We start from the raw sequence: 72,089 nt of genomic DNA on the forward strand, positions 1-72,089 counted from the left end.
ATGTCAGAAGGAAAAACACCCATAGAGTATATTAATGCATATATATGGCAACTAGAAAGATGGCAATGATGACCACAGATGCAAGGCAGCAAAAGAGACACAGATATAAAGAAGAAACTTTTGGACTCCATGGGACAAGGCCACTGTGAGATGATTTGAGAGACTAGCATCGAAACATGTATATTACAAATGTGAAATAGATCCCCCGTCCAACTTTGATGCATGACATAGGGCAATCAAAGCCAGTGCACTGGGAAAACCCTGAGGGATGGGATGGGGAGAGAAGTGGTAGGGGTTTCAGGATGGGGAAGACATGTACACCCATGGCTGATTCAACTCAATATATGGCAAAAATCACCACAATACTGCAAAGTAAGTAGACTCCAATTAAAATAAATACATTAACTTCAAAGAAAAAGACCCATGTAGATGCTGTCTACAAAAAACCCACTTCAGACCTAAAGACACATATAGGCTGAACGTGATAGGATGGAAAATATTTGCAATGCAAATGGGAATCAAAAGAAAGATAGAGGACTTCCCTGGTGGCCCAGTGGTTAAGAATCTGCCTTGCAATGCAGAGGATGTGGGTTCAACCCCTGGTTGGGGAAGTAAGATCCTACATGCCCCAGGGCAAGGAAGTCCATGTACTATGAGGAGCAACAAAAAAGAGCCCATGTGTTGCAAGCAAGACCCTACACAGCCAAATAAATAAATTAAAAAAAAAAAAAAAGTAGAGCTGCTCAAATTTAAAAAAAAAAAAAAAAAGAAAGATAGAATAGCAATCCTCATATCATACCTTAAACTAAAGAAGATTACAATAGATAAGGAAGGACACTACATAGTAATGAAGGGATCAATACAAGATGAAGACATAGCAATTGTAAACATGTTTGCCCCCAACATAGGAGCACCTCAATACATAAGACAAACACTAACAGACATCAAAAGAGAAATTGACAGTAAAACAACCATAGTCGACTTTAACAATAATCTGGCATGCTGTAATCTATAGGGTTGCACAGAGGCCGACCCGATTTAGCACGCAAGCAGGTCCCTCAGTTATAGTTATCTCGTTTTTGCAGCTTGCTTGTAAATTGGCTTGTAAGCTTACCTGCTACTGCTGCTACTGCTAAGTCACTTCAGTCGTGTCCGACTCTGTGCGACCCCATCCCTGGGATTCTCCAGGCAAGAACACTGGAGTGGGTTGCCGTTTCCTTCTCCAATGCGTGAAAGTGAAGTCGCTCAGTCATGTCTGATGCTTCGCGACCCCATGAACTGCAACCTACCAGGCTCCTCTGTCCATGGGATTTTCCAGGCATGAGTACTGGAGTGGGGTGCCATTGCCTTCTCCAGTAAGCTTACCTACTCATTTATAAATAAGACCTTAATATACTTGTTAAGTTGACAACATGAACAGTTCACAATGATGCCTTTAAGTTTCTGAACCAACTGGCACTCTAAATTTGCTGTTTTTGACTGTTCACCTTGATCCTGTGCCTTTTCTACCCTCCATTTCCCATCTCCTTTTAGTTCTTGTCTGACTATTTAACCGCATGCCTCAATGGTTAAGGGTACCGATTTTGTAAACCGGGTTTTTTGGGTTTGAATCTCCACTCTACCATTTATCCAACCATGGAATCTTGGTTAAAGGATTTAATCACGCTATTCATTGACTTCCTCATCTGTAAAATGGGTATAATAGTAAGATCTGCCTCTAGAGTTGTAGTGAGAATTTTAAAAGTCATATGCAAGCAGCACCTAGAACATTGCCTAGCAAAGAGTTAAGTGGTATATTGGAATAAAAATTACAATGATTGATGTTGATGGATATGTCTCCTCAGCTAAGACCTTCTAGCTGATAAATAGCAAATGTTAATCTTGATTAACATTTGATTATCTGTGGACCAGGTACTGTGTTAAGTGCTTTACATCCATTTCTGTTGTTTAATCCTCATGATCATTGGTAGTAGCTGTATTATCCTTCTCTCCCCTCCTCGTTGTTTTTCTAAGCAACTAAGAAAATTCAGAACTATGAGATTGCAGATAACTCAGAGCTACTAACAAATAGAGCCAAGACTTAAAACTCTGATTTGTCTTGTGTGCGTTAGTTGCTCAGTTGTGTCCGACTCTTTCTGATTCTGTGGACCATAGCCCACAAGGCTCCTCTGTCCATGGAATTCTCCAGGCAAGAATACTGGAGGGGGTCTCCATCCCCTACTCCAGGGGATCTTCCTGACCCAGGGATTGAACCCAGGTCTCCTGCATTGGAGGCAAATTCTTTACCATCTGAGCTACCAGGGAAGGCCTTTTAGATATGACTTGACCCTTCTCAAATATCACTGAGAAAACTGCCATAAATTCTTTGTGAGTGCTCTTCTTTTCCATAAGAGTTCCCTCAATATCCATGCAGGTCAGGAAGGCTAAGTTCTCTTCAGAGGCAGAAGGACAGCAGACAATAAAGCAAGGGTCTCTTCCCTGAAGGCTGGCTGCAAAGATGACTAAAATAGCAGGTCATAATGAACTCAATTATTGTGCCCCACCCTGCCACAGAGGCCCTATTACTGCCCATACTGCCTAAGACCACCGGAGATAAAAGGTCCAGGATCCCCTCCTCACCTCATCATTCTCTAAAGCTTGGATATTATAAAAGATTTTTCTTGTTTTAGGATGGCACCAAGAGACTCTTTAATATACTATTCTGACTCCAGCCAAAGTGGTAGTAATTTCCACATTAGCAGCAGGTAGAATCAGGTATTTCTACCTCAGCCCAAGAGCACAGGGAAATCTCCTCTTTCCTAGATAAAAACAAAAAAGGAATCACCTCTTTTCCCTCAGATCCTACAGTACCAGGGTCTTGTTATTCTTGCTCCACACGTTACCTACTCCCACTTCCCAACTGATGCTCAGGCAGTTCACAATGTTGTTTTTTTTTTTTTTCAGGAGAAAGGCTGCTGATGGTAAAGGGACTGGTAAGGAAGAAGAATGTAAGTCCCCAAGTTTGCTGAAGGTAAACCAAGTACTGCTTTGTCCCTACGCCTGTACCCATTTTGTAGCTCCCTAACTTTCTTTACTCCCTTTTGGCACTTCAGAACTCATTATCCTGCACACCCAGGAAAGCCTTTGGGCTTGAATTGCAGAAGAATCAAATTGTCTTTTTTTTCTTCACAACCCCCAACAATAGCACGAATAGTCTTTTGTGTGTGTGTGTGTTTAATGTGGACCATTTTTTAAAAGTTTTTATTGAATCTGTTACAGCATTGCTTCAGGTTTTTTCAAATATGTATTTATTTGGCTGTATTGGGTCTTAGTTTTGGCACATAGAATAATCTTGGGCATGCATGATTTTTTTAGCTATGGCATGTGGGATCTAGTTCCCTGACCAGGGCTTGAACCCAGGCCCCCTGCATTGGGAGCATGGAGTCTTAGCCACTGGACCACCAGGGAAGTCCCTGCTTCAGTTTTATGTTTTGGCTTTTTTGGTCATGAGGCATGTGGGATCTCAGCTCCCCACTGGGAATTGAACTCGCACCCTCTGCATTGGAAGATGACGTCTTAACCACTGGACCGCCAGGTAAGTCCCTGGCTTGGTCTTCTACTCAAAATGGCTAAGTTTAGATTCTTCTCCCATATAGGCCATCACACTGACACAACACCGTGGGTCAACTATGCCAGTATTCTTGCCTGGGAAATCCCATGGACAGAGGAGCCTGGTGGGCTAGAGTCCTTGTGGTTGAAAAGAGTTGGACACAACTAAGCAACTGAGCACACCTATAATTTTTTTTTTTAAAGTGTGTGTGTGTGTTAGTCACTCAGTCATGCGACCCCATGGACTGTAGCCCTCCAGGTTCCTCTGTCCACGGAATTTTCCAGTGGCTAAGTTTAAAAAGATAAAGGAGAGGGATAGAATTAGAAATTAATTTCCCCCATTACTTCTAGTGTCAGACTATTAGAAAGTGTCAGCATAGGGGTAAAGCTGAGAGAGGTCCAGTTCCAGAGGTCAGGAAATCTTTCCTGGCGCAAAGCATAAGTGTCAACAGAAGGAAAACAAGCCGGCAAGGGTGTCTCTAGGGCCAGTAGAAATAAAGCAGAGGTTGGGTGCAGATCTCAGACATAAACAAGAGACCCTATACTTATAGCTCCTTTCATCCTAAACCCATATTCCCATTCCAGAGACTTCATCTGCCTCAAATTCTTACCAATCTGGTTCTTTGACTGCTGGGCAACTTGCCCTGATCACAGAAGTCACCACCAGCTGCTATTGCTTTGCAAAGAGAGTAGGTAAGGGGAGAGGATATTCCTTATTCCTAAACCCAATTTTAGAAAGGGAGATGTGTTCCCGGTATCTCATCCCAGATGTTCTTATAATGTAATTTTAGAAACTGTCATATGTAGTTTGTGTTCAAGTTCTGCCGTGCTTTCTGTGGTATTTTTCAGTTATATGTTTTTAAGGGCTCATCTGGGGTCCTAATACACATTTGACAGTGTTTCTATACTGTAGGGTACACACACTGCTGGTGACCAGTTCAGGCTCCCTTTACAAGGCAGATGGACTGATTCCCCCAGCAGCTGTGGGTGTTAGCAGCTGACTACAGCTGCTTCCTTTTCCAGATAATTGCACTCTGCAGAATAAAAGATTCAGTACTGTTATAAGACTCATGCTCCCCACACACCCCTGCAACCTAACAAATGAAAATGAGGCCCAGCCTATTCCTAACTTCTCTTGTCTTGCTGACATCAACAGACCACATTCTCTCAAATTAGGAAGTAAATTCATTCATGCTTCATTGTAGTTCTTTTTCACTACAGACTATGGGGGAAAAACTTATAATTGTTAGAAAAAGCTATTCAAGACTTGTTAAAATTTTGGTTAGATTATAATTATTTTGTGATAGATATTCCTGCTCTAATAGCATGAATCTTAAATTGATCAGTTATTGGCTATTTCATTTCTGTTGACTGTAAGCTGTTACTGAAGATGGCCAAGAACAAGCCCAAGGTTGTGTATCTAATAAGGATACTCCGATTAAGCTAGAAATGTTAAAAAAAAAAAAAAGACAAGACTACCAATTTCCAAATAATAAAAATATATCCTAAAATAATTCTGGTATAATTCAGAAGACATATTGGGGTCATTATTATAAACCTTGATCATAATATTGTAGAAGTCTGTAGGTATTGGTTGAATAGGGTTCAGGTTGAAAAAGTGTTCAGATTAAAAATGATCAGATTTTTAAATTTACATTTGCAGACATACAAAATCCTTTACTTCTGGCATCACATTCAATTTCTTCCTCGAACACATAAATCCTATTATAAAGCCTTTGTAAAACCACCATACCAAAACAGCTGGCTAAATCCATTCTTCTGGCTTAAAAGAGCCAAGGTGATTTTTTTCACTGGGAATATCCCCTCAATTAACTTCCATCTAAATTAAGACCCAAACATATCTGAAAACTTATTTCTCTGTGTATTTTAATATATTCCTTTTAGTGTGACCTCTGATCATTAATTCCCTTTCATTTATTATTTGCATGTATTTATTTGTATATTCTATGTTATTATTTATTATTTCAGGCTTCCTTATGACTCAACTGGTAAAGAATCCACCTGCAATGTGGGAGACCTGGGTTCGAACCCTTTCAACTCCTTTTTACTTGTTATTTTGCTAAATATATTGATTTTATCCTCCCTTGAAAAAAATCAGATTATGGAAAGTCTTTTAAGTGTTGGTTTTTGATTTGGTAACTGAAATAAACACTTCCTATTTCATAAGAGGAAAATATCATTATTTAAAAATTTATACTGATCTGAAAACTATTGTTTCTGAAAAGTCCTTTCCACAGTAGTCAAATAAATCTCAGTATTTATAGAGCTTGTTCAGTAATTTAGTTCTGTACAAGATTTTCAGTATAGTATAGGAAAGAATATTGTGTTAACTTGCTTAACACAGGTATACTGAAGAGAAGAAATGACTTTCCTAACTTATCTGTAATCATTGTTAAATGAAGTCTTGGTAAGAGCAAAGAATGGTGAATTACTCATTAAAATTTTTGAAGTACTAAAGCATTGGAATGGGTAAAATTATACAGGAGGATAATATAACTTATTTTCAGAAATAATAAGAAAATTCTATGAGGGTAGATATGTAAATTTTATTATAACAGTACCCTCTGTTGGTATTCCTCAAAAATTTTCTGCCTATCAACCCTTAAAGGTTTCTAAGATTGTAAATGATTAATTATCACATTATCCATTTCTAATAAAAACATTTTCAAAGTCTTCATCTATCTTTCAACATTCACCAGTTTCACCATGGAAATATGAAATTTCAGTGTCACTGTTGATACACAATGCCAATCTTTTCCGGCCTAGTTGACAGATATGCATATTCTAAAATCCCAAGCCAAATGTCACTCCCTCTGTGACAAAAGACCTTCCCAGTCTCCTTTTTCCTACACAGAATTCATCCTTTCCTTAAATGTGCACTCATAGGTCTTTATACATACCTCTTTTAGACCTTGCATCTCACTGTGTTATAATAATATGTTGCATAAGTTAACAATTGTTTTTTCATGTCATTAAGAAACCCATTATTTTTCTATTATATAAAAAAATCCAAAAGTAGGCAGTTCAGTATTGTTACAGCTTCTCCTTTCATCTTTATGCTTTATTTCCCAAGCTCAAGCTCTGCCTTCCTAGCTCAATTTCCTCAATGTAACAATATAGTTGCTGTAGCTCCAGCCATCACACCCATGTCCTAGGCAAGAATGAGTAAAAAGGTAATGCAAAATGGCCTCCCGGCTTAACAACTTCATAAGCACTCTCACTCCTCCTCCCCCACCCCAGTGCATGTATGTGCACATGCACATACACATACACAAGACAAAATTTTGAAACTTTCTAGGAGGCCCCACCCAACAACTTCCACCTACGTACCTTTGACCTATGTTTAGTCACATGGGCATCCCTATTTGAAAGAAAGGCTGAGAAGTTACATTTTTTCCTATTTGGGTTCATAGCCGCACCCCCCATCCAAGAAAATCAGGTTTTATCACTTAGAAATAATGGGGAGAAAGGGATAAACAACTAGCAATCTCTGCCACATTCTTTCACTTAAGAAAAAAAATCACACCTGTTTCCTTACCTAGGCTGTAAAATATTGGACGGTTTAGAGTGTGTCACATTTATTTTGTATTTAAAGGGCCTAGAATAGTACATGACACTATTTATTGTTTATTTTCTTCACCTACAATGTGAAGGGTTATTTTATGTAATCTTCCAAATAAAAAAGATTTCATGTTTTACCAGAATAAATTCTGTGCTTTGTGTTGACTTTAATCATGTCCTTGATTATTTAAGAAAACAAAGCTTCCTCACTTATGAAGGAGCTAAGGTTCTTGAGAGTCATATTACCTTCTGTGTTTATTTTTAAATGCTTTATTGTTCCCTTCATATGAATAGCCAAATACTGTTTCTTTTCACCAACTAGCCTATTTTAAGTATTCAAATTTCTTGACTTTTGATTTTGTTTTCTTCCTAAGGTTGAATCCTAAATGTAAAATTAAATGAAATAACTTTCAGGATATATTTTGCACCTAAAGCTATCTTTGATATTTTCCAAAGGACCCTCGGTCAGTCAAAGATTTGTTCTTTCTTTTACCTTAGAAAAAGGTGCTAGAAACTATTATGTTTATTTAGTGTTACTATTGATGAGATGCATAGGAAGAGTTGTCTAATTAGAAGAGATGCTCACTTTCCCCTAAGTTACATTTGTATGGGCAAAATATCACTAACATAAAAATGTCAGAAATTGTATCCTAAATGGAAAATAATCTAGAGATTTCTCAAGGCTCTTGGTCTCCACGATATTTCTATTCATCAGAGTTCTGGTGGTACTTTGCCTGAGAATATTAGGCAAAAGCAGTTTAGCATCGTCCGTTATAATTTTAGTTATTATTATAAACCTTTTCTTGGCCACAGCCTTACTTCTTATTAATTTGAATCTAGCATCTTCAAAGCCTGTGGCTTTTAAGTGAGGATGTGTATCAGACTTAACCTATGGAGTTCCATTGAAATATAGGTTTTGTTGTATCTGCTCCAGATTTACTGAATTTCTTTAGTTGCTATTCTATTTTTTATTGGAGGATAATTTCTGTACAATGTTATGTTGGTCTCTGCCATACAACAATGTGAATCAGTTATATATATATATATATATGTGTGTGTGTGTGTGTGTGTATATATATGATATATATCCCTTCTCACTTGGGCGCCACCCCCCCACCAATTCTACCCTTCTAGGTTGTCACAGAGCACCAGGCTGGACTCCTTGTGTTATACAGCAGCTTCCCACTAATGAATTTTACATGTGATAGCGTGTATATGTCAACACTACTTTCTCAATTTGTCCTAACCTCCCTTTCCCCTTCGTGCCCACAAGTCTGTTATCTACGTCTGTGTCTCCATTTCTTCTCTGTAAATAGTTTCAACAGTACTATTTTTCTGGATTCCATATGCATGTATTAATATATGGTATTTGTTTTTCTCTTTCTGACTTCTTCACTCTGTATAACAGAATCTAGGTTCATCAACCTTACACCAACTGACTCAAGTAATATTCTCAACAGTGAAAACCTAAAAGCATTTCCTCTAAGATCAGGAACTAGTTGGTATTCTTGATATTCTATAAATATATATTCTTCCTGTATGTTTAGTATATTCATGGTATAGAATGTACATCATATCTCTATTATTATCTTTCAGTTTTTTCCTCTATAAAAATTGTTTCTATTTTTTTGTAAATCAGATGTAATATTTACTGTTTTTGATGAAAGTATACTCAGTTGTTATAGATATTTTGTCTAAAACTTTGGTAATTGGCATTATCAGAATTGGCTCTGATATACATTTTGCTCCATTAGTTTGTCTTCTAGGAAAAAGGATAAACAGACAATTCAAAAAAGAAAAAAAGGAGGGGTCTCCAATTAGAGGACTGAAACCCTAACTGCTTTTTTGGAATTCTGGATTTCTTTTTCCTTTTCTCAGGCCCCTTAATTTCATGCTTTATAAAAGGCACAGAAAGTAGAGCAAACCCTACATGCTGTGGTTCAGAGAATATCAAGCGATCTAGACAATGCTACTGCAGTGGGCTGAATGGTAGACCCTGAAAGATATTTCCACCTTTAATCCCTGAAATCTGTGAATATTGCAATATATATTAAGCCAAAAATATTCATAAAGATTTTGAGAGGAGAGCTTATCCTGGATTATCTGGGTAGGCCCTAAGTCCAAAGAAAAGTGTTCTTAAAAAAGTGAGACAGGGACTTCCCTGGTGGTCCAGCAGCTAAGATTCCGAGCTCCCAATGCAGGGAGCCTGGGTTAGATCTCTAGTCAGGGAACTAGATCCCACATGCCACAACTAAATATCCTGCATACTGAAACTAAGACCCAGCACAGCCAAATAAATAAATAAATAAATATTTTTTTAAAAAGTGATGCAGAGGAAGATTTGAGAGACACAGAAAGAAGGCAGTGTGATGAAGGCAGATGTTGAAGAAATGAGTCTACAAGTCCATGAATGCAAGGGCAGCTACAAGAAGCTGAAAGAAACAAAGGACCATTTCTCCTCTAGGGCCTCTGGAGTGAGTGTGGCCCTGCCACATTTCAGATTTCTAGGCTTCAGAACTGTGCAAGAATAAAGCCACCAAGTTTGTGGCAATTTGTCATAGCAGCCTTATGAAACTAATAACAACCATGTAAAATGATAGAACTTCATGCCCCAGAAGTTCATGCAATTGAATGGGCCATGGTTCAGAATTGAACTACCTTAGATATAGAATTGGCTTCTTGAGGGAGAACGTGAGCTAATTTAACAGTAGGATGTTGTGCCTACATCCCTACAGTCCTCTCCGATATTTATTTATTTTTGGCTGCATTGGGTCTTGATTGCTGCATGTAGGTTTTCTCTAGTTGTGGCTTGCAGGCTCTAGAGTGCAGGGCATATGGGCTTAGTTGCACTGTGGCATGAGTAATCTTCCTGGACCAGGGATTGAACCCATGTCCCCTGCATTGGCAGGTGGATTCTTAACCATGAAAGAAGTCCTCTGAGATCTTTGATACTACTAAAAATCAGGAAGTAAACCAAGAAATCTGAATTTGGGTAATTTGGAGAACAACCCCATAGCTGGTTTGGCAGGCTCTTCAGATCAGGGATGGGATATACCCCCTTGGTTTAATATAGGCACTCATAGCTCCTGACTGAAAAGTGGACCACGAATTCTGATCATAATCAAACATATAAACTCTGATCATAATACTTCTTTCAGTATTTAGTATTGTTTTTCAGTTTCAGATCTGTGATCTCTATCACAGCTGTTATTATGACAAACAATCTAGCAAATGGCTATATAGCAGGAAGAGCAGAAAAGCCTGATACAGAGATATAAACAACCACTGTGGGAAACTTGGGGACCAGAACAACTATAGACAAACTTGACATGTGATTGTGATACCCCAAACAACAGTGAAAATCCAGAATGGTCACACCTTAGATATTAATAGTGTATTTAAGGGAAAACTGAAAGCCCAAACTGCCTATCCCCACACTCAGCCTGGACTCTGAGAACCAAAACTATGCTTACTGTCTATATTAGTATAACTTTGCTGTTCCTCTGTCTTCACGAGCATCTCTTTATTTTCAGGACTGTCCTGCCCAGGCACAGTTTGATTGCTCATCCCAAGAACTTCCCCAGGAAACAAAGTTAGTATTCAAAAGCGTCACTTTCCTATATACCTGCAATGATCAAGTGGCGTTTGAAATGAAAAACACAATACTATTTACATTAGCACTCCCAATGATCTATAGCTTCAATGCAATCCCGATCACAATCCCAACAAATTATTTTGTGGATATCGATGGACTGATCCTAAAGTTTATATGGAAAGTCAAAAGACCTGGAATAGCCAACACATGTTGAAGAACAAAGTCAGAGGACTGACACTACCCAACTTGAAAACCTACTATAAAAGCTACAGCAGTCAAAACAGTGTGGTATTGGCAAAAGAAGAGACAAATAGATCAGTGGAACAACACAGAGTCCTAGTATAGACCAACAAAAATGATCTTTGACAAAGGAGAAAAGATACTCTTTTCAACAAATGGTGCTGGAACAACTGGTCATCCACATGCAAAAAAATTAATATAGACACAGACCCAGTAGGGCTTCTCTGATGCCTCAGTGGTAAAGAATCAATCTGCAATGCAGGAGACATGGGTTTGATCCCTGAGTTGGGAAGATCCCCTTGAGGAAGAAATGACAACCCACTCCAGTATTCTTGCCTGAAAAATTGCATGGGCAGTGGAACCTGGTGGGCTATAGTCCAAAGCATTGCAAGAGTTGGACACAACTGAGTGACTGACCACATACTGAATACCCTTCATAAGAATTTCCCAAAAGACCCACCAGCTCTTCAGTAGAAAGCATTGACAAAGTTTGCACCCTAAGATTCTCTGAATTTCTTACCTCAATTCTTGGCTTGCTGCTTCCACCACTCTTGGACTGTTGTGTCATGAATCTTACTCAATCCTAGTCAAGTCTCTGCACTGAAATCTCTACTTTAAAACAAACACCCTATTTTAATCAATTCTATCCTTACCTTTTTCCCTCTGAGACACTGCCATATCTTTATGGAATAGATGTTCTCCCTTGCTGTGATAAGTAATATACTCAAACTTTGTTTTTCAAGTTGTGTTGGTGATACTTGGGGAGCTGATTTTATATATATATATATATATATATATATATATATATATATATATATATATATAATCAAATATATCTGGGGCTTCCCTGGTAGCTCAGCCAATAAAGAATCTGCCTTCAATGCAGGAGACCCTGGTTGGATTCCTGGTTCGGGAAGGGATAGGCTACCCACTTCAGTATTCTTGGGTTTCCCTGGTGGCACAGGTGGTAAAAAATCTCCCTGCAATGTGGGAGACCTGGGTTCAGTCCTTGGGTTGGGAAGATCCCCTGGTGGAGGGCATGGTGACCCACTCTGGTATTCTTGCCTGGAGAATCCCCATGGACAGAGGAGCCTGGCAGGTTACAGTCACAAAGAGTTGGACATGACTGAGCAACTAAGCACAGCACAGCACATCTAATATATCTAGGTATAGACATAGATATATACACACTTACAATTTGCATCCATCAATCACATGGAAAAATTATAAAGATTAGATCACAGATCATTGTGTCAAGTTCAATATATTTCTATCCAATAGTAACCAAAATGATAAAGATTGTTTGGCAATTCTTGATCCTGTTCAGTCTCTTCACAACCCTCTTGCAGTCCATCATCTCTTTGGGTACTAAGTTATGCATCTGAGGAAGGTAGATCACTCCAGGGTTGCCTTCCAGGCCCAGCCCCTCAAAGAAGGTAGGGAACTAATATATACATATTAGAATTATTCCATTTCATTATAATGGTAGGGAAGGATGAATTGGGTAAATGCATTCAGACTAGGTATCCCCAAGGAACTAACCAAGCAAATTGAAGTGAAGTAAGAAGGAAGGATGCACAACAGTCATCAACTCCTAGATCATATATTTAAGTAAACATTATACACATAGTGCACATACTCTATGTGCTGCATCATTATTTCTATCACTGTTTCTCAACTGAAAAATATATTTAAGGGAACTCTTAAAAACTTTCTCAGACCCAATCATTTATGTTAATTTTTATACTACTATTTCTTAAATATAAACAAAACTAAATATGAACTCTGCTGTTCATAAAGCTCTTAAACAAATTCAATTTACCAATTATGCACAAATTTTAAAAATGTTCATTTAATGTGGTACATGATGTTTGCTGAGACAAAACTGCCCTTAGAAACCTGAGCATACTACGACTGGCCTGTGTGCACTCTTGATTTTCAGCATGCTTGTATGTGTGTCTTGTGAGGACTCTCCTTTCCCATCACTTTCCATTTTCAAATGACGAAAATTTTCAGTTGTACAGTAAGCCTTGAAGGAGGAGGGTCACTTTATTTCTTTTCTCACTAGCTCATGACAAAATAGTATTACTTTGTGCCAACTTGGTTTTAAAAACAGACTCAAATACATGTCCTAATTATGTGGCAGCTGTTACCATTCAGTCATCCAGATACTCCAGAATATGCCTAAAACTGAATGTAAAACATACTTATAGAAAAACTCAGACTCTGTCATCGGATTCTGATTTGAAAAACACTGTTCTATTATAGTATGTGTAAATAAATATATGTTTAAATGAGACTATTTTGTTAGCTTCTTACTAATAGTTTATGGTGCTATTATCTGAGTACCTGCTTTATAATGCAGCACTTGACTCCTGCTTCATTTGGAGAATCAAGTCTCCTGTTTGTATGGGCCATTCTGTCTCACTAGTCCAGGCCCCTGAAAATGGGTGCATTGGAGACCATCGGTTAAACAATCATCACTGTTCTTTGATCTCTAAATTGAGTGAAAGAAGATATACTCAACAGTGGGGTAGCCAAATAACTGAAGCAAGACATTAAATTTTGAGGAGCCGTTGAGGAGTTGGTAGGACAAGACACTGTTTGGGGCTCATGTGACAACTCCCCACTTCTCCCAACCCCCTTTCTCCTTCCCATCCTCCTGCATTCTTTCACTGTTCCTCTCCTTTCCATCTACTTCTACACTTCCCTCAAGGATCATTGCGATGTTTTTCCATAAAGTTAAATATATTTAATTTTTTAAATTGAGAGATTATGGCCTTATCATTTTATATTAAAATGTACTTCCTTTTGTAAAATAGTAGTAGGTAGTTTTAAAAATTGTCTTTGGAAAAATAAGTAATTGGTAACCTTGTGTTTTCCTCTGATTATTTTTAAAAATTTTACACGCCCAAGATCTGGAACTACTGTCTAGAAATGAGAGAGACGAGAAAGAGGTAGGAAGAAAGAAAAGCATGCGACACCTAATAAGTTGATTTATCAAGTTCAAGACGTTTAGTGCCATAATGTATTATATCTTCTACAGCAGCAGGAATGCCTAAGTCTCATTTGGGAGTCAGGGAAGGCTTCACAGAGGAGATAACGTTTGAGTTGGGGCTTTAAGGATTAGCAGTGGAAAAAAGGCAGGGATTTCCAAGCAGAATGCATAATGCGAGCAAGAGCACAGAGCACAAAAGAGCATTACGTGCCCAGCAACTCTAAGAAGCCCGCCGGCTGTTGCCAAGAGTTCTCGGGGTTAGGCGATCATGAGAGAAGCAGGGACTATTTTTTTCCTACTTGGCCCTCTTCCCCTGCAGCCCATCGCACAGTGCTGGGCACACACACTGCGGGAGCTCAATAAATACTTGTTAAATTGGGACAGGGTGATCGAGTGTGCTGGGAACCAAAGCCTCCGGATTCTTTCTCACGCACCCGCAGTGTGACCTTGGCCAAGTCCTTTTTCTTGGGACTGTGGCTTGCCGCTTAGTAATCAGCGGAGGGTGAGAAAGTGGAGGAGGAGATTGGCGTGAAGCGTCAGGCTCCTACAGCTCCCGGAATCCCTGATTGGACGCGCGGAGGACGGGGCGGGGCGGGGTGGAACCGGAGGCGCGGGCTGCGGCGGGCGGAGATTCAGTTCCTCCTCCGCGCCAGCAGGGGGCACAGGGAGCGTCTTCCCGCCGCCTTTCCCCTCCCTGTGGGCGCCTGGCGGACTGCTGCTGTCGCGAGTGGCAAGCGCGGTGGGCGGGCCGGGTGGCGGCGGCGGCGGCAGCGCTACGCTGGGCTGGGGCGGGCAGCCGCGACGACAGCTGAGGTGGCTGCAGAGGCCACTGAGGTGCTGATTGGGTGGCCTCGAGCAGCCCCTGCGAGCCGTCAGGCGCTCCCCGGGCAGCAGTGGGCCGCAGACAGGTTAGAGTGGGGGCAGGGGCAGGCGCGGGAGCAGCCCCGGGCCGGAGTGGGAGTCCGAGCCAGGCCATCTCCAGCCATGTCCGACGAGGCGTCAGCCACCACTTCGTACGAGAAGTTTCTAACTCCCGAGGAGCCCTTCCCGCTTCTGGGACCCCCTCGCGGGGTGGGCACATGCCCGAGCGAGGAGCCGGGCTGCCTGGATATCAGCGACTTCGGCTGCCAGCTCTCGTCTTGCCATCGCACGGACCCGCTCCACCGCTTCCACACCAACAGGTACAAACCTCTGCTGAGGGCAGAAGCAAATTTACCACACCCCTGCCTCCAGTCGGACAACGCCGGCTCCCCCCCACCCATCCTGGCCCTCCGCCTAGGGGCTGTGCGTCCAGTTGCCCCCTCCCCCACCTTTCTCCACCCAGCTCTCATTCTCGGGCTCCTTCCCTCTCCCCCTCCCTATTGCATCCCTTCCCTCCTATTTTCTTTTTGGCCGGCATTTTACTCTCTCCCCCCACCCCATTCATCTTCTGACCCTTCCCTTCCCTTCCCTTCCCCCTCCTGCCCCATCTGTACCCTGCGAATCCCAAACCCCCACCCTTGATTTTTAGATGCTTCCCTGTTTCCATCCACCCGCAAAAGTTTAACCCCTTCCAATTCCAGTATACTATAGAGAGGATTTCGGATGGCTCAAAATCAAAATCAGTCGACGTTTTGAAAGGTGGCACTTTAAAAGCTAGAATCTTCCTTTCCCTATTTTTTTAATGTCTTATAGCGCTGTTTCCAACCTCCAACCCCCCTCCCATTTTTTAGTGAAGCTCTAGAAAACCAGACGATTCTCTTTTTTTTCCCTTCCTCTATGAACTCTTTGCTTTAGGCAGCGCTTTAGGCCCTGCCAAAATGTATAAGCTTAAATCTGGAAGATTCTTTCCTGAAGCACATCCTTTGGTTTGCTCCGCCAGTGGAGGGATGGAGCGAAGCTTAGGATGAGCTTGCTTATACAAATTTTTTCAGAGGGTGCATCCCCTAACTAGTTTTATTAGAAGGTAGAGTGTTCTGGAGAATTCTCTCATGCAGACATTTGTGTTATATCAAATGTGGGGAATTTAAAGATGTTTTACACACAGCCCCAACCTATAACATAGGCGCATATTATATGTATTCGTGTATGTGCATGCTCAATCGCTCATGTCTGACTCTTCTCTACTCCATGGACCATAGCCCACCAGGCTCCTCTATCCATGGGATTCTCCAGGCAAGAATACTGGAGTGGGTCGCCATGTCCTCCTCCAGGGGATCTTCTTTACTGCTGAGCCACCAGGGAAGCCTGTATAGGGGCACACAAACAGGCAGGGCAAGGTGTGTGGAGAACAAGGGAGGAGGAGGAGAGGCAAGGGAGGAGGGAAGGAGAGAGGGATTCAGCTATGGAAAATACTGGAGCTGAATTAAGGCGTCTAGTTCTGATTTCTGATCCATTTTGCGATATGAGCACAAACAAATCCTTCCACAGTCTAATACCTTTTGCGTGCTCCCCCCACCAATCCCTTAAATCAATCTACAGAGTTGCTGAGCTTCTACTGAGTACAAGGAATGTATAAAATATATTTGTTACCTAAAAGAAAGTTATAGTCTGGAAACAAGGTGTTACAGTTAAATAATGATATAGTTCATCACTGTAACACAGTTGAAAAGGAAGTCATGGCAAGTTGGTTTTAACTGTTCCAAATCCTGCTTACAAAAAATGAAGAAATGGGCCCAGAAAGAAAAGACTGAGTTCAAGGTCATAAAACCGAGTTTGGCAAAGCCGGGATTACTCCTTTGGAGCCAGTGATGAAACTTGGAACAGAGCTAATGGCTGCAGTGTTATAAATGGTTGTTACAGTTTCTTAGACTAACACAGAAGCCCAGGATGTGACTATAGCATGAATGTAACATTTATGAAATCAAGTGTGCTTAGAATTGTTAGCATTGGAAAATAAAAATACTTGTGCACATATTTGATATTTAAGTTTTGCAGCATTGGAGTAAATCATATACATAGGAAAGTTAAATGATCTCGGGATTAGCCTGCTCTAATGATGAGGGCAGGGGAGTGGGGACAGGGGTTAAGTGCTGCCAAAATGTGTGGGGGTGTTAGGGAGTGAAGAACAGTGAATATACATTTCTTACAGATTGTTCTGTTCTGTTCTCTCTCCTCCCCATTTTCTCCTTGTGTTTTTCTCCCCCTTGTCTATCAGACCTTGGTGAGGTCAAGGTTGTTTTCCAGAATGAGGTGATGAAGATAGAGGGGGAGGTTCTTGTTCAACCCCAGTTTTTCCAAGTCAAGTATTTTTTTCTAGTTACTGCCTGTTTTTCAAAACCCCCTCTCCTACCCTGGGCTTCCCTGGTGGCTCAGCAGTAAAGAACCAGCCTGCCAATGCCAGGAGACATGGGTTCAATCTCTGGGTTGGTAAGATCCCCTGGAGAAGGAAATGGCAACCAGCTCCAGTATTCCTGCCTGGGAAGTCCAATGGACAGAGGAGTCTGGCGGGCTACAGTCCAGGGGGTCACGAAGAGTCTGACAGGACTTAGTGACTAAACAACAACAACAACAACTCCTTTTCACAGGGCTTGGAATGGTAGCAGCAGGTCTAGTGTATCTTGTTCTGTACTCTTCTCAGCAGAGTTTAGGGGAAGTAGAGTTAGCAATTCTTAGAGCAGGTGATGTTTCTGCCCCAGGCTACCTTGCTTTTTAAATCTTTTTTCCTTCTGGAATGTCCTGCCTTCTTATCCCCTCCTCAGGATGATGTTTGAGAGGACCATATGCTTCCAGTCATTTCTTTTTAGGGAGAAGCAAACAGCTAAATCATATATGCGGGCAAAGTTTAGTTTAAGGAGTTCTTTTATTTCAGAATCATATGGGTCACTTTTTTTCTTCACAGCACATTATTCACCAATTCAAGGAACAATCCAACAATCAGATCTGAATAGTTGAGTACTGATATTGTGTCTTGGGTTTGCTGTGTGCTTAGTTGCTCAGTCATGTCCAACTGTCTGAGACTCCATGGACCATAACCCACCAGGCTCCTCTGTCCATGGGCATTCTCCAGCCAAGAATATTGGAGTGAGTTGCCATGCCTTCCTCCAGGGGATCTTCCCAACCCAGGGATCAAACCCAGGTCTCCCATATTGCAGGTGGAGTCTTTACTGTCTGAGCCACCAGGGAAGCCTTGTCTTGGGTTTAATCATTATAAAATAAGTCCCATTGAAAACAGAAAGCTTGTCAGTGGGTAGATAATTGATTTACCTTTATTTTGCTTCTTCATTGTTACCTGATAACAAAACTGTTATCAGGAGATTATTTAGATAATGCTATTGATAAGGGCCTTGTGATGATGACAATTTTGTGCCCTCTCATTTACTGGACCCTGGGGTATCTATGCAGTCTTCATTAACCAAGAGGGTCAAGGCACTATTACTTAATAATCCCTAAGTTTGAATGTTTGTTGTGTTTAGAATCACCTGTGACTTATATTGGTGTGTCACTGGTCTAGGTTCACTGGAAAATAAATTGCATGAACATAGCCAACTTCCTGAGAATTCACTTTCCTAGGAGTATCTTTTAGGATTTTATGACCAGTTGGATTTGTCTGGAATTTGGGGAGAATAAAATAAATTTCAGTAAGCCAAAAAACATTTTTTTAATTGAAATGTCAATATGAAATATATATGTATATAGTTTTTAAGGCTTTTTCTGTTTGGAGGATAGGATTTTTCTGATGTAATTGTGGATTTTCTTTCAGCCTTTGTCCACTGTAACTTCCATTGTCATCAAATGAAGGACATCCTTTAGCAAATTGGAAAAATTACAGCAATATTGGTAGATCCTATAATTGTGAGATGAAGGAGGTTAATACGAACTACTCAGTGTGTTTTTCTCTTCCTCTTTCAGGAGTACATCAGTACTTTGACATTGAACAATTGTGAAAAGCATGTGGGAGGACAGTGTCTCACTTTTCTACACCCTATTGGCAGGATACAAAGTGAACTACATATTGTATAAAGCAGTTAGTTACTCAGTTCTGTGATTTCAGAGCCCAATTTTCAATCACTATTAACTAGAAAAAGCCCAAGACTACTGGGTGCCTTTTGTTCCACCCACAGTTTTCCTGTCTTGTTAGAAAATTGAAGGTGCAGAAGAGATGTGAGTTATAGGTGGGAGAACCACATTTCATGAAGTGAGGTATGTTACAGAGGCAGGAGGAATTTTATTTAGGGACTTGTTGCGACAAATTGAGGATGGGGATAAGGCTTTGGAGAACTACCCAGGTTAGAAATGTAGATTGGGGAGTAATCAGAACAGCAATTTCATTAGTGCAATAGGAGTGGAATTGTGGGTTACAAAAGTTGAGAGAATAGAAGAAACTTTTCAATAAATTTAACAGGGAAAGGAAAGGGAGATGTGATGATAATTTGAAAAAAAAGTGAAGGTTTCTTTGTTTTTTGTCTTGTTTAGTGTTTATTTTCGAAGAATAGATATGTTAGCTCCTTAGAAGATGCCCACAGGAAAAGGAGAAATCAAAAATACTGGAGCAGGTGGGATGACAAGGAGATGGATGGGATTAACTCAGAAGGCTAAATGGAAGAATTAGCCTTAGAAATGACATGTAATGTTGTTTACTTTTCAAACTATAGAGGGGGTAATAGCGATGGGTAAGGATCCCAAGACAGTTGAAGTCGCTGGGATGAAAGTTGGAAATTTGAATGAGCCGAGTAGGGGATTGTGTCATCTGTTCTAACTTGGGAACTTGATGGCCTTTTGGGCTCCACAAGAGTAGCAGAGGTCAAAGTGGTCAAAGTGGTTGTATGGGAGTTCTAGCAGGGCATCAGTGATGAATACAAGTGATGATAGGGGATTGTTAACTGAGAAAGGATGACTTTGGAATGACTTTTCATCATCGACAGTTGGACTTGATTCCACAGTGCTCATTGGATTCTCATTCTCAGAGGTAATGGTTAGGTTTTCCTGAGAAATGCTTCAGAAGAATGTATATGATGCCCATGCTTTTTTAATTTTACAAAAATGCCATTGAAAGCCCTTCATCTGTATATTATTGCTGAAATGCCTTGCGGATAAGTGTTCTTGGCTTTTTTTTTTTTTTTAATTAAAATTTTGGCAGTAAGCCTAGTTACTGAGTTAAACCCCATTTCATGGATTCTTTTCAACATTTTTCTTTTGAGATATGGAGAGAGTCTCCTTTGTGAATAATTGCATGGTTATTGCTAGGATCTTAGTGTTAGGTAGTTTTCTCTTAGTGAAATAATATTTAAGGGCTTTGTAAGTTTGAAGAGTTCAGTGCTGAGCACACGTACATGGTGGTCTTGCGTTACATATTTGAAGCCGAAAGAACTGTCTAAAAGCATCACTTAAATTTCTATTATAAAAGCTCATTAGAAAAAATTATGGGCATATATACAAAACCATAAACACTGCTTATAATCCTTTTCACTACAGATAACAGCTGTCAACATTTTGATGTTGTTACCTTTTTTAGCTGTACCATGAGGCTTGCAGGGTCTTAGTTCCCTGACCAGAGATTGAACCTGGGCCCCCTGGAGTGGGAGCACCAAGTCCTAACCACTGGACTACCAGAGAATTCCCTGTTGTTACTTTTAATGTTATTATTTTTTTGTACACATATAATTTTAAAAACCAGGATTGAGCTGTAATTTGTGACCAGATTATTTGCACTTGTATTTTCTTTTTCAATAAATGATCTGAAAATATGATTTTAATGATTATAAAGTATACTCATTTAATTATTCCCAATGTTTTGGGAGCGTTTGTCCCCCCCCCCCCCCTTTTTTTTGCTATTATAATATTTGGACAAGTTTATATATACATCTTCTTTTCCAAATATCTATTAGGGAAAAGGGGATTGATTCTTAGCAAAGCAATTACTGAGTCAAAGGAATGAACCTTTTTAAACTTCTTTATATATACACTACCAAATTGCTTTATACACATATCTACCAAATCTATATATACAGATTATGTCAGTGCCAATATAACACTCCCACTGGCAGGGGATGAAAGTACTTCCTACTTGGTTTTTATCTACATTGTTTTAAAACAACAACAATAATATTTGCATATTAGAAGATAAGAGAATATTTTGAAAACTCTAAGTGCTGTTTTTCTGTTTCATAAATGACTTTCAAGTATGAGATCAGTTTCCTTGTTGTTAATTAAAAAAACAAAAGAACAAGGAGCTAAGGCTTCTAAGAATACCCAGAACTTTGTAATATCTATTAAAACTTACAGATCTGAAAAACTGAAGAACATCCTGATTTTGCTGTAAGGTAAGAGCACAAAATCAAGCAAATTCCAGACTCCCTTGTCAGTGACCTAATGTTTCGTTTATTAAATATGGCATAGTTTTTTTTTAAAAAAAGAGAGTTATTATTACTCATGAAAGAAAACACATTTCTACTAAATTTTTTAAGCTGAGGAGAAATTCTCATTAAAAACAATTACCTAACAGCTTTTCCTAGTACATGACACAGTGCTTGGCACTTTGAAGGTACTGACTAAATGTCTGTTGAGTGTGTGAAAGGACAGAACTTGTAATTGCCATTCACAGCTTTTTATTGCCCTATTGCATGACTGAAGCAATTAAGTTAATTCTACCAGGTTTGTTGATCTTTTAAAAAAATGCATATACTGCTTACCTAGCAAGCATGTGATAAAACTAGGTAATATTAAAAGGCATTCTAGGATTCTTAGATGAATTTTGAGTTTTTGCCTATTTATAAAAGTTTTTTGACATCTGCTTTTATACTATGGAACCATACTAGGTTAGCGTGTGTGTTTCAGTGTTTTATGTTCTGTGTGTTTCAGTGCTTTAAAATTCTCTACCTTTATCACAAAGGAAAAGGTGCCATAAAATTGTCAGATTGCCCAAATTTTGTAAATCAGGAACTTTGGAATTAAGATTAGCTATATAAGATAAGAGGGGAAGTTAAAAAATGAATACATAATTCAAGAAAAAACTGGATTTATTGAAGCATGAGAAACAACCTAATAATAGGTAAGTAATAGGCTCTTCTTCAGGAAGTCATTATTTCAGTACCTTATTAGTATTGGATATACTAACTCATGTCTTAAGGATTAATTTCCTAGGCTACTGCCAAAGCAATGAAGATTATTTCACTAATAATATAAAGCTAGTGGAAATTTATAAAAGAAAACAGATTTGTAGGTTTCAAGACCAAAAAAAAAAAAAAATGAAAAATGCACAACCCTGCAACAGATAATACACTTGTTGTTCAGTTGCTCCATAGTCCGACTCTTTGAGACCCCATGGACTGCAGCATGCCAGGCATACCTGTCCTTCACCATCTCCTGGAGCTTGCTCAAGTTCATGTCCATTCAGTTGGTGATGTCATCCAACTATCTAGTCCTCTGTAATCCCCTTCTCCTGATTTCAATCTTTCTCAGCATTAGGGCCTTTTCTAATGAATCTACATATCAGGTGACCAGAGTATTGGAGTTTCAGCTTCAGCATCAGTCCTTCCAATGAATATTCAGGATTGATTTCCTTTAGGATTGACTGGCTTGATCTCTTGGCAGTCCAAGGGGCTCTCAAAGAGTCTTCTCCAGTACCGCAATTCAAAAGCGTCAGTTCTTTGGTGGTTAGCTTTCTTTATGGTCCAACTCTCACATTCATACAGGACTACTGGAAAAAGCATAGTTTTGACTGTATGGACCTTGGTCGGTAAAGTAACGTCCCTGCTTTTTACTACACTGTCTAGGTTTGTCATAGCTTTTCTTCCAAGGAGCAAGCATCTTTTAATTTCATGGCAGTAGTGACCAATTGCAGTGATTTTGGAGCCCCAAAAAATAAAGTCTGTCACTGTTTCCATTGTTTCCCCATCTATTGGCCATGAAGTGATGGGACCAGATGCCATGATCTTAGTTTTTTGAATGTTGAGTTTTAAGCCAGCTTTTTCACTCTCTTCTTTCACTTTCATCAAGAGGCTCTTTAGTTCTTCTTCGCTTTCCACCATAAGGGTGGTGTCATTTGCATATCTGAGGTTATTGATGTTTCCCCCAGCAATCTTGGTTCCAGCTTGTGCTTCATCCAGCCCAGCATTTCGCATGATGTACTCTGCATGTAAGTTAAATAAGCAGGGTGACAGGATACAGCCTTGATGTACTCCTTTCCCAGTTTGGAACCAGTCCATTTCTCCATATCTGGTTCTAACTGTTGCTTCTTGATCTGCATACAAATAATACAGACAAAATATTAATATCCTTACTACATAAAGAACTCTTAACAAAATCAACAAGAAAAATATTGACACATTGTAAAATGCTGTAGCAAAATAGCTAATAAATATTTTTAATTTTGCTCTCAATGGTAGTCAAAGAAATAAAAATTGATATTAAAAAAGTTTTTCTCCTATCAGCTAGGTAAAATTTAAAAATTAAAATTTCAGTGCTATTAAGGTTGTGAAATGAACACTTTTATAGACTGCTTTAGGGAGTGTAAATTTATGCAACGTTTCAGAAAGGTGCTTGGCTAAGTATACTACCGTGTTCATATTGTTTGATTTAGTAATTTCCTTTCAAGTTACTTATCCTGAGAGATTATATATTTGGATAAATAATCATAAACAAGGTTTCATTTCAGTATTATTTGTAATACGAAAAAATAGAATTTTGAACAGCTAAATACCTGTTATTGAAGGATAATATTTAATAAATTATGTTTAATCAATGGACTATTTATATAGGCATTAAAATGTTTTCAAGTAATATAGCTGGGTAAATGTTCAGTATATAATGTTAAGTGAAAATAAATAGGGTACTAATATCTATACACACACACACAACACTGATTCTATAAAAATATACATATGCATGTAGAAAAAAGTACCAAGATATTATGGATCAGTTATTGCTAATTAGGGGAATTATTGGTCATTTTAGCCTTATTCATGACTCCTTTATTATTCTAACATATTTGCAATGATCCTGTATATCATTGATTTGTAAAAGTTACTTAAATATAAGAAACACTTTGAGCTTCTACCTGTTTACTCTGTTGGTATTTTTCTCTGCCCTGCACTGACTGCCCTCTTCCTTTAATGATAATAGCTGTAGATTTCTCTGGTCGTCCACAGTGGTTAAGAATCCACCTGCCAATGCAGGAGACACAGGTTTGATCCCTGGTCTGGGAAGATTCCACCTGCCACAGAGCAGCTAAGCCCATGCACCACAGCTATTCAGCCTGTACCCTAGAGCCTATATTCCATAAGAAGAGAAGCCACCACAATGAAAAACCCATGTACCACAACTAGAGAAGTAGCCCCCACTTGCAGCAACTAGAGAATACATGGGCACAGCAACAAAGATCCAGTGCAGCCTAAAACCAAAAATTAAAAAATAATAATAATAGCTGCCATGTATTGAGCACATTTTATATCCACTGAGTGCTCTGTATGCATTCTCATATAATGTTCATAGTAACTGCATTTTAAAGATGATGACCCAGGCTTGGTGAAGATTTGTTTTGTTTAAGATCAAACAGCAGGCAAATGACAGAGCAAGAATTTTAATTCATTCTGGCTCCAGTCAGATATAACAGTAGAGAATAATGTAATGAACCCCATATGCCCATCATGCAGCTTCAGTAATTACATATGGCAGTGTACTTTATCAATGCCCCTATCTGTGGCCCTAGTGGTAAAGAACCCACCTACCAATGCAGAAGACCTAAGAGATGTAAGTTCTATCCCTGGGTCAGGAAGATCTCCTGGAGGAGGGCATGGCAATCCATTCCAATATTCTTGCCCGGAGAATCTCATGGACAGAGGAACCTGGCAGACTACAGTTCATAGGATTGCACAGACGACTGAAGCGACTGAACATGCACTCATTCCTCAATCCCTTCCATATAATTTTGAGATAGGTTCCAGACATAAATATTTTACTATATATCCTTAAAAGATAGAGCTCTTTTGAAAATAATTATTGTATCATTGTATCTAGAAATATGGTCATATTCCTCATAAATGTAATAAATATATCTTGTTTGTAGCTCTGGGAGTTGGTGATGGACAGGGAAGCCTGGCATGCTACAGTCTATGGGGTCGCAAAGAGTTGGACACAACTGAGCAGCTGAACTGAACTGTTGGTATCTTAAAAAATTGTATGGATTCTATAGTTTCTGTTGTGATTGATTTTGTGTCGTTTTTAAGGTGGAACTTAACTTCCTGTGGAACGAGTGTGGCCAGCTCAGAATGCAGTGAAGAACTGTTTTCATCCGTTTCTGTTGGAGATCAAGATGATTGCTATTCCCTATTAGATGATCAAGAGTTCACATCTTTTGATTTATTTCCTGAAGGGAGTGTCTGCAGTGATGTCTCTTCTTCTATTAGCACATACTGGGATTGGTCAGATAGTGAATTTGAATGGCAGGTAGGTTTTTTTTTCTTATATTGCCATTATTACTCCATAAGTAGAAGTATGAATTTCTGTTTCAGTATTTTCATTTCTACCTCAAAGTAAATTTCTCCCAATTTTTATTCAGTCCTAGAGATTCTCTGACAGCATTAAGAATTAGAAGAAATATGTATCCTTTATTTTTACTAATGTACCTTTTATGCTTCTCATGCTGCAGGTGACCTTTGTACATTTTCATGTAATTTAGTACTTGTATAATGTTCCTCTTAATATATATATCATCAGTACCTTTCTATGTATTAATCCAAGCAAATTTTCTCTTTAGTAATAAATGGCCTTCTTGTCCTTATAGGTATAATAACTTTACACCAGGGTCATATTATATAAGATCACAAACCACTCCATAATACATAATTTTTCATTGTTGTCAGGAATATAATTTCTCGTTTTGTATTCTCTTCATATGTAGAGATGTTTTCCACCTAACAGTGTTTTTCTTCTGTGGCACATTATAACATTATAAAATGGCTTTGTGGCAAATTGCTGTCATTATGAGGCAGCATTTCCAAACAGTCCTTCAGAAAATGTAGATCATGTTATTGCAACATCCATTTTCTGATTGTAAAAGAGAATAACAACAACAACAAAAAAGACAATAACATTTGAAGAAGCTTTCTTTGCATACAGAAACTGTTATATTCAGTGTATGCTTGAATATCGCCTTCTAGGTACTTGAAATTGTTGTACAAAAGAGGAGTCAAACATTTTATTTTGAGAAATTTTTATTAATATATAAAATAATATCGAATGGCATACAATTAAAAATAAGTCTCCAAGTCCAACTCTGCTGTGGTTACCACCATTAAGAGCTTATACAGATACAGTATGTTTGCACAATGTTACAAAGGCACACAAAGGGACTTCCCTAGCAGTCCAGCTGTTAAGACTCTGTGCTTCCACTGAAGGGGGCACAGGTTTGATCCCTGGTCACCTCAGTGATAGCAGTTTCAACTACTTTATCTCATTCTTTTCAATAACTGAAGCATAATTGAATCATTTCCCTAATAATGAATATTTAGGTTGATTTCAGTTTTTTCTAGTTATAAACAATACTATGCTGAAAAATAAGAGGTTTTTAAAGAGGAAGAAATAATCTACAACCACTTTATTTTTGTATTTTATTTTATTTCAAATGCTTCTGTTTCATATGTAGTTATAAATATGATTTGGATAAAAACATGTTAAAATTTAAATAAAAGGTACCATTTTAATAATTTTAACATGTATAATTCAGAGATTTTGATATATTTACAATGTTGTGCAACCACCACCATATCTAAGTCCAGGCTATTTACATCACTCCAAAAGAAACCCATACCTATTAGTGGATAGTCCTAATTTCCCCCGTCACCTGGCAACCACTCTTCTGCTTTCTCTATGGATTTACCTATCTGGACATTTAATATAAATGTACTCGTGTAATATGTGGCCTTTTGTGTCTGTGGTCTTTCACTTAGCATTACTGTTTTCAAAGTTCATCCAGGTTATAGCACATAAGAGTATATCATTCCTGTCTTAAGTCAGCTCAGGCTACTGTAACAAATATCATTGACTGGGTGCGTTAAAAAACAAACACTCATGGTTCTGGAATCTGAAAGTCCAAGATCAGAATGCCATCATGGACAGGTTCTGGTGAGCATACTCTTGGCTTGCAGATGCTGTCTTCTGCAATATCCTCTTTTGGTTCCCTTATAAGGTCACCAGTCCCATCACAAGGGCTCCACCTTCTTGACTTCTTATAAACTTAATTACCTCCCAAAGCCCCACCTTCAAATACCATATTGGGGATTAGGGCTTCAAGATGCGGATTTAGGGGGTGACAAACATCTAGTCCATAGCAGTTTCTTTCTATGACTGACTATTCCATTTTATAGATACATCACATTTTGTTTAATTCATTCATCAACTGATGGATTGTTTCCACTTTGGAGCTATTATGAATAATACTACTATGAACATTCAGGTGTATGTTTTCATATGGATTTTTATTTTTAATTCTCTTGATGATACATTGAGATTTGCTGGGTCATGTGATAACTTTATGTTCACTTTTTTGGGAAACTGCCAAAATGTTTCCCAAAGTGGCTGTACCATTTTACATTTCTACTAGCAATACATGAAAGTTCCAGTTTCTCCACTTCCTTTCCAACACTTTATATTGTCTGTCTTTTTTATTACAACCATCCTACTGTGTGTAAGGTTGGTATGTTATTGTGATTTTGATGTGCATTTCCCTAATTACTAATGATGTTGAGCATCTTTTCTTATCTTATTGACTATTTGTATATCTTCTTTGGGAAAATGTCTTTTCAAATCCTTTGCCCATTTTCAAGTTGTGTTGTCTTTTATTTTTGAATTGTAAGAATACTTTATATATGATGACTACTAGACCCTTATATACATGATTTGCAAAAATATTTCCCATTATTTGTGTTGTCTTTTCACTTGCTTGTGTCTGTTCGCTTGATATAGTGTCCTTTAATACACAAAAATTTAACTTTTAAAGAATTCCAATTTATATTCTCTTGAGTTCTATGCTTATCATGTCATATTTTAAAAACCATCCCTTAATCCAAGATCATGCACATTTTTTCATCTGTTTCCTTCTTAGAATTTTATAGCTTTAATTAGTTCCTACATTTTAGGTCTTCAATCCTTTTGAGTTATTTTTTGTTTATGGTATAAGGTAGGAGTTCCAGATTCATTCTTTTGAATGTAGATATCCAGTTGTCCCAGCACCACTTGTTGAAAAGACTGTATTTTTTCCTTATCTAATGATCTTAGTACCTTTGTGGAAATGAATTGGTCATAGACATATATAGGTTTAGTTCTGGACTCTTGATTCTGTTCCACTGATTCATATATCTATCTATGGCAAGTTATGTTTTGATGACTCTAGCTTTGTAACAAGATTAGAAATCAGAAAGTATGAGTTCTGCAACTTTGTTCTTTTTTATCAAAGTTTAGGACCAGGTTGTCACTTCTTCAAAAAAGGAAGTTAGAATTTTGATAGGGATTTCATTGAATCTGTAGATCAATTTGGGGAATGTTGCTATCTTAATAGTATTATTAAATATTCCAGTCCATAAACATGGGCTGGAATGTATTTAGGCCTTCTTTAATTTCTGTCAGTGATTTTTTAAATAGTTTTCTATGTTTAATTAGGTCTTTTAGTTCCTTGGTTCAGTTTATTTATTCCTAAACATTTTATTCTTTCAATACAGTTGTAAATGGAGTTTTCTTGATTTCATTTTTTGGATTATTCACTGCTAGTGTATAGAAATACAGTTGTGTTTCATATATTAGTTTTGTATCCTGCAACTTTGCTGAACTCATTTTAAATAATTTTTTGTGTATAGATTCTTTAGGGTTTTCTGTATTTAAGATCATGTCATCTATGAATACCCCTGGAGAAGGAAATGGCAGCCCACTCCAGTATTCTTGCCTGGAAAATCCCATGGACGGCAGAGCCTGGTAGGGTACCTTCCACGGGGTTGCAAAGAGTTGGACACGACAGAGCAAGATCTCCTCCATCTATGAATATATAGTTTTGTTTTTTCCTTTCCAATCTGGATACTTTTTTTCCTTGCTTAATTGCCCTGATGAGATCTCTAGTACAATGTTGAAAGAGAGAAGATCTAGATACCCCTGGCAAAAGCAGGCATCCTTCTTTTTTTCCTTATCTTAGGTGAGAATCTTTGTCTTTCACTATTGAGTATGTTAGCTGTAGGTTTTTCACAGATGTTCTTTATTGTCATATTGAGGCATTTCCCTTTTATTCCTAGTTCTGTGTTTTTAATCTGAAAAGGTGTTAGATTTTGTCACATGCTTTTTCTGCACGTCTGTTAAGATGATCATGCAGTTTCTTCTCTTCATTCTGTTAGTGTGATGTAGTATATTGATTTCTAATAATGATTCACCCTTGCATTCCTGGGATTAATCGTAATTGCTCATGGTATATAATCCTTTTAAATTGCTGCTGGATTTGGTTTGCTACTATTTTGTTGAAGATTTTTGCATCGGTATTCGTAAGAGATATTGGTCTGTAGTTTTCCTTTCTTGTGATGCCTTTGTATCACACTGACCTTACAGAATGAATTGGGCAGTGTTTGCTTTTCTTCTGGATAAGATGCTGTAATAAAAATTTTTCATTTAACATGTAAACTTTTTTGTGATATTCAAATTATTCATTCGATAACTACATAATATTCCTGGTACTAGATATTCCAGAACCTATGAAACCATTCCTCTATTCATATCTGTTTCAGTTTTTTTCTATTATAAATAATAGTGTGCATTTTTGTTTAGATATTATACCTTTTTATTCTTCAGTGCCTCATTTAAAAAAATTTTATTGAAGTATAGTTGATTACAATATTGTATTAATTTCTTCTGTACAGCAAAGTGACACTGTTATATACATACACACTTCCATATATATATGTGTGTGTGTGTGTATATATATATATATATATATATATATATATATTCTTTTCCATTATGGTTTATCACAGGATATTTAATATAGTTCCCTGTGCTGTGCAGTAGGACCTTGTTATTTATCCATCCTATATATAATAGTTTGCCTCTGCTAATCACAAATTCTCATTCTTTGCTCCTTTACTTCCCACTGTCTCATTTTTTTGAAGTGCACACTTTGTATTTAATATCTAATAACAAACTCATGGATTTATTGCAAAGAAGAAAAGTGATATCATATGTGAAATGTATGACTTGTGTTAGGGTTAACGCAGGTACCTCCTCAGCTTGATCTTTCTTTTGGTTAATGAACAAGGTAGGAGTTTCATACTGAAGAATAATTGATTTGTCTGGTTAAGTAAGCATGGGGAAATGCTCTCCTTTAGAGATTCATGGGGCAGGTTTATATATTAAAGGTGGTTTGTAATTCTGCACAAAGAATTCTGTTTTGTTGTTGTTGTTTAATATGGTATCTCCCACAGTTTAATCATCAGGAGACCCTTACTTAAACCACAGCCATTAAGGTCCTACTGAACCCATGCTGCCCAGAACATATTTAAGGAAACACTGGACATTAAGACCATTGAACTGTCAGTATATACATCAAAACTCTCATGTGACTTATTTAGAGTTCTTATCATACATAATGTTGCAAAATGGCAGGCACTTTAAAATCTTAATTGCTGACTTCTTTGTTCATTTTATGAGTGGAGTGGAAAACTATCCCCAACCACTCACCATTAATGCACAGGACTGACTACAACATTGAAACAAACTAAGGCCTGCCTTAGTAATGTGTTTTCCCACTTCTGAAATTGGAGTGTAGGTACTCTGTTACCATGGATATTTGCTGTTTAAATATGCTGAAAGGTTTAAAAAGCTCTCTTGTCTTTGGGAGATCTCATAGTGATGAATAGTAAATTACCCTAGAAGATAATTACAAATTATGTGTTAGGATTAATATAGGCTAAAAATCATTGACTGTAGTTAAAAAATTCATATTACCTCTGTCGTGATTAAAATCTACATATGTTTAAATCTTTCTTCTAAACAGATGTTTCAGTTACTACTAGAATAAATATAAATGATTCATAGATTCTCTCCGAAGAGAAATGCTAACTACCTGATAAGGCAGGATTTCAACCTTAGAATGAAAAACACCTTAGCATTTGAAGTTGCATCAAAGCATTTCGCCTTGCACATAGTTTTCTTTGCTTGCAGTCCTTTTATTGTTAAAGATATATTTGACTAGTCTTAGAGCTTAAGAAATTATTTTATTGTTGAGCAGGAAAGCATAGAAAATTTAGAAAGTGAGTAATACAGCTGTCATGCTTGAAACCTAGAGGTGCAATTTGAAATTGTACATCAGCTGTTACAGAAATGAGCTTACTCATAAAATTTTGCTGCATGCTACAGAAAATATGGCAGAGGTTTGATTTAATTCTCCTTGTCACAATTACTGATTCTAATATAAATATACAAAATATTGTTACCCATGAAAAATATGAGAATTATTAACCATTTTGATTCTGAAATATATTCAGTTATAAAATGGAAAATTGCTACTCTAATAAATACACAGGAGTCCATACAGTTAATTGTTCTGTACATCTGCAACTGTAATCCCATATCTCCAATTGGCTACTTGACATCTCCACTTGAATGACCTTATTATTTAATGCTAACCCATTATCTGATGCTGAATCCTTAATCAGTAATGCAACTTCCAATTACTGTGTTTCCATGGGGGGGAAAAAGACTCTGCTCTGTGACATGTCTTATAGTGTATTGAAAAATGATTATTGTAATTTCAAAGAACACTTGTACTTGGTTTTCTCATTATCACTGCAAACTCACCATATCCCAAATTGCCTTCTTCTCTCATTCCAAACTACCTGCAGGGCAAGACAGCCTGATATAGTTGAAAGTACTGGACTTGTGTCCTGATTTGAATGCTGCCACTAACCGTATGACCCTCCCTGGATATCATTTTTTCCTTACTTATAAAGTGAGGTATTGGACTAGAAGATCTATATAACATTACTTCACGTCTCTTGTCATAAAAAAATGAGGTCTTTAAGGGTTGTGTGTTAACCTGGATGGGTTGTATGACTGAAATGTTGCCAATTTTCTTCTGGTCTCACATATGGTCATTTAACTATTGTGTGCCGTGTGCTTAGACATGTTTGACTCTCTGCGACTGCATGGACTGTGGCCCACCAGGCTCCTCTGTCTGTGGAATTTTCCAGGCAAGAATACAGGAGCGGGTTGCCATATTCTACTCCAGGGGATCTTCCTGACCAGGGATTGAACCTGAATCCCTTGCATTGGCAGGTGGATTCTTTACCGCTGCATCACCTGGGTAGCCCCAGTCAATTATTATCCTTATCTATTCAGTTATCAAATAGTCTTGTAAATTGTATTTCATTTGAAAATTTCCCTATCTGTTCCCATTTTTCTTTCCGTTTTTGCTTATCTTCAGTTCAGTTCAGTCGCTCAGTTGTGTCTGACTCTTTGCGACCCCATGAATCGCAGCACGCCAGCCCTCCCTGTCTATCACCAACTCCCAGAGTTTACTCAAACTCATCCATCGAGTCGGTGATGCCATCCAGCCATCTCATCCTCTGTTGTCCCCTTCTTCTCCTGCCCCCAATCCCTCCCAGCATCAGGGTCTTTTCCAATGAGTCAGCTCTTCGCATGAGGTGGCCAAAGTATTGGAGTTTCAGCTTCAGCATCAGTCCTTGCAATGAACACCCAGGACTGATCTCCTTTAGGATGGACTGGTTGGATCTCCTTGCAGTCCAAGGGACTCTCAAGAGTCTTCTCCAACACCACAGTTCAAAAGCATCAATTTTTTGGCGCTCAGCATTCTTCACAGTCCAACTCTCAAATCCATACATGTGAGATGCTTATCTTAGTCCAGGTCTGAATCACAAGAGCTTCCTAATTCCAGTCTTTCCTCTATTTTGTTTCCATACTGCATTTTATTAAAAATATTATTTATTTATTTATTTTTGGCTGCACTAGGTCTTCATTGCTGGGTGTGGACTTTCTTTAGTTGCAATGAGCAGGAGCAAGTCTTTGTTGAGGTGCGCAGGTTTCTCATTGCATTGGCTTCAGTTCTTGCAGAGCACAGGCTCTACAGTGCGAGGGCTTCAGTAGTTGCGGTTCTCAGGCTCTAGAGCACAGGCTCAGTAGTTGTGGCACATAGCCTTAGTTGCTCCAAGGCATGTGGGATCTTCCCAGACCAGGGACTGAACCCATGTCCCCTGCATTAGCAGGAGGATTATTAACCACTGAACCACCAGGGAAGCCCCCATACTGCTTTTTAACTCATCTTCCTTCAAGACCAATTTCATCATTACTACTTCTATTTTTTTTTTCATTTATTTTTATTAGTTGGAGGCTAATTACTTTACAATATTGTAGTGGTTTTTGTCATACATTGACATGAATCAGCCATGGATTTACATGTATTCCCCATCCCGATCCCCCCTCCTACCTCCCTCGCCACCCGATTGTTCCGGGTCTTCCCAGTGCACCAGGCCCGAGCACTTGTCTCATGCATCCAGCCTGGGCTGGTGATCTGTTTCACCCTAGATAATATACATGTTTCGATGCTGTTCTCTCGAAACATCCCACCCTTGCCTTCTCCCACAGAGTCCAAAATTCTGTTCTGTACATCTGTGTCTCTTTTTCTGTTTTGCATATAGGGTTATCATTACCATCTTTCTAAATTCCATATATATGCGTTAGTATACTGTATTGGTCTTTATCTTTCTGGCTTACTTCACTCTGTATGATGGGCTCCAGTTTCATCCATCTCATTAGAACTGATTCAAATGAATTCTTTTTAATGGCTGAGTAATATTCCATGGTGTATATGTACCACAGCTTCCTTATCCATTCGTCTGCTGATGGGCATCTAGGTTGCTTCCATGTCCTGGATATTATAAATAATGCTGTGATGAACATTGGAGTGCACGTGTCTCTTTCAGATCTGGTTTCCTCAGTGTGTATGCCCAGAAGTGGGATTGTTGGGTCATATGGTGGGAATGCAAACTAGTATAGCCACTGTGGAGAACAGTGTGGAGATCTCTTAAAAAACTGGAATTAGAACTGCCATACTTCTTCTATTTAGAAATGTTATTGGCCTACTTCTTTGTATCATATAACAGCTCTGGTTCATTTGTAAAGCTTTTAAATCCCTAGCACTGATTTTCTGTTTTAATTATATAGGTCTTCTTAATCTCATCCTGTGTTGGTTTTTTTCCCCTTCTACCTATGGTTTTATTATTCTCTTTATGTGAATGCCTCTTCCTTTTCCCCATGCTGTCATTCTTAGAGACTAACATGTGAAACTTAACCCAGCCACTTTAAGCAATATGAAGTATTCTCAGAGTTTATCTTCCTTTCTTTTTATTTTTTTATTTTTTGGATTTTATTTATTTATTCTTTCATTTATTTTTATTAGTTGGAGGCTGATTACTTTACAATATTGTAGTGGTTTTTGCCATACATTGACATGAATCAGCCATGGATTTACATGTGTTCCCCATCCCGATCCCCCCTCCCGCTTGTTCCTTTCTTTTTAAAACCATGGCAAGGTACAGAAAAAAGGACACACTTCAATTTATTGAGTATCACCTATGTGCCAGGCATGTTACCTCATTTAAATCGCTCAACAGTCCTTTGAGATGGATGATAGTAACCATAACTTACTGAAGACTCTTAGGCTCAAAGAAGGGAACTAACCTCTATAAGATCACACAGCTAGTAAGCAGTGGGGCTGGGATTTGAACTCTGGGATCTTTTACTTCTCCCCAGAAAAAAAATGGCCAAAGGACCATTAATTGCCTGTTTTTTTACCACCCACCCTCCAACAATCATGTAAATAGAATTAAAAGGACAAATTAAAATGCTTAACATGTAGTCTGGCACTTAGCAGATATTTGCTAAAGATTTAGATGAAATTTTTTCTTATCTTTTGAGAGTATAGATATTTTGAAAGTTCCTTTCTCTACCTAGTTTATCAAAGTAGTTTGAAGTAGGGGAGGCCTTTTATCTGATAAGGAGTATCTCGTTTTGTTTTAGGAACCCCAGGAGGATCTTTAACATAGTAATGTTGTGATTTGAAGTTTTTCAAAGGGGAAATAGCAAAATATTTTATTGACATTAAAAACTGAAAACAATGGCCTTTGTGCATGCATTCAGCAATCATTCTTAATACTGACTATTACACTGACATTTGGGCTAAGGGTGAACAATTCAAGCAATGTTAGTTAATGAGATTTTGAAGGAAGTTATAGATTGTTGGATGTCACTTATGTACTTGGATTCATCAATGACTATCAAAGTGAAAATGTAGTTTTTAAAGGGGAATAGCTAACTTAGATAACTTCATTGTAAACATGATCACCTTGCATAGTGATCCACCTCCTTTCTGTGGCTTCACACATCTCTTCTATACAATTGACTCCCCAGTGCCTGTCCCCTAGTAGTACTCTAAGCTTTAATCTTGCAGCTTCAACTTGTTGCTAGGTATTTCCATTGATGACTTGTCATTTCAAATGTGCATTTGTTATTTGTTATGTTGTATAATTATATGTTTGTGCTACTGTGTTATCTTTCCAAGTAGAATATAAAGTTCTTGTGTAAGGACTATGACTTAGACTCCTTTGGATTCCGTGTACCTGTTACAGTGCCATGGGTACATATTAACAACATATTTGAAATTATTTTAATTGTCTTGAGGTTATTAATACAGACATGAGGACAAGGGCCATGATTTATTTGTCTTTGTATTGGCAGTATGTCTAGCACAGTGTCTGGCAAAGAGCCAGATAGTGGCAGATCACTCAGGTTTCTTGAGATGGAGACTAGCACTCCTTATTCATTATGCAGTGTGGGCCCTAGTCTGCATTCACATGAATTTAAAACTTTAATGATGAGTGATTCTTAAGTTAGCATTTTAATGAGCTTTGATTGTGATTTTAAACTTTTGGAAAATACCGCTCATTGAATAACTGACTACATATACAGAGAGTATGTTGATGTTGCTGCTTTGTATAAAATAGGAGTGGATTAGAGTTAATGTCTTCTGATTCAGTATTTGTCATTAGTCTTTTATTAAAGTAATTTTTGGTCAATATGAAACATGGCATTTAAACTCTTGCTTTTAATTTTTCTTTCCCTACCTTCTCCTTATTTTTATAAAGTTACCTGGCAGTGACATTGCCAGTGGGAGTGACGTACTTTCTGATGTCATACCCAGTATTCCAAGTTCACCTTGCCTGCTTCCTAAAAAGAAAAACAAGCACCAGAATTTAGATGAACTTCCTTGGAGTGCAATGACAAATGATGAGCAGGTAGAGATCTTGACATTCTTAATTAAAAGCGTATATGTGGAGAATATGTGAAGCTTGATGTATTGTCTAAAGCTACTGGATAAATGTGGATTGCTTAGTAAATATGAATTTGAGTTCTAATTGTTTTGCATGGAAAAATATAAGTGTTTCTGATACTTAAACATATTATAAGTTGCACACTAAAAGATCAGAGGTTTTGGCATTGATCTTATTTATTATAATTTTTCATCACATAGGTGGAATATATTGAGTATCTGAGTCGTAAAGTCAGTACTGAGATGGGTCTTCGGGAACAACTTGATATTATTAAAATAATTGATCCTTCTGCTCAAATCTCCCCTACTGACAGTGAGTTTATTATTGAACTTAACTGTCTCACAGATGAAAAACTGAAGCAGGTATGTAAAGAAAATACAGATTCTACAGCTATTAAAAATACCATTCTTTTATAACATGTGTACTTGAATCAGTTCAGTTCAGTAGCTCAGCTGTCTCTGACTCTTTGCGACCCCATGGACTGCAGCACACCAGGCCTCCCTGTCCACTGCCAACTCCCGGAGTTTACTCAAACTCATGTCCATTGTAGTCGGTGATGCCATCCAACCTTCTCATCCTCTGTTGTCTCCTCCTCCTCCTGCCTTCAATCTTGCCCAGCATCAGGATCTTTTCCAGTGTGTCAGTTCTTCACATCAAGTGGCCAAAGTATTGGAGTTTCAGCTTCAGCATCAGTCCTTCCAATGAATATTCAGGACTGATTTCCTTTAGGATGGACTGGTTTGATCTCCTTGCAGTTCAAGGGACTCTCAAAGAGTCTTCTCCAACACCACAGTTCAAAAGCATCAATTCTTCAGTGCTCAGCTTTCTTTATAGCCCAACTCTAACATCCATACATGACTACTGGAAAGACCATAGCTTTGACGAGACAGACCTTTGTTGGCAAAGTAATGTCTCTGCTTTTTATACTTGAATAGTCATATATGACTTGAATAGTCATATATAAATATATAGATAATTAAGGTCAAAATCACTGCTGTGAAATGTAATATTAGAACATGTGGTTTTAAGAGGTTTTATGTACATCTCATGTGGCCATACCTTTCTGGGATCATTTGGATCTAGAACCTACTTTCTAGTTATATAGGTTTTGAAATTTGACTTCACAATTTAAGGAGTTGTTATGCTAAGGTATAGACTTATTCCAACTCATCTTACAAAACACAAGTGGAGAGAATCAAAATATTATTGAGAGCTATACTTGAGTGAACATTTTAATTTTTGTATTTGTCATCATTTATGAGAAATTTCCCTGATTTCAGTGTTTCTCTCAACAGACATACTATATAATAATCTACATTCCAGCCCATTTTTCACTAGTATGGTAAATTGATGCCTTGCATTTGAAGACAGGTATTATGGGCCCCTACCTAAGATCTAGGAAACACTCTAATATAATCAGCAGCATACTTAAGTGGCAACCTTTTAAAAAATGCCTACTCTTACCTATTTTATTGTTAGTTTCTGTTTCTAGTGTTATTTTCTTACACTCCTAAATTCTGGAAGCTAGTAGCTTATCATTTACTGAATATACTTTATATACTTAAAAAAATCTAGCTTCATAATATTTATTCTAAAGTTTTGAACACCAGAATTTTTCTGGTACTTGTTTCTACATTTAGAGATTTCTTTTGTCTTTCTGATCCATCTGTATGCATCTGTAGCACTTTTGACAATCTTTAAGTACAATATTCTTTTTTTCTCCATTATTTTGAGGGCAGAACATCAAGGTACAGTACTAACCAGTTTTTGCCTGTCTGTTCCAAGGTCAGAAACTATATCAAGGAGCATAGCCCTCGCCTACGGCCCACAAGAGAGGCCTGGAAGAGAAGCAACTTTAGTTGTGCAAGCACCAGTGGAGTGAGCGGTGCCAGTGCCAGTGCCAGCAGCAGCAGTGCCAGCATGGTCAGTTCTGCAAGCAGCAGTGGGTCCAGTGTTGGAAACTCTGCTTCAAACTCCAGTGCCAACATGAGTCGAGCACACAGTGACAGCAACTTGTCTGCAAGTGCAGCAGAGCGGATTCGGGATTCAAAAGTAAAACGTCTAATCAATACAAAACTTTACCTTTCAATATTAACATTAGTGTTCCTTCATATACAGTTCTTGAAGAGTTAAAATTATCCTGCTCTATAGATGCCTGTGGGTTTTGATTTTAATTGAGCAAGCAGAATTCTCTGCTTTTGAGCAAAGCCCTCTACACTGAGTGCTTTGAAATGCTGTTTTGACCTACAGCCATATTACCTTCAATTTTATCTGATTTTTGTGTCTGTTTTAAGTAAGATCAATTGATGGAAATAATGAATGAGTCTCAAGATTGCAATACTGACTGCAACTTACTATTAAGCAGATCTCACTAGGTTGCTGATGTTGCTGTCTATTAGCTCCTAAAAATGTCCTGTATGTCTTGTGTGTGTGTGTTAAATGTTTTCTTGAAGTTTTAATCATGAATATTTCTTTGTAGCTCTTTTTAAAATGTAATAATGTTTTCTCTAATTTCTGCCTACTCTTTTCACAGTTGAAAAAACTCTATAATATTTTTGAATGCATAAGAAATAGAAAGTTTAAATGTATATAGAATAGTTCTGTGATGCTTAGCAGGAGAGTTCGTTTCCTTGCAGTGGTGACAGTGTGGAGCCAACTTACAGATGATAAGGGTATCTCTGTAACTCTTGGGAACCCAGTGGTGACTTTTCCTGGAAAGTGATTCTTTACTTGGTTCTTAACCAAAGTAGCAGAAACATAGCCAGCTTTGTTGGTTGCCAAGGGTTTCCTCTGTGTATGTGGTCATTCTTTTTTGGCATCTGTTCACCAGTGGCAAGAAATAGAGTACCCACTGGGTTTCTGATGGGCTTAAAAGATGGTATTTGCTTAATATGAAAAAGACATGGTTCTTTCCCAGCCATTGTAAAATTGCTAATGCTTTTGGATGAAAGGTACCTTTGAAGCATAAGCATTAGAGATTTTGACAGTGTTCTCTACATTTGTATTCATTATTGTTCACTGCATGTTTCTTCTGCACTGACACCAGTGTACCTTAATTTAATATAAAAAAGCCTTAGAAATGATTGGTTATCCATAACTAGTCAAATGATCAAGTTTCAAACCTTCCTAATCAGAAGATTCCCTGGTCAAATACCATAAATATAGAATCTTGAAGAATTGTTTTCATGCCTAAGCTAATGGCTCACTTACTAGAACCAGGATTGTACTGCAGAGGAATTTGAACATCTCTATTCAGAAAATATGGAATTTGATCCTTACAGTACTTTGGGGTGGATATGCCAGAACTGAACCTCACTGATTTAGAAATTTTTATTTTGACAGAAGCGATCCAAACAGCGGAAGTTACAGCAGAAGGCCTTACGCAAGAGGCAGCTGAAAGAGCAGAGGCAGGCTCGGAAGGAGAGGCTCAGTGGGCTCTTCCTTAATGAAGAAGTGCTGTCCTTGAAAGTGACTGAGGAAGATCATGAAGCAGATGTAGATGTTTTGATGTAATAAGGGTGAATTTATCGGCATTGTTTCTAAGCATTATTCTGTCCTTATTTGTTTACATGCATCTTGACCAAACTTTTGGTTAGGGCTGTGCTGACATACCATTAATAATTTAGGTCTGTGGTTCTCAGCAGGTGGTCCTCGGACCAGTAGCTTCAGCATCACCTGAGAAGTTATTAGAAATGCAAACTCTTGGGTCCCACCCCAGACCTAGTGAATCAGAAACGCTGGGGAAGGGGCGTAGCATTGTGTTTTAACAGGTACCAGGTTATTCTGCCACACACTCTAGTTTTAAGAACCACTGATTTAGTAAATGTTTTGACTATTTAAACTTCAGAGTGGTTAAGTGGGCTTTTTCAGACTAGTACTTTAACAGTTTAGGAGATTTCAAGGTACTGCTGACAGATAATTTATTGTGTCAGTATAGAATGTGTAGAGATCATAATTCAGTTTCTTAATGTTGCAATTTCTTAGTTTTTCTAAAGGGCCATAGCATAATTCTCAATTCCTAGTGGACGTCATTTTTTTTGAGGTTGTAGGGATAGGATGTGGATTGCTGTTTACAATAGTGCCTTCATTAGGTTTATTTGTTTTCATTCATTATTAACTCAAATGTGTAAAAAATAGGCCCTAACATCTTTTGTTAGGTTTGTTTTTGTTTTTCACTTTATGTATATTCAGTATCCTTTCTGCAAGTGATGACTACTGAGAAAATAATGTTACTAGTAGCTGAATTTTAGACTTAATGCTACATTGATTAATATTCAAATGGAAAAATCCAGCAAGCAAAACAACCAGTTCTACTTTTCACTGCTTTTTGAAATTTTAGGCTGTGAAACTGTCTTAAAGGCAAGAAACACCTCTGTCAAGTTCTTTTTGTAGGTCTTTTTATTTTCAGCACAGCTCTAATTTTTAAATATTTGATGTAACAGCTTTGTGGCATGTGAACAAGTTAATGTTCAAAATTAACTCAAGAAAACCCTTACAGTTCTGCTAAACTCTGTAAATCGCTAGAAATACACTGAGCAGTGAGATATAAAAAAAACTTTGCTTCTTGGCTACTAATAGTACTCTAATTTTAAATGTGAAATCATAGAGTCTCTAAATGTTTTCATGAAGAGTTTGTTATCATGAACGTTATAAGTAGTGTGATTCCTTTTATTTTCCCACACATCTTTAAACATTCACACGGGTTAAAGAAAATGGAAACTGATACTACTGACAATCAAGCTGCTTTCTGACTTTCATAATTTTCTTTTTATTGTGGAAACTTTGGAGGTAATCATGATTTTGTAGGATGAGTTGTCAATATTTTTTTAAACTCTAGAATCAGAGGTTGATAAATTCCTACTTTTTTTTTACACTGTATCATATCAAGTAATCCATTAAAAAGATTAACAATGTAGATCCTTAATTCTCAGCTGCGGATTCTTAATTCTCAGCATAACCTTGGCTTACAATCATGTTTTGAAATTTTTACTTTATTTTGGTTCTTCAAAAGTTAAAGAATTGAAACTAAGGGAAAAAATTGATATATTGCAGTTTTACTGAGGTCTGTGGTATGGTTGTAACATTTTGAAGACTACTAAATTCATACTTTAAAATTTTACTGAAATAACGGTATATATGTGTATATGGTTGTCAGTTGGAGTACTTCCTCTGACTTTCCTCTTACCCCCTCTTTAGTGCTTCTGACTAGCCTAGAGTGCCCAAAGAGAGCTTGGGGATAAACCCCAGGATACTCTTGAGGAAGATTGAAAGGGTCCACCTTGTTGTGTTTTCCCTTCTAAATATAGAAAGAGTAAATAGAAGAGCAAATACAGCTGAATTCTCTACCTGCTCTTAGCAAAAGCAAAATTCCAGGGAATGACTGCCTATTCTCTTTAGTTACTCTTCAAGGAAAACAGGCCCCTTTTGGAGACCTTAGAGCAGCATGTATCTGTTAAATACTTGGAAACAATTTACTTGACAGTGACCAGTAAAAGAAGATCCTAATAAGACCAATTCCTCTACTCTCCCAATAATTGCAGTCTTATTACCATAGATTTAACTTAAGTCACTGTTAAGCAAGTTTACCAAAGTGTCACAAAGCCAATTTTTAAAGTTTATAAAGGTTTGAGTGTTTATAGTAAAGTACACTATGAAGTGTTGTACAAATCTGGATGCACTGTCTTTATGGTACCATAAATTAGAAGATAGGTCAGTAAGGTGGCTTGGAAGGGATTGAAAGAAAGAACAGGAAAAAAAAATTAAGCAATTTGTGTTTGCTTATGATTGAAGAGGGAGATTACAAAGTCTTTACCTACCCCCCCCCCAATAAAACAACAGAAAAAGACAAAAAATTCTCGTCTTTGTTAACGTGTTATACTTTTTTTTTAATGTTTTAATGCTTCATGTAGATAATTCAGGTTTGAATTATTTCTTTCTTAGAATAAATAATAAATTTAGTCTAATCTCTTTCTAAGTTCAATTTAAAACAAATCCAACTCAATTTTTTTCTTTAAAAGTATAAAAAAGTATAAACCTCGACTAACCGATTAATAAAAATGTGAGACTTACTTGCTCCATTGTCAGTTCTCAACTGTAGAGAATTGACATTAGAGCAAATAAGTCTTTCCCTTTAAAAATAAGCCTTGTTACATGAGGGCATGATTAAAAAATAAGACTTCTTAATTAAGGGCATAATGAAGTCACATCACATTTATTCACATTTATTAGGGATCTTGTGTGTATGTCAATTATATCTCAACAAAACTGGGGAAAAAAGACCTTGTAGAAGTCTGTCAGTCCCTACCACAGGTTTTAAAAGTACAAACCTTGAATTTAAACAAAATGGCGTATTTTTTTCTACAGTTTTGCAACTGAGTTAAAGTGAGGCAATGTAGTATAATGTGTAGTGAAGTACAAAGGACTTTATACTGTTCTTCTGTCCCAAGAAGAACTTAGAGTAAAATAACTTTATTTTTTGAGACTTGTCTCATTTTTAGTTAAGTTGTGGCTGTTTTGTCCATTTTGTCAGTCCTTTGGGTTAACTAGATATTGCTGAATTAATTCCAGAAACTGATTTGAAATTTGATGACTCCATGGGTTGGATAGACATCTCACTTTATTTAACTCTTAAAAGTGCTCCCCTCATGAAGGAAAAAATTTAAGAAACTACTATATAAAGGTATCCAGATTGTGATGAGCTTTAAAAATTGTGAAATTTATCAAATGTCTTCATTTTTAAGCCAAAAATGTTAGTTCATGACAAATAGAAAAGTCTTGTTCCCAGGATTCTCTAGCAGAGTCTTTTGTTTGTGGCTTACTCTTTATAGCTTCCTGTGCCTTAAAGGTGAACTCTAAACTCCTCGTCAATATTAGGCTTTTCCAAACTCAAAAGTAATCTAAATGTTGTAATTCATTTTATAAAATGCCCATGCTCTTGGATATCAGTAAGCAAAAGCATTATATCGAACTAATCAATGATAATAGAGTACATAACAAAAACCTTCAGATCTTAAGTTTCACTTATATAACTTGATTTTTGGCCCAGCTAGGTCATAGAACATTGAAGTCATCTAGAGTATAGTTTAATGTATTTGTTTATTTTTTCCCCTGATAAAAGTCATAAAGCAGAATACTTTTTATTTTACTTATTTTATTTTTTGGCCTCACTGTGCAGTTTGCAGGATCTTAGTTCCCTGACTAGGGATTGAAACTAGGCCCTCGGCAGTGAAAGCATGGAGTTATAACCACTGGGCTTCTAGGGAATTCCCAAGAATATTTTTTAAAGTTGAGTTAACTCTGGAAAGATAATTTTCAAGGCAAAATTACTTCAAATCAGAGATTATATAGCAAATTGATTTGTTTGTTAACTTTAGCAATTCTTTGTATTCATTTATGTAATAGCGTAACATTCCTCTTCCCTTTAACTTCATAACACTTCTGTCTACAAGAAAAATGTTTGCTCCAAACTGGGAAGGGGTTACTTAAAATCAGTTTATAGTTTGAGATGGTTGATAGGAAAATTTCCAGTTACAGTCAGATGATAGTATTGATGTTGAGCACACTGACATTCAATATGTCTAAACCTAGAACTAAGTTTAATCCTTAAAAGGACTATTAGGTAGAAAATAAATATTTGTATACACGTGTACTGTGATAACTTTGGATTCATTTTAAGTCTGACAAAGTAAGATAAGTTTTATCTTTACAATTAAATTATGCTAAGTGGTGGGAGGTATCGGAGAGATATTTAGACCTAGGCATCCTTATCAGTGTAGTATCTGGAACATATCTCCTTAGAAATGCTTAATTCTTATTTCTTTGGAAAATTCCAGAAGGCATAGAAGGAACTTGACAAATTCTAAGTAACTGGCTATTATTAATAAGAGTAAGAAATCTACTATACTTCAATAAAATATTTTAAGACAAAAAATAGGAAGTTGCATGGTATAGCCAAGTTGACTCACTAAAATTTTATTTACATATTTTTTCTAATATGAAGATTACTTGTTTTCAGTAATTGTATTTTAAATACACACTTCACAATTGTATTTTAAATTAAGGTTATTAATGTTTTAACCTAGATAACATAATGGTAAATTAATTTTTTAAATTTGATATCCATACTGAACTTGGAAAAACTGATTTGGTCTTCTCTGATTTCAGTAGGTATTGTTGGATTTCTTTGTTACATCTTTGTGGTCAGTGGAACCTGTGGAAATCTGTGTTCTTTTTTTGTGGTGAGGGGTGGGGGTAGAAAAGAGGAGAGTAGTCTAATTATACATAGGCATTTTGACTATATAAAGGTAGTTGTAGAATTAATATGTATAAACGACAAGTTAACACTTACCTATTGTGAATTGTTCTAAGGAACAGTGGCCTGAAGCCATGGCTTGTTTTGTGGAGCTGCTTGCTCTTTAATAATAGCTGACCAGTTGGATTTAAGTTGAGACTTTGGGGTTAGGTTACCAAGCTGAGGCTTTTAGGAATGGAGCAGACTGTGTCTGTTCCTATAGTGGATCAATTTAATTTCCTCTTTGAACACTCTAATTTAGATATATGTATTATCCATTCTAAATCTTTGTGTTGGGAGTTTTATAGAACTGTTTTCAAAAGCTATTAAGGATAAACACAGTATATGTAAAACATTTCACAGAGGTTAAAAATTTCAATTTTTTGTTTTAGTTTCAAAGGTTAGTTATGTAGCACCAATATCATAACCAAAGCAAGTAGGAAGTTGACTGGTTTGGAGAATCTTCAAGTAGTCTTAAATACTGTAATGTATCAGATTGTTAACCAGGATTTTTTTCCTGTATTTCTGCTAAATGTATTACTGTATTAATGCACTTTTGTATATATATATCTATATATCTGTCTTCTGTACATTCTGTACTTACTTCAGTGTATATAAAAGCTGTTTTTCCTGAAGCTGTGAGGGAAAACCAATAGCTGTAACACAAGTCACTTCTATTTTGAGTTTCCTCTTGTACTTGAAAGTAGTCATTCAGTAGTTAAATCTATATAGTATGTACGGTTATAATTAAAATGGCAATGTGGCAGAGCTGTCTTTTGAAACTGATTATAAGAATGAAAAGTGTTTTGGTTATGAAAAACTTGTAATATTTTGATGTACCATGGATTTGTACAAACCCACTGCTGCTTACTACTTTATACTTCTGAATCTACTCCTTTTCATGTCCCATCCTAGAACATTTATCAACAGAGAAAAATTTCTCTCTTCTCTTTTGCTCAGTTTGGTTAAGGCTCCATAGCTTTTGTTTTGTGTAAGTCCTAATTCCCCAGATGTCACTGGCAAATCTCTCTTCTCCTGGAAAGATCAGATTTCTAGAGGCATTAGAATTCATAGTAAGTGAAAATTAGGTCTAACGTTTTTTTACAAAAACCAGATCTATTTTCCTTCTAGAGTTTTCTTAAGTTATATTAAAGTAATGTCTGTGAGCAGTTTTATGTATTGGTACAGAAGCAGTTCAGCCTTTCAGCAGCAACTTTATCTCTTGCCACTAGAGGGAGATCTGTGGTTGCTCCCTCCTTTGGAAAATGTCTTGGCTGCTTTTCATTTGTTTTTGATTTCAGAGGTTGGAATTGACCTCATGCTCAAAATTCCTTTTGTGATATTAAATGCTTTGATTTGTTAGTCAAAGGTAAGTTAATTGAGCTTGTTTAATAAAGCCAATATAATTCATGCTTTTCTGGTAATGTTCAATTTTTAATAAATGTGAGTCAGATATTAAGTGAAATGTGTATCTGTGTGTTTATGTTTCTTAGGTACTGTAAAACTGTATATACTGTTTATTATGGTAACCCATAACCACACATAGCTATTTAAATGAATGAAAATTAAAATTTAGCTTCTTGGTTCCATTAGCACCACTTCAAGAGTGCTGTAGCCATATAAGATAAGAGACTACTGCATTGGAAAATACAGGATATAGAACATTTCCATCATCACAGTTCTGTTGGATAGTACAGATCTAGATATTTGATGTTTTATGTAGTGACCACTATCATCATTTTACCAGTGAATGGTAATCAGTGACTCAAAACTGCTGCCCACAGTTACTATTTATAAGTGATTGGTATGAGAGGAAGAGTGTGCTGTATTTCCTTTTCTACTTCCTTAAAGCCACTATCTAAGCTGTGAAATTGATGGTTTAATGGAGAAATTTCTCAAATATTGACTATTTCCCTTGACTATGAATACAATTTAATGTTTGAATGATGTGGAAATTGGGTGCCAGTTTCTGTTTTAAATTCCAGTTTATTCATTTGGTTGGCAGGATCCCACTATATGCTTCTTTTTCCTTAAAACAGCAGATAATTGAATTGGTATATTTTCTGCTTTGTCTTATTAAAAAAATTTCAAGTAGAAGAGTAAAGTGCATCCCCATATACCGTATCTATTTCAACGGTTCTCTCATGGCCAATCTTGTTCCTTTTACCTCTCCATCCACTAAACTGTGGAAAATTCTGAAAGAGATGGGAATACCAGACCACCTGACTTGCCTCTTGAGAAATCTATATGCAGGTCAGGAAACAACAGTTAGAACTGGACAAGGAACAACAGACTAGTTCCAAATAGGAAAAGGAGTACATCAAGGCTGTATATTGTCACCCTGCTTATTTAATTTATATGCAGAGTACATCATGAGAAACGCTGGGCTGGAAGAAGCACAAGCTGGAATCAAGATTGCCAGGAGACATATCAATAATCTCAGATACGCAGATGACACCACCCTTATGGCAGAAAGTGAAGAAGAACTAAAGAGCCTCTTGATGAAAGAGGAGAGTGAAAAGTTGACTTAAAGCTCAACATTCAGAAAACTGAGATCATGGCATCTGGTCCCATCACTTCATGGGAAATAGATGTGGAAACAGTGTCAGACTTTATTTTCTTGGGCTCCAAAATCACTGAAGGTGGTGATTGCAGCCATGAAATTAAAAGACACTTACTCCTTAGAAGGAAAGTTATGACCAACCTAGACAGCATATTAAAAAGCAGAGACACTACTTTGCCAATAAAGGTCCATCTCGTCAAGGCTATGGTTTTTCCAGTGGTCATGTGTGGATGTGAGAGCTGGACTGTGAAGAAAGCTGAGCACTGAAGAATTGATGCTTTTGAACTGTGGTGTTGGAGAAGACTCTTGAGAGTCCCTTGGACTGCAAGGAGATCCAACCAGTCCATCCTAAAGGAGATCAGTCCTGGGTGTTCATTGGAAGGACTGATGCTGAAGCTGAAACTCCAGTACTTTGGCCACCTCATGCGAAGAGTTGACTCATTGGAAAAGACCCTGATGCTGGGAGGGATTGGGGGCAGGAGGAGAAGGGGGCGACAGAGGATGAGATGGTTGGATGGCATCACCGGCTCGATGGGCATGAGTTTGAGTAAGCTCCAGGAGTTGTTTATGGACAGGGAGTCCTGGCATGCTGCGGTTCATGGGGTCACAAAGAGTTGGACACGACTGAGTGACTGAACTGAACCGAACCACTCGCCTTAGCTCAATACTTGATGATAGTAAAGTTCACAGGTATTATTTTTCATTTTTAAATACTACAGTATCAAGTTTTTTTTAAAGATAATGGCACTTCTATATTATATATAACTATGATATCATCATACTTATTAAAATAATTCCTTAATATTAAATATCTGGTTTACTTGTTTGAAATCAAAACCATTACCATCAGCCTTATTAATTTCAAAATTATTCTGCTTTTGTTAGCACTAAGAATAATTATTTTTATTATTGCTTGATAAGTCCTAGTGGTGTGTCTTGAGCATATTTCCAGTGAAAACAAGATATGTATCACTTTTAGATAAAAACAAAGTCCAATTTTCTCTACTACTGTGTTAATAAAGTCATGGAATAATTTGGATTGCAGGTAGAAGGTAGGGAAAATAACTACAAGATAAGTTGAACTAGGTATTTTATCTCTCACCTACCTCTGGGTCAAAGAATTTTCTTTTTCAGCCAAATTGGACCACATGGTAAATATATGAATGCCCAGTATTTGTAAATAGGTATGCATGGGTACTATGGCGGGTATAAGGTAAAAGTAAAGATTCTTATTCTTTTTCCCTTAGAAATTAATTTTAGAAAATCTTTTAACACATGTGTGACTGAAACTGTTGGTTTTGGTTTTATATTTTGACTTACTAAAGTTTATACTTTCCAAATTGTAGAATTTGAGAGCTCAAATAGACTTTAGAGATCATTTAGCTTGGTGGTTCTCAAACTTGAGTGTACATCAGAATCCGCTGGTGGGCTTGTTAAAACACAGACGGCCAGGCCCCACTCCCAAAGTTTCTGATTCAGTAGGCACTTTTAATGACCTCCTAGGTGATTGTGAGGCTGGTCCATGAACACATGGAGAACCATTGATGTAGTGCAATCCTCTTTCCTGCATGTTGCAAATGAGGAAATTGACATTAAGAGGAAGGTGACTTTTTTGCTACAAACTAGTGACATAGCCAAATCTTGAGGTGTTTATTTGCACCCCAAGCACAGTGTTTTCCTGTTGTGCATTTGTTTACTTCAGAGAAGTTGCCTCCAAAGGATTTCTTCTGAGTCTTTTCAGAACGTTTGCATTTTCTTAATAATGGTAAATATTTATCTCCCCAGATTGGGAGTTTTAAAATAAAGTCTAGGGATTCAAATTGTTGGCAAATTTTTCTTGCATGCTGATATATTTTTCTGTGGAAGACTATGTATCTTTTTATCAAGTTCTCAAATGAATTTTCTTCCCCCTAATGGCCCAGGCTATGTTCCTTTAGGGCAGTTTTGGCTTTTAGAAATAACCAAGGATCATTTGGAGGGCTGTCTTATGGTTAAACATGGGTGAGAAAGCTGGCTACATTTGGTCAATGAGGTGTGATTTTAAAAGACTTTCTTGTGTGACCTAAAAACTGGCTTCGATCTATATTAAAGGAGTCCCAAAGTATCTGGGGCAATGACAGCATCATTGGACTGGGTAAATGGTAATACCATGAAGTGTGGATGTTATTAATTTGAGATATATTAGCTCTGGCTTATTGATTATAATAGTCTTCATTACTTCTTAGCATGTATCCTAGAGAAAAGTCTTCCACTAATGTTTTAAAAATATTGTCTTAGATTTCATGGAATTATTTATTAAGTTGGCGATAACAGAACTAGATGGTAATCTGAAAAGTTGAGGACTTCTCTGGTGGTTCAGTGGTTAAGAATCTGCCTGCTGATGCAGGGGACACAGGTTCGATCCCTGGTCCAGGAAGATTCCACATGCTGCAGGGCAATGCCACAACAACTGAGCTCACACTCTGGAGCCTGTGAGCTGCAACTACTGAGCCCATGTGCTGCAAATACTAAAGCCTGAGCACCTAGAGCCAGTGCTTTGCAGCAAGAGAAGCCACCAAAATGAGAAGCCTGAGCACCACAACTAGAGTAGCCCCACTCTCTGCAACTAGAGAAAGCCTATGCAGCACCGAAGACCCAGCACTGCCACAAATAATTTTTAAAGTTTTTAAAATATTAAAAATGTTGGAAACATTTTTAGATTTTATAGATTTTATTTAATTTAATGGTCATTAAACCAGTCTCTATTTTGAAGATGAGAAGCTTGAGGCTAAGAGAGATGAAGTGCTTTATCCAGGTTCTATAGCTGAATGATGATAGATGAAGGATTAAGTCTCTTGAGCTGTAAACTAGTGCTCTTTGCACTGTATAACACTGCTATGTATCACGTGGTTACTTTTCACAGTGGTTTGAGAGAAATCACCATAAGAGTTTGGTACAGAGCAGTAGTTAAAGTGTGGACCCCACACCAGAGTCATCTGGGGAATTTTTAGAAAATAATGGTATTTCCCCCCTCACCCAGAAATAGTGAATCATAATCTCAGACAGTGAGGCATGGACATCTACTGAGTTGTAATGGACATTTTATTTAGGAATAAGTCTGTTTACTGAGAAGTTGTAAAGACTGCACTGAAAATTCCTGTATACCTGCTACCTGGTGCCCTAATGTTAACATCTTACATAACTATGGTATATTTGTCAAAACTAAGAAATCAACATTGGTACATTACTGTTAACTAAACTACAGATTTATTATTTCTTCATTCATTATTTGATCTCATTAGTTTTTCCACTAATGTCCATTTTCTGTTCCAAAATCCAATCCAGGATCCCTCTTTCATTTAATCATCATGTTTCCTTAGCTTCTCCTATCTGTGCCAGTTTCTTTCTTCACTTGTTTTTCATGATCTTGACAAATATAAGATGAATTGGTCAGGTATTTTGTGGAATGTCATCCTCAGTTTAGATTTGTCTGAGGTTTTGAGATTTGGAGGGGATTATGACAGAGGTGAGGTTGGCTTCCCAGGTGGCACAGTGATAAAGAATCTGCTTGCCAGTGCAGATGTGGATTTGATCCCAGGGTCAGGAAGATCCCTTGTAGAAGGGAATGGCAACCCACTCCAGTATTCTTTTCTGGGAAATCCCATGGACAGAGGAATGTGGTGGGCTACAGTCCATGGGGCTCCCAAAGAGTTGGATACAACTGAGCAACTGAGCACACACCATAGAGGTGAGGTGCCATTCTTAGTATCCTGAAGGGTACATACTATCAACATGATTTTTTTTTAGCTGCACCAAAGGTATATCCTAGCTTTATTAGAGGGCCCACACTGCAGTAAACATGAAAACACAAAATCCCATCAGTTTAATAAGAATAATAATAACCCCCCAAAATGGAAAACTGGGGGCAGAGAAGAGGCCCCTGGGCCAGGGGCACATGGAACCCTGTTCATGGCACCAGGCCTGGCCGCAGGCCGCCCCCACCCCTGTTGCTGTTGCTATGAGGTTGGGGGAGGGGACCAGCAATTGTCCTGTGGGAGCCACTGTTCACCTGGGTCAAGGACCCTTACTTCTTCTGGGGTGTGCTCAGCTTCTGCATGCCCCAGATCTTGTCCAGCAGGCCAGAGATGAGGGCCTCAGTGGGTTTGTAAGTCAACCAGCAGCTCCTTGACCCTGGTAGCCCAGGTATCATTGCTTTCCATGTCCAGTTCATCCACATCGATTTCTAACTCTGGAATCTCCTCTTCCCGGAGTAGGGGTTAGGGAGGAGGGAGAAACAAGGGCCTGGCAGTCTTGGAGCTGCTCCTGGATCCACTTCTCCAGGTTGAGGCGCTTCTGTAGCTCCTTGTGGTCACACTTGACCATGACCTTCCCTTAGTGCCTCACCGGGCCTTTACCTGCAGTGACTTCTGCCTGCATTACTGGATCCCTTTTGGGCTTCCCTGGTGGCTCAGATAGTAAAGAATCTGCCTGCAGTGTGGGAGACCTAGGTTCAATACCTGGGTTCAATCCCTAGGTTGGGAAGATCCCCTGGAGGAGGTAATGGCAATCCACTCCAGTATTCTTGCCTGGAGAATTCCTCCATGGACAGAGGAGCCTGGCAGGCTACAGTCCATGGGGTCACAAAGAATTGGACACAACTGAGGGACTAAGCACCTGGATATTGGCCTCTCGTTTATTTGTTCAGTCATTTATATCAGTGTGGATTCATGGATATTTATTTTATACTTTGGATTATAACCTAATACCATGTTATTTATTTTGTTGCTCAAATTTTTCCAGCTTTGGATTTGGGAACTCTTAAAGCTTGGCTCCAGCATCCCTTTGACCTACTCCTATCCTTTTGTGTTTTGAGCACTTTATTTTGGGCACTACATGATGCTCCAGCCCTAGAATCAGCATTTCTCCAAGGAGCATTTTAAAAGCTTCTTGTGACGCTAATGCAGAATTAAGTATGGGAATCACTGATATTGAGGGTCAGCCATATTCTTCTGTAAATCTAATGCCATGAGCAGACCAATCCTATCTTGTATGTTCAAAAAATGTAGTCATCTTTGATTCATTCCTCTTCCTTTTCCATGTTCAGTCTTTTCACAAAAGCCGTTCTTATCAGCAACAAAAGCAGCATTTTAAAAACTTTAATGTAGCTGGGATCTAGTTAAAATGGCGGACTCTAATTTGGTGGGTCTGTGATAGGAGCCCAAACTTCTGTCTTTCTAGCAAGTATTTAGGTGATATGAATGCTGCTGATCCATGAATTACATTTTGAGTAGCTAGCATCAGAACAAAGTTCAGACAACTTAGGACATCTCAAGAACCTCCACGGTTGGCCTAACCCCAATCTACTTTCCAGCTTCACCATCTATGCAGTTTTTCATTTACCTATACTCAAAACAACCAGTCTACTCAGCATTTGTAGTACTCACATTCTGATGTGGTCCCCAAAGATCATGGTGCTTCACTCCTTTGTGTAATTCCCTTCCCTTAGGTGTGGGCTGGACCTCGTGACTTGCTTATAACTGACAGAATACATCAAAAGGGATGACATGTCACTTCTGTGATTAGGTTACAAAAGACTGTGACTTCTATCTTGCTTGTGCTCTCTCTTGTCCTCTTGGTTGCTCACTCTGATGAAGCAAGCTGCCATGCTGTGACATGTCAGCAGAGAGGCCCCTCATGGCAAGGAACCAAGGGACTGAGGCCTTGATAGAATAGCCCATGAAGAACTGAATCCTGCCAACAATCATTAGCGAGCTAGGAAATGGATCCTTCCCAATAGAACACTGAGATGATGGCAGCCTTGTGAGAGACCCTAAGCTCAGGGCACCCATCTAAGTCATGACCAGATTCCTCACCCACAGAAACTGTCAGATAATAAATGTGTGTCATTTTAAGCTGCTAAATTTTGGAGTTATGTTGTTATGCAGCAATAGACGACTAATACATTACTTATGAAATATACAATGAAATGACTTCCTGTTGCATCCTTGTTATCCTTCAAAGGAAAACTCAGCTGCTGCTTCCTCATCTATGTATTCAGCAATAGGATGCCTACTATATGCTAGGCACTGTGTTAAGCATAGGGGATAAGTGGAAAATAAGCAGACACAGTCTCTGCCCTCACACAGCTTACATTATTTTGCTTTGGTTTTCAGTTTCACAAAAGATGGAGCCAAGATGCATTTCATTAAAGGGAAAGCTATTTTTAATGCCAATAAAGTAGGAAGGAAGTAATCTAAAGGAGCTTTGGCCTGTACGACATTCTTCATTTTGCAGGGTTTACTTGTCTTCCCCACTATCCTTCATTCTTACATCCCCATCGTTCCTTACACATGTGCAAAGAACTTTGCTAATTTAATACTAATAATAGATTTGTTAATCTGAGCTTAATGGAGATTGCAAATCAAATAGAGTTTTTTACAAAATCCAAATGCTTTTATTAATTTTCTCCTATATTTGAAAGAGAATATCCATTGAAAGCATGAATATTGTTTATCTCTTTGTAAAGCCCTGTTCCTTTCAACATGATTTAGGTCATGATAATGCTACTTACTAAGGTTACAAGTTCTATTCATTGCAAAATGAAGTAAAGCCATTATCATTCTTTAATATCTTAGTGACCTATATTAAAATTCTATTTTTTATTTTATTCCATTTATTTTATTCCATTAAAATAATTTTCTTAGGATTCCATTATTCAAAATTTATCTGTAGGTATTTGATTTCATTTTATATATTTGCACAATACCCTGTATGATAGAAATATGCCAAAATATATTTTAAGATAGTCATCATTTTTAGATTATTTAGGTTAGGTTATTTGCACACAAATTTCCTGAATACTCTGAAGCTAGTTCCTGTTTATAGCTAGAATAAACTCATTAGCTTATAAATTTAGAGTTTCTAAATTCTTGCAAGGGAAGAATAGTCACTCAGTGACCCTAGCAACATTGACTTGTAATTAATCACCTTACTTCATGACTCATCTATGATCACAGTACAACAAAAATGTCATGTTTGTTTAGTGGTATTAACTCAATTTATCTCTTATGCAATCGTAAAATTACATTGTCATCAGAGGACTATAAGTATATGCTAATAAGATAAGTCTTAAAATATCTATGTGCATTGAGAGTATGATCATTTAAACCTCCCAAAGAATTCAGATTAAGTAAATAGTTTATTATATAATTTAAAACATCATCATTTGTAGCAGAGGAGTTTGACACCTAGTTTTTCCTTGACTGGTGAAAGAAATATGTTTGTTTTTTCCTTTTATTAATTTATTTTTTAATTGGAGGAAAATTGCTTTACAATGTTGTAATGGTTTCTGCCATACAACAATGCAAATCATCCATAATTGTACATATATCCCCTCTCTCTTGAGCCTCCTCCCCTCCCCCATCTAGGTCCCCTAGATGACCCTCTAGGTCATCATAGAGCACTAGGCTGGGGTCCCCATGTTATACAGCAACTTCTCACCAGCTATCTGTTTTACACATGGTAGTGTATATATGTCTATGCTACTTTCTCCATTTGTCCCACTCTCTCCTTTTTAAGTTAAAATTTTCAAATTTTCCATCTACCCTTCCCCATGTTAATACATACATTCTTTTAAAGTAGCTGATGTTTTCCTCTCTCTTAAAGTTACATTGTCTGCTAGTTCTATCTGATATCTGATCTTTTTGTTAAATTTTGTTAGTTAAGTCACCATTTGGTGTACATGTAAAACATTATAAAGGAATAGTAAACAGGGAGGGTGCCTGATTACCTAGCACTTCACATTGGATAGAGATGATGCCATCCTTGTTTGCATACCTCTAGAAGAAATGAAGTGTAAATTTTGATGGCCTGGTTTATATATGTATCATTTGGTTCAGCATTGTACATAGCTAGTTGGTTTGAGTTCAAATGGACTCAAATGGAAACCAAAAGGGTACAATTTGCAAAATCCATACTCTGGGAAACAACAGAATGAACAACCCAATTTCCTGAATAAAAAAATTGCAAGGAAAGCAAGAAAATGGAGAATCCTGTCAATTAAAAGAGACATGAGAAACATGAACATGTAACAGTGACTGGATATTCAATGATCTAAATATTAAAGAATAATCATTAATTTTCCTAGTGTGATAGTGATATTGTGGTTATCTTTAATTTTTAAAGAGTTTATATTTTATGGCTCTATATTGACATATTTATGGATGAATTCATATAATGTTTGGAATTTTTTCAAAATAATCCAGGTGGGGGAAAAAATTGGGGCAAAGACAAAAAAAATTTGGCATGATTGGATAATTGTTGAAGCTGGGCAAGAGGTACATGGGAGTTAATTATATTCTTCCCTCAATATTTAAATATGTTTGGATATTTTAATAATTAAAAGTTTAAAAGTGTGAGGGCAATATAAAGACATTTTAAAAATCAAAAGCAGACATTACCACCAACAGGCTTTCTAAATAAGTTTCTAAATGTTTCTGTTTCTTCAGGAAGGAAGGATGATTCACTTAAGATCTGTGCATTTCACTGTTTGTCCCTTATACTTAAAAAAATGAGTGGGGAGAAAAGGAGTGGTGAGGTTCCAAAAGGAAAACATTGGTAAATCTAAAATATTGACAATATAACCTCACAAAATAGATATTATTTTTAAAAAGAGAAAAATTTTAAATAGATTAAAAATAGCACATATGCAAGTGTGAATGAGGGAGTGGAGAAATTAGAACTTTGTAAAATTATTTGGCTTACTACAGCTAAACATATATATACCTTAATCTTCAGCAATTCCATTCTTCGATATATGCCCTATAGAAAGGTGTGTGTTTGCTAAAAAGACATTTGGAATATTTATAGCAATGCCCTAATATCCCCAAACTGGAAACTACCCAAATGACCAACAGAAGAATGAATAAATAAATCAGGGCACATTTACACAATAAAATAGCATGCAATCTTGCATAAATGATCTATGTGGTGGTGGTTTAGTTGCTAAGTCATGTCTGACTTGTGCAACCCCGTGGACTGTAGCCCACCAGGCTCCTCTGTCCATGGGGATACTCCATGCAAGAATACTGGAGTGGGTTACCATGTCCTCCTCCAGGGGATCTTCCCCACCCAGGGATCGAACCTGGGTCTCCTGCATTGCAGGTGGATTCTTTACTGACCAAGCCACCGAGGAAGTCCATAAATGATCTATAACTACATCCATAATATGGATGAATCTCACAAACATGATGTTAAGCAAAATAAACCAAATATAAGGAGTATATACTATATATATATATATATATATATATATATATATATGGTGTAAAAAAAATATATATATATATGGTGTAAAAAATACAGGTGAAACTAATTTATGTTGCTAGACTCAGGATAGTGGCTACCTTTATGGGTCTAGGGTGCCTCTAATGACTAGATGGGTATCTGAGGAGGCCTTTTGGAGTACTGATAATGTTATATTTATTGATATAGCTGATGGTTAGTTAGCTTTTTCAGTTTGTAGAAATTCAATGAGCTGTACACTAATGTGCAATGTTTTGTAGGTATATTATACTACAATAAAATGCTTTAAAATTAGTTTTTAAGTCACTAGGAGATTACCAGAGTCAAAATATTCTAAGGACACAGTACAGACTAGAAATTAAATTTGAATTTTAAGGATAACAGCTTAAAAAAGAGGCTATAACTTACAAGTCTGTAAAGGGAAAAAATGGAGTAAGTAAAGAACTTGAATTCAGGAAAAAGCAAGAGGAAAAAATGTAGAGAAAGTAGTACAAATGGAAAGCACAAAATGGCTGAAAGAAATTCAAGTATATTTTTTAAAGTTTTAGCAAATTAAAACAACTAATTCTAAAAGACAAATGATTGCATGACTAGGTTTTTATTTTTAAAAAGCCAAGTGCTCTTTACAAGAGACATGTCCCATAAAGGTTGAAGGTCAAACAATGGGGAGAGATATATCAGACAAATACTAATCAAAAGAAAGGTGGTATAGCTGTATTAACATCAAACAAAATAGATCAAATATCATTATGCCACATTATGCCAAACAAAGAAGGTGGTCATTAAGTAATGATAAAAGTTTCAAGTCACCATAAGAATACAGAAATTCTAAATCTGAATACACCTAACAACATAGGTTCAAAGTTTATAGAACTACAAGGAGATATTGACAAGTTCATATTATAGTGGGAGTTTTAAATATTTTTTTCTCTGTATTTCTTAGGTCGGGCAGCTAAAAATTCAGTAAATATAGATTTGAACAACGCAATTATCAAGATTAACCTTAATGGAATATATACAACTCAACATTCAAAAAACTAAGATCATGGCATCTGGTCCCATCACTTCATGGCAAATAGATGGGGAAAAAATGGAAACAGTCACAGACTTTATTTTCTTGGGCTCCAGAATCACTGTGGATGGTGACTGCAGCCATGAAATTTAAAGATGTTTGCTTCTTGGAAGAAAAGCTATGACCAAACTAGACAACATATTAAAAAGCATATCACTTTGCCGACAAACATCTGTATACTCAAAGTTATTGTTTTACCAATAGTCATGTACAGATATGAGAGCTGGACCATAAAGAAGGCTGAGCACCTAAGAATTGATGCTTTTGAACCGTGGTGTTGGAAAAGAGTCTTGAGAGTTCCTTGAACTGCAAGGAGATCAAACCAGCTAATCCTAAAGGAAATCAACCCTGAATATTCATTTGAAGGACTGATGCTGAAGCTCCGAAATTTCAGCTGCCTAATGTGAAGAGCTGACTCATTGGAAAAGACCCTGATGCTGGGAAAGACTGAAGGCAGGAGGAGAAGGGGATGACAGAGGGTGAGATAGTTGGATGGCATCACTGACTCGATGGTCATAAATTTGGGCAAACTCTGGGAGATAGTGAAGGACAGGGAAGCCTGGTGTGCTTCAGTCCATGGGGTCACAAAGAATTGGACATGACTGAGCAACTGAACAACAACATAATAGAACACCACGCCAAATTACTACAGAATTTTCAGCAAGCTGACACAGCATTTTTATGAAATTTTATGAAATACATCCCAGGCCTTACAACTCATCTGAAAAAAATTTTTTTTAAATCTTCTTCTGACCATTTCCTCTGAACATAATGCAGATAAATTAGAAATTTCACAAGAGATGGTTAGAAAAAGTCCATATTTTTGGAAGTTGAAAATGTACTTCTAAGCAACTCATGTGTCCATGAAGAAATTCTGAAAGTAAAAGATACATCTGAATGGAATGGAATGGAATGGAATGCCTCAAAACTCACGGTATGCAGCTAAATATTATTCATGGGAAATTTACAGCTTTAAATGCTCATTAAAAAAGAAGAAAGGCTTAAAATTAATTCATTAAGTGTATAAGGTAATAATTCAGAGACAGAACAACCAAATAAAACTAAAGAGAATAGAAGATAAATAATAATAAGAACAGCAAAAATGAATGAACTAGAAAACAAAGATGCACTAGATAGAATCATCATTGACATAATCCTTGAATCCTTTCTTTAACTTACAATCTACACTCAATCTATCAGCAAACCTGTTGGCTCTATCTGCAAAATTTGTCCAGAATCTGACCATGTCTTGCGACTAGCATTGTTATCACTGAGGTCTAAGCTGTCGTCACATTACTTGCCTTTTGACTGTGATGCAGGTCTGATACCTGTGAAAACAGAGAGGGAAGAAAGGAGAACTAGAGATGAAAACCCTCAGATTGCAGTGCAGCTCAAAAAAATCTCAGCCAGCAAAGCCTTGCAAAGATTACTGATGTGCAAAGATAGTCCTGTGTTGGCCAGAAATGGCAAACCTTTGTATGACTACCATGCTCAGTCATAAGCTGAGAGCTGCCTGAGAAGGACATGACCTCAGCTTAAAAACAACAGGCCCTAAAGTAACCTGCAGGTAAAGCTGTTGGATAATTGCATACTTGGAGGCTGATTGTCTCCCAGTGGACACTTTCATGGCTACCACAGAATTCATTCTTCTTTGGTGTTGTTGAGATGAGACTTAGGACATAGTACAGGGTTCAACAAAGTGTGGGCCAAATCCAGCCTGCTGCATGGTTTATAAATAAAGTTTTATTGGAACATAGCCACAACTATTCATTTCTTTCTTGTCCCTAACTACCTTCACATTACAATGACTGAGATAAGTAGTCAAACAATAGAAGATATATTGCTTTGTTGTTGTTTGGCCACTAAGTTCTGTCTGACTCTTTGCAACCCCATGGACTGCACCTCGCCAGGCTCTCCTGTCCTTCACTATCTCCCAGAGTTTACTCAAACTCATGTCCACTGAGTCGGTGATGCCATCCAACCATCTCATCCTCTGTTGTCCCCTTCTCCTCCTGCCTCTCAATCTTTCCCAGCATCAGGGTCTGTTCCAATGAGTCAGTTCTTCCCATCAGGTGGCCAAAGTATTGGAGATTAAGCTTCAGCATCAGTCTTTCCAATGAATATTCAGGGTTGATTTCCTTTAGGATTGACTGGTTTGCTCTCCCTACAGCCCAAGGAACTCTCAAGAGTCTTCTCTAGCACCATAATTCAAATGCATCACTTTTTTGGCACTCAGCCTTCATTATGGTCCAACTCTCACATCCATACCTGACTGCTGGAAAAACCATAGCTTTGACTATACAGACCTTTGTCAGCAAAGTGGTGTCTCTGATTTTTAATTTGCTGTCTAGGTTTGTCATAGCTTTCCTTCCAAGGAGCAAGCATCTTTTAATTTCAAGGCTGCAGTCACCATCCACAGTGATTTTGGAGCCCAAGAAAATAAAATCTGTCACTGCTTCCACTTTTTCCTCTTTCATGCCATGAAGTGGTGGGACTGGATGCCATGATCTTAGTTTTCTGAATGTAGAGTTTTAAGTCAGCTTTTTTACTCTCCTCTTTCACCCTCATCAAGAGGCTCTTTAGTTCCTCTTCACTTTCTGCCATAAGGGTGGTATCATCTGTGTATCTGAGGTTATTGATGTTTAAACCCCCAGCAATCTTGATTCCAGCTTGTGATTCATCCAGCCCAGCATTTTGCATGATGTACTTAACACAGAAATTAAACAAGCAGTGTGACAATATATACATACAATATCCATGACAATATACAGCCTTGTGGGCTTCCCAGGTGGTGCTAGTCCTAAAGAACCCATCTGCCAGTGCAGGAGACATAAGAGACCTGGGTTCAATCCCTGGGTCAGGAAGATCCTCTAGAGGAGGGCATGACAACCCACTCCAGTATTCTTGCCTGGAGAGTCCCATGGACAGAGGAGCCTGGTGGGCTCTAGTCCATAGGGTCGCAAAGAGTCAGACACGACTGAGCGACTAACACACACACATAGAGCATTGTCATATTCCTGTCCCAATTTGGAACCAGTCAGTTGTTCCATGTCTGGTTCTAACTATTGCTCTTGATCCGGAAACAGGTTTCTCAGGAGACAGGTAAGCTAGCCTGGTAGAATTGTTATTGTGTAATTATTCTCAGTGACATTGCTTAAGTTCCTGGTTTATAGAAAAGATAAGATAAGCATGAGAGCGTTCAGGTAGTTATCTGTTCTAAGCTGTGTTCTCCCACAGGGATTTACTTGAGAAACAAGTGCACTTATAGAAAATGACTGGATTTTGCTCTAGTTTGTTCTTTTAAGATAAACTCTGTTAAACCCTGTTTTCATTATTTCTTCCTACTGAATTTTTCTCGCTGAACTTTAAATCACTTACACCCTCACCCTGGTATCTTATGGCTTTGCTACCTGCTTTTCCTGTTGCTTGCTTTTCCTGTTGCCTCCTGTTTTTCCTGTTGCCTCCGTACCTTCCCATTCCTCCAATGACAGCACTCAATGCTTCCTAAGCTGGACCCTGGGCCATGAGCAGGCTGATCCCTTCTGATCCTCCCAGAAAACTCAGCTCATAGATCCTTATAGTCTAATCTCCTCACCTGGAAATTTGGTTTCCCTTCTGATGCATGACCACACCCTTTAAGACCTGGCTAAATATTCCTATCTTCCAAGTGTCTCACTTATGTACTCAAAAAATATTTTTTAAGTGGCTACTCACTGGGGATTCTGAACTGAGAGATAGTCAAGACCTGCTTTCTTTCCTGAAGTTTACATTCTAGTGCTTGGGCTTCCCAGGTGGTGCTAGTGGTAAAGAGCCCACTTGCGAATGCAGGAGACTTAAAAGATGCAGGGTTGATCCCTGGATCGGAAAGATCCCCTGGAGGAGGGCATGGCAACCCACTTCAGTATTCTTGCCTGGAAAATCCCATGGACAGAGGAGTCTGGTGGGCTATAGTTCATAGGGTTGCAAAGAGTCGGAGATGACTGAAGTGATTTAGCACACACGTACACTCATTCTAGTTCAGGGGGTGGGGAGAGGGAGAGAGAGAAAAGGAGGGATGAAGGGAGGAAGAAAGAAGGGAAGAGAGGGAGAAGGAGAAGGAGGGAGAGAAGGAAAAAGGAAGCAGGATAATTTCAGGTACACACAAGCACTATGAAGAAGATGAAATCAGGTAATGTGATGGAAAGTGACTAGCGAGTGGGTCACTTAAGACTAGGGAGACTGAGGAGGAGACATTTAACTTTTGTCCTGAAAGACAAGATTAGGAGGCAGTCATGCATTTTTGGCAAAGCAACCCACTAGGGCAAAGAGACAGCACAGAGCACAGGACTGTGTACCAAATAGGTGCTTTGCAGATTCCTGTTGAACACTTAAGGATGGCTGCCTTTGCTTTTCAAGTTCAAATGTGATGACTCTTTCTTCAGGCAAAATGGTTCATGATTAAAAAGAAAAAAACAACTTATTCCCACAGAAGCAGTGTAATTGACCACACTAGACCTAACTTAATACCCACAGATATGAGAGAAGGGAGAACCACTAAAGGCCACCAAAGAGATCCAGCCAGCCACTTCCATTGGATTTGCTAACTAAGCCTTGTGGCCTTGCCAAGGTCCAGCTGGACTCCTGGAGTCACCATCATATGCACAGCACACTTTGTAGGACCACCTGCTTTCTAGGAACCAGATGCTCTTTAGGCCAAGGTTTCAGGCTAAACAAGAAAGCCACCTGGCAGCACTCAGTGATTCGCTAAGAGAGTTGTTTCCAAAGAGCAACATAGAAAACTAGTCTCTTTATAGGTTAACTGCCAACACAATACATCAGCAGAATTGCTACAATTCTTCTTAATCTCTTCTCTCTGGGTCTCCACCTCCCAGTAGCTCCCTCTCCTTTCTACCAGTCTGCCACAGGGTTGAAATTCTATTGTAGGTCATTCTTGCGTTTAAGATTTATTTCCTAGAATCTTGTTAAAAAGCTTAAAGCCCTAGTAAGGGGACTATGCTATATCATTAGTTCCTTTTAGCATACATCTATAACTTGGTTAGTCAAATTGTCCTAAGTGTATATACAACCTGGAGATGGGACCAGGTTTCCCAGTAAGCTTTGGATGTGGAGTCAGAACAACCAGTGACAGTTCTGCCACTGCCTAGGCTCTGCCTTTCTTGGGTGAGGGGGAACAGAGGAGTAATAAGTGAAAAAGACTCATGCGAAGTTTTCCTTTGACATTACCACCCTCTTTCTATATACAACCCTCCATGTTTTGATTATCCTTCCTTCCATCCCCTTGTTGTTTAGTTGCTCAGTCATGACTCTTTTGCAATCGCATGGACTGTAACTCACCAGGCTCCTCTGTCCATGGGATTTCCGAGGCAAGATTACTGGAATGGGTTGCTATTTCCTTCTCCAGGGGATCTTCCCCACCCAGGAGGGATCAAGCCTGCATCCCTTGCTTGGCTGGCAGATTCTTTTAAGACCTCTGAGCCACCTGGCTCCGCTCACCCCAATGGCATCACGAGGGTAGCAAATCCCAAAGATGCCAGGAGCCTTTCTAGAACAAATAATTTCACAATTTATATGGAAACAAACAACAAAAAAACCTCAAATAGCCAAAACAATCTTGAGAAAGAAGAATGGAACTGGAAAAATCAACCTGCCTGACTTCAGACTACACTATGAAGCTACAGTAATCAAGACAGTATGGTACTGGCACAAAGACAGAAATATAAATCAATGGAACAAAGTAGAAAGTCCAGAGATGAATCCATGCACCTATGGACACCTTATCTTTGACAAAAGAGGCAAAAATACACAATGGAGAAAAGACACTCTCTTTAACAAGTGGTGCTGGGAAAACTGGTCAACCACTTGTAAAAGAATGAAACTAGAACACTTTCTAACACCATACACAAAAATAAATTCAAAATGGATTAAAGATCTAAATGTAAGACCAGAAACTATAAAACTCCTAGAGGAAAACGTAGGCAAAACACTCTCTGACAGAAATCACAGACCCACCTCCCAGAGTAATGGAAATAAAAGCAAAAATAAACAAATAGGACCTCATTAAACTTAAAAGCTCTTGCACAACAAAGGAAACTATAAGCAGGATGAAAAGACAGCCTTCAGAATGGGAGAAAATAATAGCAAACGAAGCAACTGACAAAGAATTAATCTGAAAAATATACAAGCAGCTCATGCAGCTCAATACCAGAAAAATAAATGACCCAATCAAAAAATGGGCCAATCACAAAATGAGCCAAAGAACTAAACAGACATTTCTCCAAAGAAGACATACAGATGGCTAACAAACACATGAAAAATGCTCAAACCACGATGAGGTACCATTTCACAGAGATGCTATCAAAAAGTCTAGAAACAATAAACGCTGGATAGGGTGTGGAGAAAAGGGAACCCTCTTGCACTGTTGGTGGGAATGCAAACTAGTACAGCCACTATGGAGAACAGTGCGGAGATTCCCTAAAAACCTGGAAATAGAACTGCTATATGACGCACCAATCCCACTGCTGGGCATACACACCAAGAAAACCAGAATTGATAGAAACATGTGTACCCCAATGTTCATTGCAGCACTGTTTACAATAGCTAGGACATGGAAGCAACCTAGATGTCCATCGGCAGATGAATGGATAAGAAAGCTGTGGTACATATACACAATGGGATATTACTCAGCTATTAAAAAGAACACATTTGAGTCAGTTCTAATGAGGTGGATGAAACTGGAGCCTATTATACAGAGTGAAGTAGGTCAGAACAGAAAACACTAATACAGTATATTAATGCACATATATATAGAATTTAGAAAGATGGTAACAATGACCCTATATGCGAGAAAGCAAAAGAGACACAGATATAAAGAACAGACGGAGAAGGGGAGGGTGGGATAATTTGAGAGAATAGCATTGAAACATGTATATTACCATAGGTGAAATAGATGACCAGTCCAAGTTCGATGCATGAAACAGGGCACTCAAAACCAGTGCACTCGGACAACCCAGAGGGATGCAATGCAGAGGGAGGTCAGGGGTTGGGTTTGGGATGGGGGGACACAGTACACCCGTGGCTGAGTCATGTCAATATATGGCAAAAGCTACCACAATACTGTAAAGTAATTAGCCTCCAATTAAAATAAATAAATTAATTTAAAAACCAAACAAAAAAGATTCGCCATCCCACCTCCTATCATGGCTTGGGCACTGCCTAGCCCTCTGCTCATTCTGGTTTCTGCAGTTATTGCTGTGTCAGCTCCAGCTCCAGGTCTCTGTCAATGGAAGAGCTCAGCTGGTCATTGGCATGGTGAGGCACCCTGTCCTGCAACTTCCCTCTACAAAAACGCAAAGTCCGCTTTTCACTTGAAACAGCATATGCACAAGAGTTTGCTTTTCAGGGTAAAAGGAGTAAATTGACTGTCCGTGTTGAATTCTGGAAGATCTGGACACCTTTACAGGATGAGGAGATAGTTGACCGGGAGTCGTTTCCAGACCCCTGGGCTTCCAGGGAACCCGAGTGAACTCTTCTCTCCTCTGGAAGGGATGGAACAGGTTCAACCAATGCGTTTTATGATAGGGCTCTGGAGCCTCATCAGGACAGAATTGGGCTCCCAGAGTGCCCCCCTCCCATAGCTAAGGGCTGCAAAGTTGAAGTGAGTGTTTTTGGCTGGCATCATAGAAGGAGAAAAGAAGGCAAATGTCAGAGTATCAGATCTTCAAGGCAGTTAGCCCCTGGAGAGCAGGCCACACTAATGCTTCATCATTCTGGCCCCAACATGTAGAGAAAAAAGTCTCCCACTTTTATTGTTGTTGTTTAGTCTCTAGGTCGTGTTGGACTCTTTTACAACCCCATAAACTATAGCCCTCTGGGCTCCTCTGTCCATGGGATTTCCCAGGCAAGAATACCAGTGTGGGTTGCCATTTCCTTCTCCAGGGGATCTTCCCTACCCAGGGATGAACCTGTGTTCTTTGCATTGGCACTGAGCCAATGAGCCACCAGGGAAGCCCAATGTGAATGTGCAATTGTGAGTTGCTTAGAAAAAAAAAGTCAGAATCCCCAGGCTCTATTCCTTGGGATTGTGATCCAGCAGATCTTAGTGGGACCTGCGAATCTATATTTTAACACTTTTTTCCAAGTGACTCTGATTTTTGTTTTCCTCATACCACACTGGGACTCACTGATTTAAGGTCATAGAGATGAATGGAAGGCAAATGAGACTGAGGATTTATACCTGAGTCTATGCATTTTGCTGAGATTGCTACAAATCTTGGAATGTGAATAAATTATCTATAACAAAATACATCACCTAGGCACTTGCTGGTCAGGTCAATGCTTTCTAACAACTTAGCAACCATGTTTGAGGAAAAGCACCAGAAGTCACCTGGGCTTCCCAGGTGGTGCTAGAGGTAAAGAACCTGCCTGCCAATGCAGGAGATGTGGGTTCAATCCCTGGGTTGGGAAGATCCCCTGGAGAAGGTCATGGCAATCCACTCCAGTATTCTTGCCTGGAGAATCCCATGGACAGAGGAGCCTGGTAGGCTATAGTCCATAGGGTTGCAAAGAATTGGACACAACTGAAGTGACTTAGCATGCATGCACATACCAAAAGTCATGTCATAGATTGGGACTGGGAGGAAAGTGAGACAAAATGGGGCTGCCACCAATCAACTGCACATGTACAGTAAGGAAAAGATGTGGAGAGTGGGGATGGTTATCAATCTCAAAGTGGCTTTTCCTGTCCAGAGATAAAGGAGCATAAGTGTTACAGAGCAGAAAAGACTAGAGGAGTGCTAGGGTAAGAGGAGTGGAGTTGTGAATGGAGCTAAGAAGGGGAAGAGCTAGAGTTTGAACCTATGACCTTTCACTCCAAAGCATTAATTTTCCCCCTAAGATTTATTTTTATTGGAGGATAACTGCTCTACATGTTTTGTTGGTTTCTGCCATACAACAATGTGAATCAGCCATAAGTATCCTTATATCCCTAATATTTTTAATTGAAATATGGTTAATTTTTTTAAAAAGTATTTATTTTTAATTGGAGGGTAATCACTTTACAATGCTGTGTTAATTTCTGCTGCACAACAATGTGAAGGAGCCATAAGTGTGCTTATATCACCAATATTTTTTTAACTGAAATATAGTTGATTTACAATGTTGTATTAATTACTGCTGTATAGTGAAGTAACTCAGTTTATATATATATATATATATATGTGTGTGTGTGTGTGTGTGTATATATATATTCATATTCTTTTCCACACCTGCAGTGCAGGAGATCCGGGTTTGATCCCTGTGTCGGGAAGATTCCCTGGAGAAGGAAATGGCAACCCACTCCAGTATCCTTGCCTGGAAAAGTCCATGGATAAAAGAGCCTGTACAGTCCATGGGGTCGCAAAGAGTTGGACACAAGTGAGCAACTTCACTTTATTCTTTTCCACTATGGTTTATCACAGGATATTGAGTACAGTTCCCTGTGCTATACCTTGCTGCTTGTGTATTCTATATATTCTAGTCTGCATCTGCTAATCCCAAGCTCCCAATTCCCTGTGCTATACCTTGCTGCTTGTGTATTCTATATATTCCAGTCTGCACCTGCTAATCCCAAACTCCCAATTCAACCTTTTCCCCTTTGTCAATCACCAGCATACTCTTTATGTCCCCAGTTCTGTTTCTGTTTCATAGATAGGTTAGCTTGTGTCATATTTTAGATTCCACAGGCTTCTCTTGTGGCTCAGCTGGTAAAGAATCCACCTGCGATGCAAGAGACCAAGGTTTGACCCCTGGGTTGAGAAGATCCCCTGGAGAAGGGAAAGACTACCCACTCCAGTATTCAGGCCTGGAGAATTCCATGGCCTGTATAGTCCATGGGGTCGCAAAGAGTCAGACACAACTGAGCAACTTTCACTTTCACTTTAGATTCCACACATTAATGATAATATACGGTATTTGTCTTTTCCAACTTATTTCACTTAATTTGATAATTTGTAGTTGCATCCATGTTGCTGCAAATGACATTATTTCATTCCTTTTTATGCCTGAGTAGTATTTCATTTTGGGCTTCCAAGATGGTGCTAATGGTAAAGAACCTGCCTGTCTGCCAATTCAGGAGACATAAGAGACTCAGGTTCAATCCCTGGGTTGGGAATATCCCCTGAAGGAGTCAGAATGAGTCAGACACAAGTGAAGCAACTTAGCATGCATGCATGCAGTATTCCACTGTATATCTGTACCACATCTTCTTTATCCATTCATCTGTCAAAGCATTACTTTTTAATCCCTCTGCTACTTGAGGAACTCTGAGCAGAATTCAGTTCAATTCAATAAACATTCATTAGTTGGAAACCACGGATGTTCTCTGGATGCGGCGGTAACTACAAAGATCATAACACTAAAGTCTTCTACTCACATTTTCTCATTGATCTTTACTGCACCCTATGAGGTAGGTACAATTATTGTTCCCATTTTATTTTTTGATATTCACGTTGAGGTACATATGCATTAAATCAATTAGTCCAGATTACACAGCTACAAATTAAAGAGCTGGGATTTGAACCTAGGCAGCAAGACTCCTGAACTTCACTGTCCAACTTGATAGCCACTAGCCACAAGGGACTATTGAGCACTTGAAATGTGAATACTTCAGAGATATGCTGTAAATTTTAAATACACACCTGGTAATTTAACCAAGGAGGTGAAAGACCTGTAACATTAAAAACTATAAGACACTGCTGAAAGAAACTAAAGATGACACAAATGAATGGAAAGATATTCCATGCTCATGAATTGGCAGAATTAATATTATTAAGTGTCCACATTACCTAAAAAACAATCTACAGATTTAATGCAATCAGTTTCAAAAGTCACAGGACATTTTTCACAGAAATAGAACCAAAAACTCTAAAATTTATGTGGAACTACAAAAGGCTCTGACTAGTCAAAGAATCCTGAGAAGAGAGAACAAAGCTGCAGGTATTTCATGCCTTGATTTCAAACTATATTACAAAGCCATACTAATGGGTTTCTGTTGTGGCACTAGTGGTAAAGAATCCTCCTGCTAATGCAGTAGACTTAAGTGACATGGGTTCAATCCTGGGTGGGGAATATTCCCCTGGAGGAGGAAATGTTACCCCACTCCAGTATTCTTGCTGGGAGAATCTCATGGACAGAGAAGTCTGGTGGGCTATAGTCCATGGGGTCACAAAGAGTCAGAGCATCTGGGAAGCCAAAGTGATGCTGAAAAGAAAGAATAAAGCTGCAGGTATCTCATGCCTTGATTTCAAACAAAGCCATGCTAATCAAAACAGCATAATATTGTCAGAAAAACAGTTACATAGATCAATGGAACAGAATTGAGATACCAGAAATAAACCCTTACATATAACAACTAATTTATGACAAAAGAGCAAAGAACATACAATGGAGAAAAGAGCATCTCTTCAATAAAAGATGTTGAGAAAATTGGACAACCACATGCAAAAAAATGAAATTAGATGGTTATGTTACACAATACACAAAAATAAACTCAAAATGTATTAAAAGCTTGAATGAAAAACTTGAAACCGGAAAACTCTTAGAAGCATAGGCAGCATGCTCTTTGATACCGGTCTTAGCAATCTTTCTGGATATGTCTACTCAGGCAAGAGAAGCAAGGCAAAAATAAATAGGACTGCATCAAACTTAAAAGCTTCTGCACAGCAAAGGAACCATCAATAAAACAAAAAGACAATCTACTGAAAGGGAGAAGATATTTTCAAATCACATATCTGACAAGAAGTTAGTATCCACAATATATAAAGAACTCATACAACTAAACAACAAAAACAAACAAATAACCCAAATAAACAATGGACATAAGAGTTGAATAGACATTTTTCCAAAGAAGGCATACAGATAACCAACAGGCACATAAAAAGTGTCCAACACTCAGTACTAGGGAAATACAAATCAAAACCATAGTAAGATATCACTTCACACCTGTCAGAGTAGCTACTATCAAAAAACCAAGAAATAACAAATATTGATTACATGTAGAGAAAAGGGAAACCTCATACACTATTGATGGGACTGCAAATTGGTACAGCCACTATAGAAAATAGCATGGGATTCCTCAAAAAATTAAGACTAGAACTGCCATATGATCCAGCTATTCCATTTCTGGGTATTTATCCAAAGAATATAAAAACATTAATTCAAAAAGATATATGGTCTTCACAGAGCACCAGGCTGGGCTCCTTGTTTCATATAGCAACTTCTCACCAGCTATCTATTTTACATATTATATATATATACACACACACACATACATATATACATATATATATATATATATACTACTTTCTCTAATTAAAAAATAAATTTAAAAAACTAAATAAATTTTCATACTAAAAAAAGATACATGGGACTTTCCTGGTGGTGCAATGGATAAGAATCTTCCTGCCAATGCACAGGACACAGGTTTGATCCCTGGCCCAGGAAGATTCCATATGCTGCAGATCAACTAAGCCCGTGAGTCACAACTACTGGAGTCTGCATGCTCCAGGGCCCACAAGCCACAACTAATGAGCTCTTGTGCCCCAAACTATTGAAGCCTACATACCTTAGATCCAGCATACTGCAACTACTGAGTCCAAGTGCTGCAACTACTGAAGCCCATGCTCCACAAGCCTGTGCTTCACAACAAGAAGAAGCAGCCGCAATGAGAAGCCTGAGCACCACAATGAAGAGTAACCCCCACTCACCACAACTAGATAAAGCCCACACACAGAAAGGAAGACCTAACACAGCCAAAAATAAAAATAAACAAATAAATAAACATAAAAGATATATGCACCCCTATGCTAATTGCCTTTGACTGTGTGGATCACAACAAACTGGAAAATTCTTCAAGAGATAGGAATACCAGACCACCTGACCTGCCTCTGAGAAATCTGTATGCAGGTCAAGAAGCAACAGTTAGAACTGGACATGAAACAGACTGCTTCCAAATTGGGAAAGGAGTACATCAAGGCTGTATATTGTCACCCTGCTTATTTAACTTATATGCAGAGTACATCATGTGGAATGCCAAACTGGATGAATCACAAGCTGGAATCAAGACTGCTGGGAGAAATATCAATAGCCTCAGATATGCAGATGACACCACCCTAATGGCAGAAAGTGAAGAACTAAAGAGCCTCTTGATGAGAGTGAAAGAGAAGAGTGAAAAAGCTGGCCTAAAACTCAACATTCAGAAAACTAAGATCATGGCATCTGGTCCCATCATTTCATGGCAAATAGATGGGAAAACAATGGAAACAGGGAGAGACTTTATTTTGGGGGGCTCCAAAACCACTGCAGATGGTGACTGCAGCCATGAAATTAAAAGATGCTTGTTCCTTGGAAGAAAAGCTATGACCAATCTAGACAGCATATTAAAAAACAGAGACATTACTTTGCCAACAAAGGTCCATCTAGTCAAACCTGTGGTCTTTCCAATAGTCGTGTATGGATGTGAGAGCTGGACTATAAAGAAAGCTGAAGAGGGATGGGATGGAGAGGGAGGCAGGAGTGGGGATCAAGATGGGGAACACATGTAAATCCATGGCTGATTCATGTCAATTTATGGCAAAAACCACTACAATATTGTAAAGTAATTAACCTCCAACTAATAAAAGTAAATGGAAAAAAAAAATAAACATCTTTGGAGGAAAAACAAAAAAGAAAGCTGAGCACCGAAGAATCAATGCTTTCAAACTGTGGTGTTGGAGAAGACTCTTGAGAGTCTCTTGGACTGCAAGGAGATCAAACCAGTCAACCCAAATGAAATCAGCCCTGAATATTCATTGGAAGGACTGATGCTGAAGCTGAAGCTCCAATACTTTGACCACCTGATATGAAGAACTGACTCATTAGAAAAGACCCTGATGCTGGGAAAGATTGAAGGCAAAAGGATAAGGGGATGACAGAGGATGAGATGGTTAGCATCACTGACTCAATAGACATGAATCTGAGCAAACTCTGGGAGATAGTAGAGGACAGAGGAACCTGGCATCCTGCAGCCCATGGGGTCGAAAAGAGTCAGACACAACATAGTGACTGAACAACAAGAAAAGCACACACACACACACACACACACGGAATACTTCTTAACCATAAAAAAGATGAAATCTTACCTTTTGTGATAACATGGATCAACCTTGAGGTATTATCCTAAGGGAAGTAAGTCAGAGAAAGACAAACACTGCATGATTTTAATCATATGAGTCATATAAAAACAAAAACAAAATTAAGGAAAAAACGGAAACAAATACACAGATATAGAGAACAGAGTAGCAGGGTTACCAGAGGGGAGGGAGAGTGGGGAAGGTTAAATTGGTAAAGGAGATCAACTGTATGGTGACAGATGGAAACTAAGTTTTCTTGGAGGGGTAAGCATGCTGTTGCATCCGAGTACTGCATTTTGGACTCTTTTTTGATTATAAGGGCTACTCCATTTCTTCTATGGGATTCTTGCCACACTGTAGTAGATATAATGGTTATCTGAATTAAATTCGCCCATTCCTTTCCATTTTAGTTCACTGATTCCTAAGATGTCGATGTTAATTCT

General features: G+C 38.1%; 1 protein-coding gene across 1 annotated transcript; it reads left to right on the forward strand.

The window, feature by feature from the left end:
- The first annotated feature begins 14,678 nt into the window (after positions 1 to 14,678).
- FAM199X (family with sequence similarity 199, X-linked) lies at positions 14,679 to 46,050 on the forward strand. Its single transcript, XM_043896515.1, has 6 exons — positions 14,679 to 15,184; positions 25,148 to 25,367; positions 36,110 to 36,259; positions 36,496 to 36,657; positions 38,081 to 38,347; positions 39,638 to 46,050. Exons 1-6 carry the CDS (start codon positions 14,988 to 14,990, stop codon positions 39,806 to 39,808), a joined length of 1,167 nt encoding a protein of 388 aa, XP_043752450.1. The 5' UTR covers positions 14,679 to 14,987; the 3' UTR covers positions 39,809 to 46,050.
- Positions 46,051 to 72,089: the final 26,039 nt, after the last annotated feature.

This window comes from Cervus elaphus, chromosome X, assembly GCF_910594005.1.
Source record: "Cervus elaphus chromosome X, mCerEla1.1, whole genome shotgun sequence".
Classification (NCBI taxonomy): domain Eukaryota; kingdom Metazoa; phylum Chordata; class Mammalia; order Artiodactyla; family Cervidae; genus Cervus; species Cervus elaphus.

Bases quoted from the DNA above. Each gene is read 5' to 3' on its own strand.
- FAM199X (XM_043896515.1), top strand. From the start codon at position 14,988: ATGTCCGACGAGGCGTCAGCCACCACTTCGTACGAGAAGTTTCTAACT. The intron at 15,185-25,147 runs GTACAAACCTCT...GTCGTTTTTAAG, and splicing joins CACCGCTTCCACACCAACAG to GTGGAACTTAACTTCCTGTG. The intron at 36,658-38,080 runs GTATGTAAAGAA...GTCTGTTCCAAG, and splicing joins CAGATGAAAAACTGAAGCAG to GTCAGAAACTATATCAAGGA.